At 36.7% G+C, this 72,089-nt stretch overlaps 1 protein-coding gene across 5 annotated transcripts; it reads left to right on the top strand.

Moving 5' to 3' along the window:
- The first annotated feature begins 8,138 nt into the window (after window positions 1–8,138).
- On the top strand, window positions 8,139–21,824 carry LOC104232027 (helicase-like transcription factor CHR28). 5 transcript variants are annotated; one of them, XM_070172044.1, is made up of 13 exons: window positions 8,139–8,372; window positions 8,917–8,954; window positions 9,116–9,254; window positions 9,334–9,462; window positions 9,543–9,916; window positions 10,637–10,708; window positions 10,812–10,889; window positions 10,986–11,889; window positions 12,369–12,499; window positions 13,831–14,052; window positions 16,237–16,776; window positions 20,838–21,047; window positions 21,446–21,824. In XM_070172044.1, exons 1-13 carry the CDS (start codon window positions 8,153–8,155, stop codon window positions 21,548–21,550), a joined length of 3,162 nt encoding a protein of 1,053 aa, XP_070028145.1. In that variant the 5' UTR covers window positions 8,139–8,152; the 3' UTR covers window positions 21,551–21,824. The 5 variants fall into 5 exon arrangements, with proteins under 5 accessions (XP_070028145.1, XP_009783421.2, XP_009783424.1 ...); XM_009785119.2 differs by having other exon boundaries at window positions 8,155–8,372; window positions 8,893–8,954; XM_009785120.2 differs by having other exon boundaries at window positions 8,234–8,372; window positions 8,917–9,018.
- Window positions 21,825–72,089: the final 50,265 nt, after the last annotated feature.

Consider the following 72,089-nt stretch of genomic DNA (forward strand, 5'->3'; position numbering starts at 1 on the left):
CACTGAGGTCATTTTTGCTGTTGAGTTATCTGCTTTCGTTGCTTTATATACTCAGTCATACGCATTCATATGCATATCATATCTCAATCTCTGTTACCATTTATTGGCATATCATATCATCATTTTGGGCTAGTTTTATGGCATTGTGAGTCCGAGAGACCGGAGAGATTGATGACTAAATGAGGCCGAGGGCCTGACTGTGAGTGATATTATGGGATCGGGCTTCACGCTGCAGCATGTTATATTGATTACATATATGAGATCGGGATGCACGTTGTAACAGTTATACTGATTTAAGATAGTATGGGCTGAAGGAGGCCCTCCAGAGTCTGTACACACCCCCAGTGAGTGCGGTTGATTATATTGAGGGATGGATCTTCCCTGGACATGGATCTTGTCCGAAATATTTATATACCTGGAGATGAATCTTCTCCATGGGGCCGGATTGCTCTTCCTCGGTACTGAGTGACTGATGGTCAGTGATGTATATATTCCGGGTTGGATCTTCCCTGGGTTGTATGGGCCATATACAGTACCGAGTGGTTGAGCATGATGAGTGAAAAGTGTGAGACAGTGAGATTGAGTACTCCGAGAGTGTGAGTACATGATTCATCTATGAGATACATGGCATTGGCATGCACACATGACATACAAGCATAAAGATGCATTTTTCTCATGTTATACGATATCACGTCATTCATGACTTTTTACACACATTGATACGTGGGCATAGAGAGGTATTTCACACTTGCTATCTGGAAAGAAATAAAACATCTTATTTATTGTGGAAAGAATTTTTGAAAAATTTTACAGTTTTTAAACTATCTCATATTTTTTGATTATTCGGTAAAAGGTTTAGGTTTTCACTGATATACTTGAGAAACGGAACTAACTTTGGGAATTATGAATAAGCTACGCATTTTGAATTCCAAGTATTTCTTTTATTACTGACTTTACGTTATTATGAAATATTGTTGGCTATTGGTGTTGGACCCGACCTTTGTTCCAGCTCATCACTACTTTCAACCTAAGGTTAGGTTTTTTACTTATTGAGTACATGAGGTCGGTTGTACTCATACTACACTTCTGCACATTGAGTGCAAATATTGGCTGTTGTTGTTGCTGTGTTCGATGGTAGCTGGATTTGAAGGTGTACCTGCGTCCCTGTTGTAGCTGCCTCTTATTCATGGTAGCTTTAGAATTATAAATCTCTGTTTGTGTACTTTCAAACAGAAGATGTATTTACTAAATACCAGCTTTGTACACTTTATTCTTAGAAACTCATGATTTGTACTACCAGTCCTTGGGAAATGTATAAGATTCTGGTAATTTCTTTGACTAATTGTCCTGCTAAATATTATTAAAATTGGATAGTTATTAGTTGGCTTACCTAGCGGGTTGGATTATGTGCCATCAAGACTAGTGGATTTTGGGTCGTGACATCTTCACATAGCTTAAATTGGTTCATCTCGTGAGGTTGAGACTTAATCGAGAGAGGAGTTTCTACTAAACGTTTGAACTAATAATTGAGTGAATTTGAGAGATTCACTTGAACATTAGAAGTGAATTATGTAGAGTTAAATCCCAGACAATTATCTTGCACCTATTCTATCAAACCCCTATCTTCTCCCATTAATATCTTTCTTTGCTTAGTCCTTGATTCGATTGTCATTAGTCAATAGCTCTAGATTATTAGTTAAATTTAGTATAAATCACATAAATCTCAACTGTTGATCATCTTCGATAGCAATCAAGCTAGAAACCACGATAATACTGTTTAACTCCAATCCCTATAGATACGATATTTTACTATATTATATTTAATTAGCAAGCACAATTTAAATGGTGTTTTGCAATCGTCAAATTTTGTGTCGTTTTATCATGCGGACATTTAATATGAACATATTTTACCTTATACAATTCCTCGTCCCCATCAACCCCTACCAACCCACCCGCACACCCCTACCCTCCACCAGACCACACCCTCTCCACCCCAACCCCCTACTCTAAATAGAATAGTATTATTAATAGTACTTTCTTTTCATGTTGTAGATAGAGTACTTTCTTTTTCATTTCAACAGATGAGTATTTTCTTTACATGATGTAAAAAAAGTATTTTCTTTCGTTTTAACAAAAATAATACTTTTTTTAAAGATGTAAAAAAATTATCTTCTTTCATTTCAACAAAATGATGTAATAAAAAGTATTTTCCTTCATTTTAACAAAAAGAATATTTTCATGATGTAGAAAAAGTTTTTTCTTTCATTTCAACAAAATGGGTACTTTCTTTTCATGTTATAGAAAAAGTACTTTCTTTTTCAACCAAAAAAAGTATTTTCTTTAGTTATGAATCACAAATTTTAACGTTATTTTTGTGTGAAAAAGTAAAGCAACACATTAGTTCCTTTAGGTTTGTGTGAATATTTTTAGAAGAATAATTAAATTTTGAAGAAATAGTGTCCTGAAAACATTGAGTAATTGGGGATTGGCTTGGGGGGGGGGGAGCACATAGCATAAAATATTATTTTTATAAAAAATATTTTCTACTTTCTAACCAAACACTAAAAAATATTTTCCGAATTGTTTTTCACTCGCCAATCAAATAAGGGATAATAAGTGATAAAACCACTCATTTTTCATGAAAATATTTTCCAGAAAAATATTTTCCTTCATGCCAAACACACCCTTAAAGTCAAACTAAATTTGGAGTAAATACTCTGAGCAATTAAGTAGCTCAAGAAAAGAATAAGAACATCAAATTATTATTAATAATGTCCCATTACTCATCAACAAATACAGTACATAAAACTAAAATAAAGGTAACGTAAAGTATACCTTAGAAAAAACAACGGAAGTACACTGCTGAAGGAGATGAACTTTGAGAATTCACACCATAAAACTATATCTTACAGAAAGCAAAGATGTAAACAATTTGTTTTCAATAAGAACTATATACAGTTGTCACTTTTGGAGAGGGATTCAAAAGTTCTAGTTACGTGTATGTTCGGTGAGAATAAAATATATGCTAATAAAACTCTATGTAAAGAGGTAATAGGGCGTCAAAAGTGTTTTGCTCCATGTGAAATTTTATTTAGAATTCTACACAATACTCCAAATAGCTTTAAAAAGTTTAAGTCGACACCTATTTGAATGAATGAAGGATTCACATTCCATTACAAATTATATGACTCGCGGTACTAAAAATTGTGTAAATATAATAAGGCTACTATCCTCTAAACAGTAATTCCTCTAAACCATGAATAGTAGGTGATCAGTAGCCGTCCGAAATGATTAAGTCCCAAAAAAAATTATATTCAATGTCAACTTTGTAAGGTCGGCAAATATGTAGGTTAAATTGAAAAAGAATTTCATCCTTGAGTTATTTATATTTATATCCTTAAATTATATAAATATTTGTAATGCACAAAAGCATATTAAAAATATATGATGAAGCATAAAGATGATATAATTATGCATTTTAACTAGAGAATATAGAAAGAGAATTGCAAGCAACGACACAGAAGCCAGTAAACCTAGAAAAGGTATTACTTCATTCAGTCATCTCTTCTTATGGCATTGTATACAACCTGAAATTAGAAAGAGCAATAAGTTACCATATATGATTGACATTATGGTTAAGCCAAGTGACAAGCTAATAAATGTCAATAGTATATGATAACTTTATTTTATATTTGACTATAATATATATATATATATAATGTAAATTTGAATTTTAGAACTTTATCTATAAATTCAAAATTATCTTTTAATTCAAATTCCGTATATATATACGGAATTTGAATTAAATATATATACGAAATTTCAATTAAAAGATAATTTTGAATTTATAGATAAAGTTCTAAAATTCGAACTTACATTAAAAATAAAATTTATCTTTCTTTTATCATGTTATCATATGCAATCATATTAAGAACTTTTGTTGTTTTTTCTAATTATTTAAATACTACTTCGCATCTAGCCAAAAAAAAAATACTCCATATAACTATAAAACTTTTTCATATTTAAAATCTTATAAGTATTGTTCTTTGAAACATTGCAGCTAGATTTGAATAGAACGAAATTCATTTAAAATAAATGTAATATATAGGGTACACGCCTATGTTTATCTAAATAACAAAAAAGAGTTTACAAAACCAAATAAAAGTCTACTTACATATATAATAAATTAAACATACATGCTGGAGAAAGAAACATCACAAAATCAGTCAATATTTATAAAAAAGTTTTTTTTTTCTTGAAGCATATTTGTTTGAAGAGTCAATTTGCATAAATGGACATCAAACAAATAACAAAACTTTGTCTATACAATTGCATCATTAATTTTAATTTAGCACATTCAAGGAATTGAAGGGTATAAGCTGAAACCCCTTCATTTAGCTGTAGTCAGACCAATATTGCAAGGGTATAATATTTTTTTCGTTGAAGAATATTAATTTTGAATCATTAGATTATGTGCAAGGTTTTTTTTTCAAACTCAACAAGAGAGAAATTATTTTCTAATTGATAGTTTCTATAGTGACTTTTAAGTGTAACAAAAAGTATATATAAAGAAAAAATTGGTATGACATGAAATATTTTTTTTTAAAATGTAAACAAATTATTTCGAAAAAACTCTTTACTTTTTTTAATTCAAAGATAATAAAAAAATAAGATATTTTTAAACATTAGTAGAGAGTTTAAAATTATTATAATAAAAGTTATATCATGGATAAGCTCAAAAAACCGAAATCTTATGGAATATTTACATAATAGCCGGCCATATTTATTGTTTACTTTTTATAGCTAATATAAATACATGATATGCCGATAACACACGATTATACACATATTATATATGGATTATATATAAACTACACATCATTCAATTTTTTAATTTAAGTGGTCAGGTGAGCACCTATTTAGGCTGATTAGATAAAGCCAAAAGAAAAATATGAAATAATTTCAACTAAAGACTAAAAATATAATTAAAGTTCACATGTAGATAATTTTTATTAAAATACATCCTTTTATAGTGAAATAAAATAATTTTTTTGTTACAAAAGAAATAATGACATAAAAAATAAGATAAAGAAAATAAATATTGAAACAAAATGTTAGAAAGATCTAAAAACGAGAAATAAAAGATGAACAACAAATGTCTTCTTATGCTTCATCTTTGTTGAGTATAAAAAATTTGAAAGTTAATCTCATCGATTTCAAATATTTTTTTTAACTCAAATACATAGATTATAAGATAAGGATATCTTAGAATATTTTTTTAAATTTACATTATGTGTCGTTTTTAAAAAATCACTATTTCTAACAAACTAATATGATGTTCGCATTTGAATTAGAATGCAATTTGAGTAGTTTTCATTGAGGTTAAGCCAAGTATGGTGTCAAAAAATAAACCATGTGACAATTTTAAGATAATATATGTAATGTTTTATAATAATAATCAACTAATTTAATATTTACTGATTCAAAGAACAAATTTTTTGTATATATAGGGTATTAAAAATTCAAATTTTGGGGCTAGAGATATCGATAAACTTAAAGTGGAGTCATACTCAAATAAATCGGGCCAAAGAATCATTTAAATATTTAGATAGCCGATTAAAGTGAATTTTAAATTAACGATAATATCTTCACTTGCATCATTATAAAGATAATTATTATTATTATAATACATATAAAGTTTTAGAAATTGAAATTTCAAAATAAAAATATTTTTTGAAAGATAAAATCATACCAAATAAGAGTTCAAATCGTAGTATAAGAGTCACGTCGTAATCAAAGAATCGTTTATATCATGTCAACCTTTGTGCTTTGCCATAAATATGAGTTATTGTTTCACTTTGTGGCTATTTTTTGGTTCCAATGATACCTATGAGAATAGTGCAAAAAATAAATTATCATTACGAGAATTGAGAAAGTGTTAGTCTTTTTTCATGTAGTATTCTTAATTAATATCTGACGATCATCTATAATTATTAGAAGGTTTAAATGGTAAGGTTATTTACATATAATTCAAATAACTCAGATATTTAACATGATTAAGGTCAAATATCAAAATGGAGTAAAAAAAAATCACTAACTAAAGAATTTTTTATATTTTTAGATAGCCAACTAAAATGAGTTTTGAATTAAGAATAATATTTTCAATTACATTATTATAAAAATAATTATTATTGAAAAATAATGTTTTAGAATCTGAAATTTTAAGAAAGAAATATTTTTAAGTGATATCAACACACCAAATAAGAGTTCAAGTAGTAGTAAAAGAGTTAAGTCTTATCCAAATAGTTATTCATTGTCTCAACATTTAATTATTTTGCCATAAATATGAGTTATTATTTTGCTTCCTCATTATTTTTAGGATCCAATGACACCGGCAACAATAGTATCAAAATAAAATAAAATAGAAGAAATGATTAATTTTTTCTATGTAGTTAATATCCAATTATTATTTATATTTACTGAGAAAGTGTAAATTTTAAGATTATTTACACACAATCTAAATAACTTAAATATTTGACATGATTAGTGTCCGCGCTTCTGCGCGGATACTAATACTAGTTAAACAAATAAAGAAGATAAGGCACGGAGAGAGGGGAAAGTTGGTGCTGAAATGTAACTCTTGAGATGGCATAAACATTAGGCATCTATGGCCGAATAGTCAAATAAATACACATACTTGATCATGTATATACATATATATAAAACAAACGGGAAGCATAAAAAATTCAAGACATTGATATAAGACATTGAGATAACAGATGTGAAGGGGTCATTAATTATTAATTTTTTTGAAAAAAAAAACTTGTAATACGCTCATAATTGAAGAAAAAAACTTGTAATACGCTTATAAAAAAGTATATTTTTAAAACATAAATATAAGAGCATCAAATTAGAAATACTAACGTTAATTTGGAATTTATGAACATGCAGGGGGAATTTATAAATCAACAACAGAAAAAATATTGATCCACCATCGTATCCACATATAATTTAAAATCCTTAAATTTTGACAAAAAAGAAGAAAAAAGAGGCAAAACATAATCACTTGGAGACCAAAGGAAAAGAAAAAAAAAAGATTAGAAAGAGGGTGATAATAATTTAAAATAGAATTAAAAACAGTAGTAGTAGCCATGGAGGTAAGAAAGAAGTGAAGGAAGGAAGAAGCAATGTTCATTGGCACTTGGTAGAAGAGGGCAACGGCAATAAAGGAAATAAAAGACGCAATTTTCAGGTTTTGATATAGATTATAGAGTACAGAAATTAAACAATTCCGGCTTCTAAAACTTGCCACGTCACTAAGATATGCCCCTCATTTATATTAATATAGATATAGATATAAATACATATATGGATAGACTCGATCTAAGTAGAATCTGGCAAATGCAATAAAATTTAGAAAGTAAACAAAGATTTGGTAGTACATAAATCTAAAATCTCCTAAAATCCTTTTTTTTGGAGGAGGAATTATATTATAGCTAAAAAGCAAGGGGTCGTTTGTAAGAATGCATTAGATAAAATAATGCATGCATTAGCTTTGTGTATTAATAATATCTTGTTTGGTAGATATTTTGAACCTATGCATTAGTTATGCATGCATTAGTTATACATCATATTTGATATTATCCTATGCATAACTAATGTATAGAAAACAATGATATTAGCAATTGAATGGGTTTTAATGCATGCATTAGCTTAGTTAAAGACAAAATTGACCTTCAAAATTTATGCTTGATTAAAATATGCTAGCTAATATATTAATGCAAGTATAAAATAATCCAAATAGTGAGAAATAAAATTATATCTCTAGTAAATAAATAAATTTACTCTTAGCATATTTCCTTTTTTATAAATAAATATTTGGTTATATATTACAATATAGGTAGACAAATCAAATAAGTTTTTTAACTTTTTCATATAAAAACATTTCTTAACATATGTTTTTTTTTAAAAAGTTAGAGTGATAGACTGCTTTTGAGGGCATTTTTGTAAACAAATAATTCTTTTAGAAATTATACAATTCTTGAATACATCAAATCAAACAATGGATAAGAAATATGTTAATATACCATATTCAAGTTATTATTATGCACCCTGCCAAACGACCCTAGGAGTGTCTGACCTGGGGGCGTACATGTTTATGAAGCAAATTCCCAAAGTACGAGGGGATGTACTCCCTTTAAGCCAAACAAAAGCTACTCCCACCTCCCCTCCCCACACACGCACTCTCTCTCTCCCCCCTTGGTCGGTTGTTCTCTCCGCTTCTGACCCAATTAGGGCTTCGAGTAGATACAAGACAAAAGAAGAGGAATTACTTGTGACGATCCTCAATTTGTGTCAGAGACAGACACTAGGTATTATATTGCACTCTACCTTTCTGTTTCCTGGGGGTTAGTTTGCTTTTGAGTGTGTGGGTTGGCTCAAAATTTGCTTCTTTGCCTAATGGGTATTTCAAAATGTAATCACCCGTTTAAGTTTTATGTATAATGACCAGTCTTGTTGAGTTTTCTTGGTTCGATTAGTACCAATTCGATTTCTCCAGTTTGAGTTGAATGTTTACTGTTGTTGCTCTGAATTTGAGGAGTTGTTTCCTTCTTCTTCGTTTTCTGCGACACCAACCTATTTTTCTCGATTTTGATTTTTTTGTTGAATGTGGAAGGTTAGCATTACTATCTTGAGTTATTTATCATAGTTTGTATACAAAAAAAGTTGTCTTTATGTCTATTTCCTCCATGCATGGCTCATGTCTACTGCATCATTGCATTTTCTAAAGTTGCACAATGGAACCCCTTATTACTCTTTTTTTCCCTTGTGTTTCAGTTTTTTGTGAAGTTTATGTTGTTCAATTTCCATGTTTACCTTTTTTGACAATAGGATTGTTTGATGCTATTCACTTAGATGCGTGCCCATGTGGATCCTGTTGGTGGTTTTCTAGAGTATGCTCGTACCTTCTTCTTTAATCTGGTTATTAACTTGCTTTTAAGACATCGCTCCCATCTGGTAAAGGAATAGTTTACCATTGAATCTAGTTATGAATTATTTGAGTGCCTGGTTTATGATCTTTTTTTGACGTTGCCATATTGTTGTTTGAGTACAGGTTGGTTCTATATTCTCTCCAATGGATGCAATTAGTATCTCTTCGGATGATTCGGATTTGCGTGAAATAGACAACTACAAAGATGATTCACCTCTCAGGGATTCTGCCAGTTCTCGAATCCTTCCACCATGGGGAACAGGTAAAGAATGACCTTTTTCTCTTCCCAGCACAAAGTTATGGTGAACTTGTTTATAACTTAGACCTTGGAACAATGTCAGATAGCTCGTCCAAAAGAACAATTTATCCTAATGGAAGCTCCTCCAACTATCATAATATTACTGATGACAGTGGACCATCAAGTTCACGAGCAAGTAGAGACGGGAATTCCAAGTATTCTTCTGGGAATGGTAATAATGGTCTGCCACGAGCATTCAGTAGTTTTCACAGGACTGTTTATTGAAAAAGAAAACATTTGTGTCTGATGCAGATAATGGAAAGCATTTTCCACAGCAAACTTTAAAGCGTACACTTCCAACATCTTTTTATCCTTCTGGCTCAGTAGAGGATATAGGTTTCAGTCAGGCTCGTCAATCTCATGAAAGATCATACCAATCTGCATGGGCAAGTTCGAGCAGTGCTGGTGATAACTACTGGAAAGACAGTTTCAACAGGGGCAACCATAGTGAGTTAGTTCTCTATGAAAATAAAGGAAACAGAGTGTTACCTCCGTCTTTGATGCACAGAAGGTCCACTTCAGGTGTTCAACATATCAGTGTAAATGATCCCTTACATTACCCTGCGAAAGGTGAAGACAGAGCTGCAGCAGCTGATGAGAGACTGATCTTTCAAGCTGCTCTGCAGGTACTTGTTTGTGCCCTTTCTTGTGATCTGTAAATGTTGTATTTTATTGCACAATTCAGGAACTTCATGCAGTGATCCTTCCTTTTATCTCCACCAAATCAGAATGTCTTCACTATTCCCTCCTCTGCATAATGGACCAATGGATATCCCTTTCATTTTATGAATTAATTATTCTGTATGCCTGGAACTATACAGTTGAACAGAACAAAGCTAGTCTAGAACACAGTGGTTGTTTCTTGCGAATGCCCTATTGTTTTATCTGTTGGACGAAACTGAAATGTTTATCTTTCTGGTGGGATTTGGTTTCCTTTCTTTAATTTCCTTCTTTTATTCAAAAACTTCATGACATTATTGACCTAACCAGGATTTTTTTAAATTTAATTTTGATGTCTATCATTAGATCTTTTCAGTTCTAGGGAAAAGGAGCAGGGATTTTCAAGTGCGGTGTAAAGATATCAATTTATCTGGGAAATTATGTGAATGAATTCTTAGAATATTTGTTCTATCCCACCTCTCAAAAGATGTATGTTTTATCCTCTAGGGAAGACATAACGTGTATCTGATTGCTGTACTTTATGGATATGCTGTAACGTGATTAGGTGTGAGGGGGAATTTTTTCCCCTCAAAATTGTTTCAAACACCCAATGAGCCTCCAGAGGTGGCATCTCTTGTATATTCACCCAGCTTATAATTGAACGTACTAATGTCCTTTTCTGGCAGGATTTAAACCAACCTAAGGTAGAGGCTCGTCTGCCAGATGGTCTTTTGTCAGTTTCTCTCCTAAGACACCAGGTCTACTTGTGCTACTTTAAATATCTTTTTATTTCTTGTTATTAATGCGTCTTCTTTTTATTTTGTATAGTATGCCTTCTAACTACCATTTTTCCTCCTCAAGAGAATTGCTTTGGCGTGGACACTTCAAAAAGAAACTGGTAGTGTTCATTGTTCGGGTGGTATTCTGGCTGATGATCAGGTCGAGTATAATGCCGTTTGCCTTATTCTGCTTAGCTTCTTCTTGCATCTCTGTTGGTATTCATCATGTTTTCTTTTTTATTCTGGTATGCTACAGGGTCTTGGTAAGACTATTTCAATGATTGCCCTCATACAGATGCAGAGGTCAGCTCAGGATAAGTCTAAAGAGAAAGATCTGGATGATATTAAAGCTGAAGCCTTGAATTTGGATGATGATGATGAAAATGTTGCTCCTGCTTCTCAGGAATTAAAACAGCGTAGAGAGACAGATGGTGTCGAGGTGATTCCAGATGCAAGAACTTCTATAAAGGGGTTTCGTCGTAGGAGGCCAGCAGCTGGTACTTTGGTAGTTTGCCCAGCAAGTGTTCTTCGACAATGGGCTCGGGAACTGGATGAGAAAGTTACGGATGAAGCAAGTCTATCTATTTTAATCTATCATGGAGGCAATAGGACTAAGGATCCGGTGGAATTGGCAAAATATGACGTGGTTCTAACTACATATGCCATTGTGACAAATGAAGTTCCTAAACAAGCTTTAGTTGAAGAGGATGACGATGACCAGAAAAATGGAGAACGATTCGGAATATCTTCTGACTTCAATTCAAGTAAGAAGCGGAAAAAGCCATCTCTTAATAAGAAGGGAAAAAAAGGCAGAAAAGGATTTGATGCAGATGACTTTGATCCTAATTGTGGTGGTCTTGCCAAAGTCAGTTGGTTTAGGGTGATTTTAGATGAAGCCCAGACAATAAAGAATCATAGAACACAAGTAGCTAGAGCATGCTGCAGCCTCAGAGCAAAACGAAGGTGGTGCTTATCTGGAACACCGATACAAAATGCCATTGATGAGTTATTCAGCTACTTCAGATTTCTGAGATATGACCCCTATGCTGAATATAAATCATTTTGCAGCCAAATTAAGTTTCCAATAGCTATAAACTCAATTAATGGGTATAAAAAGCTTCAAGCGATTTTGAGGGCCATAATGTTGCGACGAACAAAAGGTAACCTTTGTCTTCTCCTTATTGTTCTTTTAGTCGTAGTTTTGCAAATGAAACTGCAAAAATGAAAACATCATGGGGTTTAAGCCTTTTGATCGGGCTTCTGCCTTGGCTTTTTAAAGTAATTTACGTCTTTATGCCCTTGCCTTCTAACACTGGTTGCATCAGCAAATTTTTATTTACTAAATAGTCTCCCATCAAGTTTTCCTCTCTGGATCACTGAGTGATCTTGATGCTGTAGCAGCTTTTCAGTATTCATTTTTTCTCGATCACAGTTTTATTTTACCTTACCGTGCATCTATGTGGGGCCAGGCATGCATGTCTGAATGGGTTAATATTCCTTTGTTCGGTAAATGATCTTTTGTATATGTTAAAACCTCACTCACTCTCATGTGCTCATTTAGTCTGTTAATTCACTTTCTAGCTACATCTTCAACAGATACATTTATATCTATCTGATTATGTCAACATTACTGATTTAGGTACACTGATTGACGGTGAGCCAATTATAACCTTACCACCAAAAACTATACAGTTGAAGAAGGTGGCTTTCTCTGCCGAGGAACGCGCTTTCTATAACAAATTAGAAGCTGAATCGCGATCGCAGTTTAAGGTACTTCACTATCTGCCTCTTTTAGCCCGATATGTGTCATACCTGAGAATTATTGATGAAAAGAAATATTTACTGCATCACATCATCCTTTTTTGTGACCTTTCTCCAATAACTTAAGGGGAGTGCTTACATAACATAGACAACTTTCTTAAAATCAGTTTCTAGTCATAGTCTTTGAGTTTCTGCTCAACAGAAGTCTGAATAACTAAGGATATGTTTTGCAATACATGTTATGCTATGTGAACTGTGTTCTCAAGTTGTGGTTTTTGAATTGAGTTTTTGACTGATCTAAAGGCTCATGAAGCGCGCATACTTTTAAAAGGTCATTTTAACCGTCTAAAATCTATTTCATCTGTCTTTAGCATGTTCTACACCTCTAATGGTATCTTCTTTTCCTGAAGATGTAAAGAGTAACCATATATACAGACGTTCTACTTTGAGAATAAAAAACACGCTGAAATTTATTGAAGCTGCCCCCGGGGGGGGGGGGGGGGGCTAGAGAAGTGGTTGTGTACAAAGTGTAGTCTTATAACTTGAATATAGCTACATCTCATGACAGATTGATAATGTTATTTTTTGCTTGACCGTCACAAGTTTTTCAAGGAAGCTGCAACCTCCGATACTGTATGCACTGGGAATGACTGTAACATGATACACCTTTTAATTTGTTGACATCCGGGGACATGCAAGAGTGGGGCTTATTAAACTGCTGAATGTGTGCAATCCGTGTGAGATAATAGAGTACCATATTTTAATGCATTTGGATATTAGACATGTACAAAATTAATAGACTATCATATTTTAATGCATTTGGATTTGGCATGTAAATATGCTGTTTATCAAGTATTTAGTATATATGATGATTAACTGGCGAAAGATGTACATTAGCATAACTGTAATCTTCATTATGTTTATATCCTACTCATATTTGGGGAATTGAAGGTCCATTTATTTGGTTCAATATGGTCAAAATTTCTATGCTACATATCTGGGGGCTCAGAAAAAGGAAAAAGATGACTTCAAATTGAAGATGGGGGAATATGAAGTGATGTCATCTGGTTATGGAAATGTGAGAAGAAAGAAGCTTTTGTCTCATCCTCATGATAAATTTAACACACCTCCCTTGTTTTGGATTTCGGAATCCTATTACATAGAGGGCTTCATTTTCAAGATTAAGCTTTTGGTTCTTTTCCGAGTTGTGAAGCAATTGTTAAAATTTTGACCTCCAGAGCAGCTTGAGATTTCTAGTAGTCTTCTGATGTTTTGTTAATTGGCTGATTTCATTAGCTCTAGTGGTGTATCTTTAATAAAAGAGGTACTCTGTCTTGCAGGCATATGCTGCAGCTGGAACTGTGAAGCAAAACTATGCAAATATCTTATTGATGCTTCTACGACTTCGGCAGGCTTGTGACCACCCAAAACTTGTCAAAAGGGAGAGTTACAATTCTGTTGGAAGAGCTTCATCAGAGATGGCGAGGAAACTCCCAAAGAAAATGGTGGAGGATCTCTTGCAACAATTGGAAACTTCATTGGTAACATGTTCTGTATGCGATGTAAGTTTCCCTTGGTCATTATCCTTGTTTGCTTCTAATGAGTAGAGTTTGTGGTCTTCACATTTCTTGAATTATTTATCTATTTTGCAAGAGTACAACTGCAAGTTGAGGTAGAAGTCTTAGAAAGAAAATAGTCCTTATCTATGTTACATGCATTCCCCTCCAATCGAGTCTGTGTTGATATGAAATGACTGCAGTAGTGGAATGGGATTCAGATGTCTTCTTCTTTGAGTACAAACGGGTTATATGTTCGTGGATTTAGTAAGAAGCCCTAAAGAAATAAGTTTTGTCAGGGGAACTTTTTCCATTTTTTCCCTTATCTGGACAGCAAAATTGTTCACTTAATAGATTGAGAAAAGGAAAAAAAAGCTTGTTTAATACCATGCTATGATACTTTGCAATATTATCCGAGTAGACTTACTACTAAGAAATAGGAGAGCTCTGGAGAGGATAGAGAATGACTATTTTACATTTGAGGAGTAGCCTCTCGTTCCTAGTTTCTTTTGGTGCACCCATGTGGTTTCATTTTGTATACAAGATCGGGTGTCGTTTGAGAGAATCACATTTTGATGTAGGGTCTCTATTTTTAGTATACAGCTTGTATATGGAGATCTTTCCATTATTAATAAAATTATTCACCTTATAATAAAAGATATACTACATGAAATAAAAACCTTACAATCCACTTTCTATAACTGTAAACTGAGAAGCTATTGGGATACCCTGAGTAGCTAATTTCATGTGTAAAACTTCCATGTTTGATCTATTTGATCTATCAAGAGTTCATGTAATATTTAGGTTCTTATAAGCCTCATTGTGTTTGAGACATGTCTCAAACACGTTCAGCCTCTCGAACTCTCTTTTATTGCTGAAGAAGGTACTGTTACATCTTTTCCCCCCTTCTTCAGTGGTATGTTGGCTTGAGATATCATGCTTAGCTGGTCATTTTCCTCTTGCCTTTTCTGCATCTCTCTTCCTCCTCTTCCACCCCATTTGTACGTGAAAACAGTATATCTGAAGTGCAAGCTGACCATCCAAGCTCTCAAACAACTCCATCTTCTTTCCAAAGGTTGAAAGTTGTTGCTTGAGCTTTGTGCCTGCTTTTTGTAGAACACAGGCTGCATAGTTCTCTATTATTTTGATTGGTTTGTAAATGTTAAATTTGACAACAAATAAAACAAGTAGGAGAAGATAATAATTGGGCGATGGGACAAAGAGTAGGATTAAGGGAGTTTGGGTGCTGAATGCCCCCTAGGCTTTAGTCTAGTGGTAAGAGCACAGTACGTGATGTGTAGGTTAGGCATATGTCACAGGCTCTAACCCTGCCACAGACAAAAGCTGCCTGGTAACTGGAGAAGGGTAGGGGCGGACCATTATTCACCGAGTTTCAAACTGTCCGCCACTAGCCCTCGGGGATTTCTCGGTTAGATAAAAAGGGATTTTGGGTGCTGAAGAGAGGAGAAAGGAGAGAGCTAGGCAGCTGGTGTGTATTTCTGTCACTCTTAAGCTGAATTCCGCTACTCCAAGGCAAATGTTAAGATTCTATGGGCTTTGAGGAATTCAAAGAGAATAGGAATAAAATGAAAGAAAACATTGATTGATCTGGTCTGAAAACAAAATGCTTCAGATTACACTCCCATCAATCATGATTACCTTATCGACAAGCTGAACTCAACTGTCTATACTGCCCTTGAAACATGTTGTGAGCTAAAACCTATCATTACCTCCTCCATATCTCCCTGACTAACTGGAGCCTCCCAAACCAAATAGCTTAAAACTTCAAAGGTACAAGTACAACTAATGAGTGCAAAGCAATGGTGTAACTATAAGTCCACAGACAAAATAAATTCAGTGAGCTGTCATATCTGATATGTACTAGCTTCAAATTGCTATCCATCAAAGCATTTGAAGTCAAAAGTGCTTTTGCCCCCCTTGTAAAAGGAAAATGTGAATAAATCTGAAGATTAAGTGGAATACCTTATGTGCATCTAGATTGATTTGAGCTCTTTTAGCTATGAATGTATAGCTACAGTTGAAGATAACTATTGCATTGCACTCTCTAGTAGCACATTTCTCGTCTTTCGATTTATTTTATTAGTTTGTTTTATAGTTATGGTCTTTGTCATGGTACAACTATCAATAGTTGTACATACTAGTCTGATATCTACTTTGTTATTTCCCCAGGATGTGCCCGAAGATGCAGTTGTCTCCATGTGTGAACATGTGTTCTGCTATCAATGTGTATCAGATTATTTAACTGGGGAAGATAATACATGTCCGGCACTTGGATGCAAAGAGCAACTTGGTCCTGAGGCTGTATATTCTAAAGCTACCCTAAAAACTTGTGTATCAGATGGTGTAAATGGTGATCCTTCCAGCTTGTCTGAATTTGATGAGAAATCCATCATGGAAAATGAGTACATTTCTTCTAAAATAAAAGCTGCTCTTGAAATTCTTCACTCATGTTCTAAGTCAAAGGGTCCTTATTTAGAATCAGATATCTTGGTTCAATGCAATGGCGATTCGTCAAATTTGGGAAAAGCAGATTCAGAATCGCAAGACAAGGGGCCAATAAAGGCCATTATCTTCTCTCAGTGGACAGGCATGTTAAACTTGGTTGAGCGTGCTTTGAACCAGTCTTGTTTTCGGTATGAGAGGCTTGATGGTACAATGTCTCTTGCTGCTAGAGACAGGGCTGTCAAAGAGTTCAACACAAATCCTGAGGTTGGTCTTTTCCTTGTATGTTTACTTGTAGCTACAATCTCTTAGATATCAAAATGGCCAATATTTTCCCCTTTAGTAAGTTTCATTAATATCACACCAAGACGGTGTATGGAAAACAGAACAGTATGGATTTATATTTCAACCACAATCTCCTATTAAGTTATCCCAGCTCTCTATTCAAACGGGAGTCCGGACCATAAAACATTAGATGAAATAAGAATGTTTCTAATAGTCCTAATGTCGTCTAGCTATTATGGAAAGAATATGCTATTTGTTTCCATCCATATAAACCAAAAGACATGGTGGTCTGATCCTCCAAGTTGGCTTCTTTTACTTGCCAATCGTTTAAACCTTCATCTCGACAGACTTTATTCACTATTCATGGTCCATAGATATGGAGCTGCAATGCAATTGGAGGTGATCTGTATTTTCTTCAAACTCCTTGCACAAGCAGCCAACTCTCTAATTTTTCTCCTTCTGAAATCACATGCCTATAAGATTTCGCACTGCTTAGGTTCTTTTTTTGTTTTAAGCTACTTTCTTTGATGCCTTTGTATTCCACATATGCTTCCCTCTACTCCCCTGCTAGTAACTCCATTGAAAACAAGTTCACCTTGAAAGATTTCCCCTTTGATTCCTCCATATCATCTTGTCTGCTTCATCTATCCCTACTACACGTCGATATATTCTTCTATAAGAAATCTCAACTTATTTATCCAAAAAGTAAATCCCCAACCTCTTCCCTTTATATTGATGTATGGCTCTCCAGAAATTGATATCCCATATGTTCCCTAGCCTTCCTACACCCAAGGCTGTAGCCTAGTAGCCACTAAAGTGGGTGCAAACCTTGGAGACGAGAGTTCAAATTCAACCGGAGACAAAAAACACTTGGTGATTTTTCCCATCTCCTAAGTCTTGGTCGGCATGGTCGGCAGAGTTATCTAACACCTTAATAGTGGGAGATGTAGGTACTAAGTAGAATAGTCGAGGTGCGCACAAGTTCTCTTGGACCCCACCTTTATCTAACTACAAAAAGAAAAAGAAAAAAGAAGTGGAAGTACAGGAGGTGGCATTTTCAAATATGGATACGACAAGAAATCATGTTATGCCTCTTGCGCGATATTGCTCGATAGTTGTAGGCCCATATACCTCTTAGATAGATCAGTACCTTCTATTTTTTCTAAAATAGTTTGTAGCTATGCCATTGTTATGCTTGCATATCACGTAAGAATTTAAATTTAGTTGGCTCATAACTTCTCTTTATACTCACAAGGAGTACTGATACAAGATCAAGAAGGCCAAGAAACCAAGAAATTCTAGAAATCCAAGAATCCACTCAAGATTAGGAGTTCTGTTTTTTTGAACAAGGTAACAGGTTAAAGATTAGGAGTTCTTATTTCCTCTTTCCTAGTAATTTGATTTTTGTTTAATAGGATTATACTTATAGTTCTAGTCAACTAGGATTGTTAGTTGGTATTCCTTTCCTACAAAAATTCTTTTTCCTATTTTAGTTAGGATAAGTTTTTTAACCTTATTCTTATTCTAGTTTAATTAGGATTGTAATCCTTAACCTCATCAATTTTACTCATTGTAAGGCCTATTTAAATGGCTCAATATGCTGTGAAAATAAACATTGGTTATTCTCTTGCTTCAAAAACATGATTTATTTTTTATTTCGTTCTTCTTCCTTTATTCAACACTTTGTGCAATCTTGCAGGATTGAGGAACAAGTGAGTAAGATTCTTTTCATCTTACATTCTTCTCATGTGAGTTTGAAGAACGCTTTCGTTAGTTTTGTGAAAAGCTTTAGCGGGTTTATTTGTTTTGTTTTTCTCTCTTCTTTTTTCTTGAGAGAGGGGCAAAACCTTGAAAGTACATCAATTTAGTATCAGAGCACAGGTTCCAGATTTCGAGTTTTGATTTGCTATTTTCCATCATGTCGCTAGAGAAACAAGTGGGATCCTCTCAATCGAGCTAAAATTTGTAATTCAGAAATTAAGAACTATAGTCCTTGAACGGGATAATGAAGAAATTAAAGTGCAACTAGATGGCTTTGAATGCAGCTAGATGGCTTGAAGGAATCAATGGCGAATCTGACTGAATTAGTTGGACTCTTGGTGCTTCAAATTAGTCACCATATCCATCACAACGCCTACAACCTCCACCACCACCTCTTCCACCATATAACATACCAGTAATACGACCACGTCTACCACTTCGATATCCACCAATTCAATCGCATAGAGCAAGATATATTGAGCAAGTTGAAGAGGTTGAGGCTAACCAAGGCATAAGAGTACCGAGGCACCATTCTCAATATGATAAACATTCAAATTTTCAAGGAACGAAGAGGATGGAACCGATGAAGACCAATATCAAAGAAACAAAGACCATGCATTGGATCCACAAGTTGAGGCTTTACCACCAAAGTTTTATGATGATCTATTAGAGTATCCAACCATGTTTGTCATCGACTTTCCGCTTTACAGAGATGCTCAAACACAATATTGACATAATTGTTGACTCCATCATTCCAAATAAAGTAGCATATTGCGTTAATTTTAAAGTCCATAAAAATATGCATGAGCAAGAACAAGGATTACCTTAAAAAAGTGGATAATAGAGAGTTTGAGGTATATTGGAGAAACAATATATCTTCATACTTCATCAAAAAGAAAAGAAGATATCTTCATGTCATAACTATATCCAGCTATCCCCAAAGCGACGCTTGGTGTACAAGCGTTGCAATTGATGCATTCCCAAGAAGAGTGTTGTTCTCCATGCTTAATTCCCAAGAAGAGCGTTAAGTTCCCTGAAGTTTTAACACCAATAACGTTATATCGTAAGTTGATGTTTGAGAGTCAACATAGAAAGAGATTACATGGAGAAGGCTTGGTAGAAATTTGAAACTTAGAAAGAGGGATGTAGTTCGACCAAATGCAAATCTTGCACTATTTACGGAAGCTGTTAGACTCGAGGACGAGTCTTTGTCAACCAGGGGAGAATGATGCAAGAGAAATTCAAGAAGTCTTAGAATCCATTGAATATTAGGCTTTCTTATCCATAAAGATTAGGAGTTTTTATTTCTTGTTTCCTAGTAATTTGGTTCTTGTGTTAGTAGGATTATATTTGTAGTTCTAGTCAACTAAGATTGTTAATTAGTATTTCATTCCTACTAGAATTCTTTTTCCTATTTTAGTTAGTTATGTTTTTCGTAACCTTGTTTTTATTCTGGTTTAATTAGGATTTTGCCTTATCCTCATCAATTTTGCTCATTATAATAATGCCTATTTAAAGGGCTCAGTATGCTGGAAATAAACATTGGTGATTAGTTTTTCTGAGCTCTTGCTTCAAAGTCGTGGTTTGTCTTTTATTTCGTTTTTCTTCCTTTATTTAACTCTTCGTGTAATCTTGTGGGATTGAGGAACGAGTGGGTAAGGTTCTTTTCATCTTATATTTTTCTCACGTAAGTGTGAAGAACGTTCGCTAGTTTTGTGAAAAACTTTAGCGGGGTGCTTTTGTTTCTCTTCTTTGTGCTTGAGTGGTGCCAAACCTTGAATACCCTCTTCCTAGTACACTGCTCAGAAATGATAATTTAGCAATACTGTCATAGGACTTCAGGATTATTATTTGATGGTAAGATATAGGTCTAACCTTGAATATGTTCATTACTAGATAATTTTACGTTCATATACCATTCAGGAGATGTCTGTGCATATGTTTTTTCTTCAGGAAATTTTTTTCCTGCTATACCCTTATCATACATGCAATTCATTCAAAGAGTTTGAATGTCCTTTTCCTTCTACTGGTCTTTATATTGACAAGGAGTACCTTCTCTAGCACCATGTTCGCAGTTAGTATAAAAACTTAAATAGAGTGGTGTGGACTAATAGCTATGCTTTATTTAGTCATTTCTTTAGCACATTGGAGCACCAGTACAGCAAGGTAGTGCTTCTTTGTTTTGAAGTTTTTAATTGCATACTTTGGATTTCCCAATCTAGCCATTTCTTTCTCCTTGAACCCTATTGTATTTTCAAATTCAAGCGTAAGTTCTTTTGCAGGTGACTGTCATGTTGATGTCACTAAAGGCTGGAAATCTTGGCCTAAATATGGTGGCAGCTTGTCACGTAATTCTTCTTGACCTTTGGTGGAATCCAACTACTGAAGATCAGGCTATTGATCGAGCTCACAGAATAGGACAAACTCGTGCGGTCACTGTGTCTCGATTAACAATTGAAGGCACAGTTGAAGATCGAATTCTAGCTCTCCAGGTTAACCTCTCACTGTATCTGGATTAACAATGAAGGATCAGCCCCACATTTTTTCTATATGTTCTTTAGTTGAACCGCATAGTTTTTTGGCATGATGTTTGGCAAGTCGTTATATCTCACTTTCTCCTTCTCCCCTCCATCCCCCCCTTAAGTTTGTTCTGATTCTGTTCCCTGGCCTTCTAAAATCCTGTTCTTATTTTTTTACTGTGTTATTCTTGTGATTATTGTCCTTGTATCTATTCAGCAACCATCTTCTCTCCTTTTTCTTCTGTAATTTGCTTTCTGTTTTATATTGGTTAAAACGCAGAATGGTGATTAGCTTTGGCTCTTATGCGCACCTTGTGTAGTGTTCATCGATGCCTAATCTTTTAGATTTCAATATCATCTTATAATTTCAGGAGGACAAAAGAAATATGGTTGCATCCGCTTTTGGTGAAGATCAAAGTGGAGGCACAGCTAGTCGACTAACTGTAGAAGATCTTAGATATCTCTTTAATCTCTAAGAAAGGGCTTTTTTTATCTGCATTTGGTCCATTTAGCCAGTTAGCAGAATGTTCATATGTAGGGGAGTAGTAGATCACCACCTGGGAGATATTTTAGATGCAACTGAAGTCATTAGAATTGCTAGGCTCATCATAGTGAGACCGATATGTATTTGTACTGGTAATTCTTCCAATTTTGTTGCCTCATAAAGGCATTTTCCTATTTCCCTGCTAATTTTGTCTCTGTATATACTCGCTTATCATGTATATGAATCATCTTATTGTTCATTGCGTATCATGTATGTGAATCATCTTATTGTTCATCATGAGACGCTCAGTATAAAAAAAGCTTCTTATGATCACACGGGGTGCTGCTCGAGTTTTGATTTTCTGCTAAGGTAGGTTGTGCCTGGCCTTTGATTGTCAGGTTGTGAAGATATTTGGTTAACCATTAATAGGTTGGCGATCATGAGGGTTCTCAATATTGATTCTTCTCCTTTTAAAAAAAAAAGAAAACTCAAACAAACAGTTTTATTAAAACTGAATTATCTACCAACAAATTTACAATAAAATTAGGAGCTTGCTCCTAATAGAAAGGGGAAAAATTAGTAAAATTTTAGATTCTCTTGTCAAGCATTGAGCAATCAAAATTTGTTTGCCTTTAATCCAAACTAGAAAAACATTGGTATTTTTCTTTAACAAGAAACATCAATTATCCAACAACGCTTGTAGGCAAGTACAATTTTCTGAGCATCACATTCGATAATACATGGGCAACCAAAAATATAGGAACAATTAGCCGAGAGCAATGCAAACCCATAATTTCGACCTTGAAAAATCGAAGAAGTTGCAGCAATAAATTGACTTGCATAATCATGTACAACAAACCCTACTCTCCCTTGTGACCTGAAGCAAGGAAATAGCTGCATCAATATTGCATTTTCAGATTTCATGTGGAGGCTTAGACCAAGAAGTGGCCATAACCCAAGAGAAAACATCCATAAGATCTACCAACCACTTTTCAGCCATGGAACACATGTTTACTATCTTTCTCCGATCCTCAAAAATAACACCCCACTTGAAGATTAACGCTTTTAGCTAGTAAATTTGACTTAAATAGGCATGCCATTTCGAGCTAATCTCTAAATAAAAATCTTTAATTTTTAGAGATAACTCCAAGTGCCAAAGCTTTTTCTAGTTAACAAAATCCCCGTGCACATCTGAAGCCAGAGAGAGTTAGTAGCAAAGATAATAACTTGATTTAACCATGCCAAATTAAGCGATCAACCTCTACTCTTACATTAACTGAAATACATATCATTTTTGCTTTTCTCTTTCTTCATTAAAAATAGAGAAAACGTTTTCTTCATCCCACCTTCTACCATCTTCACAAAGCAGTAACCCACATACCTTGAGCTTAAATAGATAAATGACTTTCGAGAAAAAAAATTATATCCAAAGGCAGCTAAGGGTCATTACCAATAGTTCTAATTTTTGTTACCATTATCCACTCCCCACTTGACACCATTTTACAATAGCTCCTTACAAAGCAAAATGTTCTTCCAAACGTATCTAGGATTTTGGCCTAATTACGTCGATAAGAAAGTCCATGAACAAAAATATTTAGCTTTGAAGACTCGACAGAGAAGAACATTTTGTCAGAAAGAAATCTCCACCCATGCTAACAAGAAACACTCCTTTCGGTTACGCAACTAGTCATAATAATATAATGCATTAAGCACTTAATATTGATTCATTCTACTAAAATTCCTTATTTCAATTATCTTGACTGTTTACTTCGAAAAATGGAGGTAACAATTAAATGTAATTTGTGGTTTTAAAAATATGTAATTTATTCTAATACTAATGAATATACAAGTAATATTAAGTTTAAGTAAGAAGAATTGATGAACCAAACCAACATTGCTATAACAATGAGGACCTCGAGCTTGACTTTTTTGGGGACCTCGAGGTCAACTAAGAACAATGAAGTATGAATAATAAAGTAAAAGCAATAAAGCTGAAGAACACTTGTTGAGCACATTAAACAAGAAAAGCAGAGTAGAATATTCTATTGCAGTGAATAGTGTGAGATGATGCTTACAAAATGATTGGGGTCCCCTTTATATAAGAGGAGAAAACCCCAATATAGTACATTCCTAATTGAAGTAAGAATTATATTGGTACAGGTGTATAACAACCTAGTACGAATCTGTACCATTTCGTACAAATCTTATCCTTTAATTTATGCCTTGATCCACGTGTCCCTGAGTAATTCCCGCTCTTTCTTGAGTACCCTCGAGAATGTACTGCTCTCGATGTAGGTCGTGCCAGACCTTTGATCTACTTTCTCGGTGTGTGTATTCTTCAGCCAGGTCCGACCCCCACTTCGAGTCGCCCGGACTCGAACTCATAGCCCAATTTAAGACTTCAAAATCAAGCTCCTTGGTTTTGACCGTACACAGATAGTCCCCGCGTTTCTTAGAATAAGATGATAAAAAATAATTTGAACCTCGATTTTCCCGAGCCTCTCGCGATGACGTCATGCTTGTGACGTAGGTGCTTGAAGTGATCGAAACGTCCCGCCGGTTCATATCCCCAAAAGCATTGAACGTCTCGCCGATCCATTTCCCCAAAAGCATTGAATGTATGCCAGCATTAATCGGCCACTTGTGCCGCTGAACCGTCACTCGCTTTCTATAAATAGGGGGCCACTTGGCTGAACAAAAACTACACTCATTCCTTCTTCATCAACTTTTAGCCCTTTTCCTTCTCTATCTCTTCCTCTAACCACCGATTTTTATGGTTCAAATCTGTGACCACAAGGTCAAATGACAGCAACTTTATCAGTTATGTCAAGGCTCCCTTTTTTAAAGCTTTACCCCACTAAGTGGGATTATACTAAGTTGTTGTTGTTGGCTCGAAACAACGAGAGAAGGGCGTCGAATTCTTCCCGTATAAGAAGATATGCAAACTTTACACTGCTGCTCATCTCTCTTAACTACAACCTGGTGTGGTGCTTCATTCCTTTTCCTTTCCATGGAGTGAGGTGGCACTATCATCTACTAACATTTGCATTCTACACCGGTACAACATCTCAAGAAATGATTTTAAAATAGTTGTGCTGATAAGACCCACACTCACCAAGTTTTTCACCAGGCTATAATTTTCTCTAAAGATCAAGATGGAGTCCCCGAGGAGGAGGTTCTCGAAGATGCCGCTCTCGAGGATATGCCCCCAAAAGTATATTAGGTTCTTGGATTTTTGTTTTTGCTTCTTTGTTTCTATGTAAGGTCCCCTCATGGGCTTAGTAAATATCTTTTGTCAATATAAAGAATTTTTCTATTTCATCTTCGATTCGTGTTGAATTCCATTCTGCCTTCATTTGTGAAAAATCCGAGTGTATAACTCTAATGATTAGTCCGAATACTGGATCGGAACATAATAAACCCTTAGGTTTTTAATCGACCAATATAATACTCCCTCCGTTCCAATTTATGTGAACCTATTTGACTGGGCACGGAGTTTAAGAATAAAATGAAGACTTTTGGAATTTGTGGTCCTAAACAAGTCCAAATGGGGCCCAGAGTATTTGTGTGGTTATAAAAGCTTCTCATTAAGGGTAGAGTTGTAACTTTAAGCTAAATTGTTACCAAATTTAGAAAGGGTTCATTCTTTTTGGAACGAACTAAAAAGGAAATAGGTTCACATAAACTGGAACAGAGGGAGTACCTCTTAAGGTTATTTATTAATCCTTGAGCTAAGCTTAAATTGATTTGATGCGAGCTCGGGACACCAGGACTCCTGAGTTCGAGTTGAGTGAGAGTAAGGTCTTGGATTTGAAAAAAAGTTAGCTCTTTAGGCTTCGTAGATAGTCCCCGAGTGAGAATTTTTTCGAACTCGGGTAGCCCTTGGGCTTAGTAGTCGAGTGAGTACTTGCTCGAACTCGAAATAAAGTTAGCTCTTAAGCTTCATAGATAGTCCCCGAGTGAGAATCTTCATAGATAGCCCCCGAGTGAGAATCTTCTCGAACTCGAGCGGCCCTTATGATTTTTGACGGATTAATCCTTGATGCCTTGGTCCTGACACAAATATTGCAACGTCAGCGATTGAAGCGACTGAAAAGTTACTTTTTGTGCGATTCCTAAAGTCATTAATTGGAGGCGGCTGACGGTCAGCCTTTTGGCTTCCTCCGCACTCTTAAGTGACCTTTATAAATAGACAGATTCCACAACCTTACAAACTTTATTCCCATATTGTTTTTGAAGTTTCAATACCCTTTTTTCAATCTCCTTGAGCTCTCCCTTATCTTCACTATCAACACTCTTCACTTTCTTGGATCTTTCGTATTGCGATGGCTAAAACCTCCAAATTGGTTTCCCAAAAGGAAAAAAGCTTCATCATCTTCTCAACCGACCAAGGGTAAACTAGTAGTGCCCCCTCGTATCGAGGAGTGTATTCCCCCCATGTGAAATAACATTCGATTTTAAAATCGAGAAACCTATTTTGACACCAGGACGATGCGAGCCCATGTCTCGATATGTTTGTCTGGTGACCAAGGCCGAGCTCAAGCAAGTAAAGGAAGATTGTAAATGGGACAATAAAGAAATAATGATTCCTTCCTCCGAGGAGGACATCACCATGTATAAAGCGGGGTACCCGAGCGTATACACCTACCCATTTACGTTGGGTCCTGCAATTCCGGCTCAGGGTCCCAAAGATCCAGTTATTCTTGACTTTTGCCAATGATACCGAGTGACGCTCGACCATATCTACCCCTCCTTCTGGCGAATCATTTACTTAATCAGGTTCTTTTTGAGCCAAATCGAGGGGATGTCTTTTACCCTCGATCATCTGATCAGACTGTACAATCCCCGACTTTATGATGGAGGCTTGATAAAATTGCAACGCCAATCCTTAAAATCTCTGTTTGCTAGTATTGATGAGGACAAAGACCATGGGTATATGAGCCGGTTTGTCTGAGTCAGGACTTCCGATCTGATTCTTGCCGATTGGATGCCGTTCCCCAAGGAGTGGAATATGAAACATGAGTACGCAACAGGTTTATACCTGTTTTTTTTCTTTTCCCAGGATTTATATTTTTCATCAGTCTAACCCATTTAAAATGGTGCAGCTGCTGCTTAGTTTCCTGGTGGGGTCCCAGACCTCGAGGGCTGGGTCTGAAAGCTAGCCTCGCCTTTCTTACTCAGAGCGTTGCTGGCGAGATCTGTCCAAAGGTCGATGGGAGGCCAAAAACCATGGTGAGCTCTTTAGTTTGTTTTCTTGTGCTTCTGCTATGGGATACTGACCTCAGTTTTATGTAGGTCTTGGAGACGCTATTGATTTACGGCCAGCCCTGGCTGATGAAGTGGAGGTTCCGAAGCCTTCAAAAGAAAGGAAAAGAAGAAGAGAGACATTTGAATTTCCCCGAAGCCAAAGAAAAGTGTGGCTCGAAGGCCTAAGGCCAATACAACGGCCTTATCTCCGAAAATGGCCCAACGCCTTCGGGAGTAGGAGGAAGAAGAAGATGACTGCCTGCTGGTAACCCGCGAAAAAATAAAAAATGTCGATACTCCGAAGCCCATCGAGCCGATGGAGATTGACGTGGTTCAATATAGAGCCGAAAAAATTTCCGAGGGGAGTTCAAACAAAGTCCTTGAACCATCATCCAGAAAGAAAACGCCTCGCCTAGGAGATCATTTGGAGGGTGAGGCCGAACAACTGGACCCCAAAGTAGTTTTAGGTCACTTTATTTTGTTTTCTTATAAACCTCCCTTGTGTAAATATTTCCTGTAATCATATTTTGGAAATACGAGGGGAACTTTTATCTTGTCTTTGGTTTATGCTGGATTTAGCATTGCCTTTATTTATAGAAGACTTCGTTCGAATGATCGATCCGAGGATGGTTTAGGGCTCGAGGCATTATAAATCCTTAGATCTTTATCAATACTGTCGTACTTTATTACTGCGAAGCGTAACATCTCCATAATGTAATACTGCTGGGTAGAACACTGTCGTAACTTAATACTACAGGACGTAATATTGACGTAATATTGCAGGGTGTAACATCATTCCCCCCTTTGGAATATTCGTCCTCGAATGTTGACTGATGCTCTTATCATTTTCGTAACTTATAGCTCTTGTGAATACATTAATACTCTACTTGCCATTCAAGCAGTTGCTCTGTGAATAAATCCAAAGTCTAGGGTATTCCCCGCTTTAGTCTTTTTGCTCATATCATGACCTGTGGTCGAAATCTTCCTAATCATGCAACTTCTGTTACCTCTTGTCATGCGGCCTGTATGACCCTGGCTTTGTAGGTGCACTTATGCGATTCATCTTTCTTTTTTCTTCTTACCTTTTAGTCGATCTGTAGGCCTTACTTTGTATATACAAGGCTTAATAGGATGCCTTTCTGGGCCTCTATAGGTATATTGAATTCCTTTGCTTGATACTTTGTTGGATTTACAAATATTACTATATCTCATTGCTTAGGTTCGTCTAACCATTCGTATGAATTTACTGCCATAACTCTTACTTTAATTTATCGCTGTTGAGGTCTGCTACCAAGTCCCAGCTCACTCTCATTGCTCATTCCATATGTATAAATTTAAGTCCTTTAATGCTTCCTCATTACTGTTCATCTTCAGAATGGCGGTTTAATCTCTTCTCATACTTTATAACTTTTGTCCATCTATTGTTGATTCACCTCAATATTGATCTACAATGTACTGTTGATAACTTGAAACCTCTTATGTAATCACTAAGGCTTGCGTTGATCGTGGAACATTTGAAGTGATTTTTCTGATCCACCTAGGGCGATACTATACTCCCATAACCGTATTTCATAGCATTCTGATGTGACTTACCTTACGTGGGTATTTTAATTTTAATCTCGTACAATTCGTGAAATCCTCTTCAAATTATTACTCAATTGAAGGTCCAAACATCATTCCTTATCCATCACAATTACACCCTCATTCTACTACCATGGCAGTATTCCATTTCTTCTAAATGTCATTAGTCTTAGACCCCTTTGAGTTCATTCAGTCTATACTGAGCTTTGTATACCTTAGAGAAACCATAAGCTCTTCTTGTTTTCATAGGCTTAATCATGAGGACTTATCCATTCTCGGTGCCTTCTTACTCGCCCTTTCTTATCCGTATTCCTGACTTCCTAAAACCTTGTCGCTTTACCATACTTTAGTTTGCCACTTACACGTATCCATTTATACTATTCGCATCCTCCTTTCAACGTGCTTGTATCATAGATTTCCTTGTGTTATTCTAGAACATCAAGCGAGACATCATATTGTCTCCAACTTTTCTTTACTCTCTTAGTCAAGCTTTTCGATACCTAGACCATAGGCTGGAAGGTATGCTACTGACGATGCTGCTATTATTCCTAAATACTGAATCCCAATACTTCTAGCCTTCTATTCGAAGCATGGACTATTCACATATTCTGCCTTGAGTATCTCGTACGCTGTTCACTTTTACCTTTCTTACCTTAAAATATCACATCGTATCTTCTATCTCTTTCATGACCTTCCTTCCACATAGGTATAATTTACGTCTACAACTTGAAGCTCTATTATAATTCTTACACCTCTGGTGCATACACAATCCGGTGGGAGCTTCGTACTGACTTCTTATGAGGCTAATACTCTTCATAGAGCTATTATAAAATATGGCTACTATATATGGCTACTGCACTATCTTTCTTATACCTCTACTACTTAAGAGTGATCCTGAGGTCTATAATTCTCTTGGTCCATCCTGTTTTGCTTAGTCGATGTAACTTTTTAGTCTCCTCTTCTTTCTAATCAGCCTTTATATAGGCTTAAGATACCTTCCGACCTGCGGCTCCTGGTATTAGTTATTACTTTAGCCTTTCATAGGCGTTGAGGTATATTCATGATAAAATCCTTTAACAATTCAACCCTTCATCTATGGCCTGGGCTCAATTCCTTTTTTTTAACGTATACCAGAATCTTCTACGGCTGTATAAGATGCAGGTATAAAACTCCAAACCCTTAAGTGAGTTCTTAATGCAACCGATTCTGGACCATTGATCAAATAATTTTTTTGTTCCATCTTAGATTCCTTTCAACGTAAGCTATTACTTTTCCTGGTCTTTCTACCCCCTCGTTGCGTCCATACTTATCTTATCTTAGTGCCCATATACATAGAAATTCCATACAACTCATATGATTCTTGAATATTACTTTTAATTCTTACTTCCCGTTCATTAACCACAGTAGGTGCCACTTTCCTTTGGAATGCTTACAATGTTGTTGCGAGATTGTTGTTACACGACCATTTCCTCTTTAGGTCGTTGTGTTTATGTTGAAGCCTTCTTTCTTATCTCTTCATCTAGTCTTTCGTTGTAGTACTTAGGGAGAACCTTTGGCTCTCGTAAAGCTGTGAGCTTATTACGGACTTTTCTGATGTCCTTACTTGCCTATAATCATCTGTAGTTGCTTACTTCCATGCCCTTCTACTTATATGGTTGCTTCTGAACTGATGTTTTGACTGCCTTTCCAGTGGGACTATCTTTTATTTCTGTAACACTCATACGGTACCTTTAACTACTCCAACTCCTATTTGAATATTTCTCAAGTATTACAATGTCATAACTGTGGGGCTAAATTCACTATATTGGGTTTTACTATCTTTATCTTGCACGACCTGCTGTCTTGTATTGTATTCTCTTGACTAGCCATGGCTAGGCTCTTTCTGAATCAACTACTAACTACTCATTGGCCCATCCTCATGTCAATATTCCGCAAAATCTTTCTTAGGTTATTTCCTTGGTCTTAACTTATGTCTCGCATTGGCTCCTTAATTATCAATAACATCTCGGGCAGGAACCCTTACTTCTTCTCCTTGACGTTGCGTTTGCATAATGTTTTGGAATCATAGCATATTTGTAGCATTTGGATAAGTGCAATATCACCCCTTTCTTATTTTTATCGCATTCTTCATTTTATCATTCCATATTCCCCCCTTTAGGGGAGTACTAAGAGTTGGATCTACGATGACCTGCCTATAGATGATTCACCTTTTCATTTTTGCCGTTCTTTTACATCATCGATGGCCCTTACTCGCCTTGCGGTAATCCTTATGTACCAATGATACAAATTTCCTTACTCACAATGGTGACATTTAGTGTAACTGACACATACATTCCCTTAAGCTTAACTTTGTTCCCCTTGCTTGCTAGTGAAACGTCTTCCTAAATGACCATTCTCTGAATTTCCCATGAATCTTCTTTTATTATCCATTCTATTATCGTCGGAACGCGATATGAAATTCTCATGACGCCGACCGTTATAGAATCACTCAGTCCCTAATTCATGTTTAGTTTATCTTGTTTACTAGTCCATACTGATTTCTGTTACTCTAAGGATTAACTCTCCCCTCTGGTAGTCGCGTTGTAGTCACGAACTTATTTCTCGAAATAAGGATATAACCTTATGGCCTATACTCTTTTGTTGTCTTAAGGACCATTACCTTTTGTCTCTTCCTTCATTTGACTATAGGTTCTGTAACATTCTACCGTTTTCATCCATGTATCACACCTTATTCATAATGCTTCCTTATCTCTCTTCTCATTACTCTCCTAATATTTCTGCATATCCCTTTTCTTGTAAAAACTTCAATACAACATTCTTTCGCTTTTAGCTTTCCTTTGCTCCATCCAGTGGCTCTTCAAATTGCTTAACGTTCTCACTTTACTAGAGAGCACTTTTGTCATGACCCAAACCGATGGGCCGCGAGCCACACTAAGGTAATATTTATCCCTTCAAGGCTTATAGTGCATGTCTTTGTAGTACTCATATCTAGCTGTACTATTTTAGGGTGCACCATCGAGGTGTCTCACAGGGTGATCCATTACAACGTTTGCACTATCCTTCAGAAACGTCAACTAACTCTACCAATCCATCCACTATTTTAGGTTACTATATCCCTAGCCGGATCCTGATAACTCATCCTTTTCTTAAACTATGTCTGTTAGCCCTCATAGAGCATAACTGAGATGGGTACGACCAATTATACATACCTCTTTTACCATTGAATATAACTCAAAAAGCTTACATTCCTCTGCTTGAATTATAAACACCGTTAACCTTCATTAACTGGGCGCCTCGTACTTTTCTTCATCTTACTTCTTTTACTTATTGACACTTGTATTTACCTTCTAAATCTCTCATTGTCTTTCACCATTAAGGTGGATATGTAGTCAAGATCCTTACTAAGAGGCTTACACCTTTTAGTACGCACATGATCTGCTGGAGACCTCATATTTATTTATCATAGGCATCATACAAAAATCCAATTCCTCTGACTCAACTCTTCCACAACTATCTCTTATCGATCATCTTTCTAAATGTAGGCATCGTCTTATTATGAATAAAAATAGAAGCTCGGGACTTGAATTCTAATAAGTGAGCTCTACCACACGATCTAGAGTAAGAAGAAAAAGTAACAATCTTAAATGCCATGTAGCCTCCTACTTATAAGTGTGGTGCACGACACACCCATAAACAAGACTCTACTAGACACGGCTTGTAGACATCCCTAGGAAAGAACTGCTCTGATACCAATTTTGTCACGACCCAAACCGATGGGCCGGGACGGACACCCGATATCTTACTCAACCGAGTACCAATGTAACGTATCTTTCTTATTACATCATTATATACACGTGACATACAGGCCTAGTAGGCCAACATAATCATTTATAAACTCAAACATACGCCGACAAGGCCGTAAAATCTTTCACGTATATGACATATGTCTACAAGCCTCTAAGAATACATAAATATCATAAGGGTCGGGACAGAGTCCCGCCATACCAAACAATACATGTCTAAATCATACTAACCAAACGAGCAACTCCGAAGCAAATGGAGCGCACCAACATTTTCCGCTGAGCTGATAGCCTACTTGGAGGGCTCTCAACCTGTCTATCGGGACCTGCGGGCATGAAACGCAGCATCCCTAGGCAAAAGGGACGTCAGTACGAATAATGTACTGAGTATGTAAGGCACATAAATAAATACATGAGAGATATGGAAGACATATAGAGTACATGACTTAACCTGTAAGTCTGAATAACTTTGTAAATCATAAATTACTTTTAACGTCATGCATATGCGTATGAATGTCATGTCGTGCATAGGTACATGTTTCATAATATCATCAGCCTCTGAGGGCATCCCATCATATCATATCGGCCACTGTGGGCAAAATCATCATCGTATACCAGCTGATCAGGTGGTGGTGCGTATATAACGCCATAACCTTTCCCATATCCCATATACATATATATATATATATATATATATATATATATATATATATACATATATACGCGTGTATAACGCCATTTGAGTGCATACATATATATGCGTATATATCGCCGTTTGTATCATATTTCAGCCACTGTGGGCAACATCATCATCATATACCAGCTGATCAGGTGGTGCTGCGTATATAACGCCGTAACCTTTTCCCATTCCATATACATATATTTACATATATACGCGTATATAACGCCATCTGGTCATGGGTCAATGCACATGAATGCAATGCATGAAAAATACGTCAATAAAATCATTCGGAAGGTCATAAAACCACTTTGCCTCTTGAGCAATATCATAAAATAACATCTTTTCAACTTTCGTATTTTTCTGAGACCCATGAACAAATGATAATATATTATGACATATGGGAATTAAAGAACATATATATTTCTATTACTTCTATGAGTAGAGTCACTTGTGGAATTTGTGCATTTGCACGTTTCGTTCATATCGTATGGATCGTGCCAAAAGAAAGAAGGGATAGCCTTAACATACCTGTTTCTTGAATTATTTGATCGAAGTGAAGCTTTTACTTCCGAATTTGAAGGAAACTTTGAATATTTGGACGAAATGATTCTATGTCTAACGTCCTTGGTTTGAAATTTTATGAGAAAAAATGTTTCTAGTTCTTGTTAAGTCTTGAAAGAAATGGTTTTGAATTCCTTAAGAATTTGAGAAGAGTAATGTCCTTGTTTTCTTGAAATTTTGGAAGAATACATTTCAAATTAAGAAATGAGCCTTTCTTGTTTTGCTTTTTGAAGTGGGTAACGTCCTTTTTAGTCCATGGAATTCTTAGACATTATACAAGTATTTTACTTTGGGATAAGTATTATCTCCTAGGTTTCCACATAGCTTATTTTAGTTGCTTAGTCACTTTATGTGTTGACACATGTCTTTGGAGTATAATTAATTAAGTTTTATCCACTTATTAGTTAACTGGGTAATGTCCTGTTACCCGGTAATTAATCAATTACCCGCAAAATTAAGAATTATTCCCACTTACTTGAAATATTACTTACTTTTTACATACCTTATACCCCTTACTATTATGGTCATGTGGTACCTTGTATAGTACTAGTCCAAAAATACCGGGGTATTTTAGCTCGGGCCGTATTTTACCCCAAAGTGTCAAACTTGGACAAAATTCACTTTCTTTGACTTGCTCCCCTTTTCACCTTCATGAATTTACTAATCACTTATGAAATTGCAAAATCCTTATAATCCCCAAATAATCTTTTCCTTGGACTGATGTCAATTACCTTATGACAAACTCAACGTAAAATACTGCAGGTGCAACACTGTCGTAACTTATTACTTCAAAGCGCAACATCATCGTAAAGTAATACGGGTTCAATACTATCGTACTTTATTATTGCGAAGCGTAACATCTCCATAATGTAATACTGCTGGGTAGAACACTGTCGTAACTTAATACTGCAGGACGTAATATTGACGTAATATTGCGGGGTGTAACAATCGAAGCCCTTTATATTCTAATTTTGTTGAGGGTAGCCTGATTTAATCAGTTTTTTAATAGTTGAAGGCCGTTAATTTATAGCGGAAGTCGGACGTCACCGAGCTGCATTATTTCGGCCGTAGCCTTTTTATATGACCGTATTCTTTTATATGGCCGTAGCCTTTAGTCCCTGAGTGTGATGGACTTGGCCTTAGTATCAAGGGGATGCCTCTTCGAGGTCTTGTGAGCTCGAATGTGCCTCTTTGAGGTCTTATAAGTTTGAGTGTTTGACAATTCGGTATGTTGATAGTTGATAACAGTCCCCGAGTGTTTTGGTGCATTCGGGGTTTTGCCCCTTGAGCCGTTAAATGTGAAAATAGTGGAATTCTTTGAGTCACAAAGTGTTTTGATATAATAAAAATGCTTCTTCAAATAATTGATACATGCGTACATATTTTGCCGCTGGGGGCTCGACTATTCTATTTGGACACGGTTCTTTTGACCGTTTAGCCCATCATACCGCTAGGGGCTTGACTATTCTATGTGGACACAGTTATTTAGACCGTTTGGCCCATCACAACATTCCCTATCGAGGCCCTCCTTGGCATGAATTACTTTCTTCGAGGACATAACCTCCAAGGGTGATGCCCCCCAGTATTCGAGGTTGATCGAAAAAAAAACCTTGAATACTTTGTTGAATATTCCTTAGGTAGCATATAGGAGTTGCCTCGTTAAAAACCTTGTTGGTAAAACCCATTTGGAATAAAATTCGAGCCAAGGAAAAAAGAGTGCAACACATGCTTTAAAGCCTACGTCTTTCGTGTAAGAAGGGGTGTCTTCGAGTCCTCTGCTTCCTCGTCACAGAATGATAGAGCGTCCTTGGGCACATAGTTCCGAGTCCGTTTCTCTTTCGTGATGGATACTTTGGTGCGTTTAGGTTCCTGTGGGACGTCGACTTCCCCGATGATCATGTGAATGACCTGTTGAGGTTCTTCAGGTTCATTCTTCCTGCTTTCATCTCTTTCTCAGAAATGGTTCTTAGCCTGGCCACTGAGAAATTCACGAAGATGCCCTTCGTTGAACAATCTGGCTACATCCTCCCTAAGCTACCTGCAATCCTCGATCTTATGCCCGTGAGTCCCATGATTCCTCTGAGAAGGGTCGGTCTGTATGGGCTTGGGCCATTTAGTATCTCTAACTTTGCCAATGGCTGAGACGATACCTGAGGCATTGACGTTGAAGTTGTATTCTGACAATTTGGGTGCCTCCATCGGTCCCGAGCGCCTGTCGAACCTGGTTTTGCTCATGAGCCCCCGGGTATTTTGGAATCGATGTACTTTTCGATCATTCCGATGTGTATTATGCCTTGAAATGTTCCTTCTATCTTTGATGTATGGTTGGTATCTTTCCTTGTTTAATCTTGATCCCCGGTCTATGTCCCTCGGGGGCTTGGCTGCAAATCTGTTAGGATGAACTGAGCCCGAGGGGGCTCCCAATTGGTCGTCCTCGACCCTAATTTTTGACTGATAATGATTGTGCACATCCGACCATGTCGCAGCAGGATATTCAACAAGTTCTGCTACAGGTGTCGAGATGCAAACGAGCTTCTTTCATTCAAAACTTGCATAAAAGCTTGAACTACCCAGTCATCAAAGATCGGTGGTAATTCCATCCTTTCCATATGAAACCGGGACATGAAATCCCATAGCATCTCATCATCCCTTTGTTTTATTTTGAAAACGTCTGATTTTTTTGTGGCCACCTTTATAGCCTCGGCATGTGCTTTCACAAAGGCGTCCTCCAACATAGCAAATGAATCTATAAAGTTAGGAGCTAAGTTGTGATACCATATCATAGCTCCTTTTGATAGTGTTTCCCCAAACGTTTTCAATAATACTAACTCGATTTCATCGTCATTCAAGTCATTTCCTTTGATTCCACAAGTGTACGAAGTAATATGTTAGTTAGAGTCAGCTGTTCCATTGTATTTTGGTATATCGGGCATGCAAAATTTCTTGGGAATGGGCATCGGAGCCGCACTTGTGTTACATCCCATGTTTTCGTACATGAGAGTAAGTCGTAAGACAATTGATGTAAGCTCGGAAATGAGATAGTTTTTAAAGTACATAACATAAGTTCATCATGTCATCTTGGAGGTTACAAATCTTTAAGATCATGAATAACAAGTACCAAATGGGTTGGAAAGCTTAGACGCTAAACAAATTGAAGAAAATAAGTTTCGTCGAAAGTCGACAAGTTTGGAATATTATAACATATACTTTTGGGGTGAGACTAGGGTGATTAACATGATGAGGAGGTTAAGTTATGTGTTATTTTATTCGTATGATAGTCGTGTGTTATTGTTTTAAGTCAAGCGAGTTGTGGAACAAAAGTTGGCAAAGGTCATCACAAGTTGCATTCATAATGTGCTGAAATTTAGGTCAAATGTAGATGAACTTTTCTCCCAATATACTTGGAATAAAGGGATGATCTACATATCAAATTTAAGATCTACAAATCTAGTTTCTAACTCATTAAACCTTTTTTCAATATGACATTGGAATAGAGAGATATTCGCTTTTTTGCAAGATTGCGCAAGCAGCTCCCATGGGACCCACAAAGTCGGTTTAAACTTCAGCTTGTATCTAAGTCATTTATATGTCGTTTTATCTCATTTTTTCTCATCCAAAACAGTTCCTAAACCCTCCTAAATGCTCTCCAAGGGTTACTCCATGATTCTAGGGTGAAAACCTAAAATAAAAACATGAATCCAACGCTAGAAATCCCGTGGTGCTTGCTAGATCGTAGTTCTTTATCTTGTGGCTGTTTTGGAGGGTTCTTCAAAGGTAAGTAATCTCAAATTTTGTGTTATTCTTTATGATTAATCTAAGAATCAGTACCTCCTTCAGGTATATTAGAGTTTCAAGGTGAAATACAAGTGTTTACACACCAACATGAACACAAAAGTTGATTCAAGAAGAGAGTACAACTGCTATAGTGTTGTGGTGTGATTGAGAGATGTTGTGAGCTACACCAGCTGGGGATTTCAAGTTGTATCTACTGCCTAAGGTTAAGTAAATTATGTTCTTGGTAGTGATTAAGATCAATCATTTGTTGGTTGAGTTGTTTGAGTGAAAATCTACAAGAGAGTAATCGACATGGCATAGGGAATCGTTATAGTTTTTGTGGACTATATTGAGGCTATATATATATGGTTTGTTGTGTCTGAAAATTATTATAAATACTTTTATTATGTTGTGGATGCTGTTGTTAAGCTTATCTATGTGCTAATTCAGTGGATTGAAGAAGATATCATGAAAAATAAGATGTTGACGATAAATGTTAAGGTGCTAGATGTGTGGACTATATTTGAAGATTATGCTTATGATGTTTTTGGGTTGAAAATAATATGGTAAGCATAAGTATGATGTTATATATGTTGTAGGCAGATTCATGGAAAAGTAATTGGATTCAAACCATATTTTGTTAATCGTAAATCGAGCTTGCCACTCAAATTGGTTGTTGAACAAACCAAAGAGCTTATTGTGAATTATATTGTTGTTGTTTGGGCTGTTTGGTGACTTTTGGTAATATATGGGATGTAGTACAAATAGGGGAGGTGTTGTCCGTTTTCTTGTAGAATATTGGTTTCCAAATAGAGAGTTACAATGCTTATATGATGACGACGAAGTCGGTTTACTCATTGTACACGTAAGAAGATCATATTGAGCTTGCTTGAAGATTGGATATAAGATTTCAAAGGTAAGTTAAGGCACTTCCTTCTTTCTTTTGGCATGATCTAAAATGAAATGCACATAAATGATACGCTATTTCATAACGGATCTACTCCTAGCAACTAAGGCTGCCTATGTTGTTCTTTCCTTATAAAGTTATTCTTAGCAAGTATGTATGATCCTTAAATCCTACTGAGGTTCATATTGATGGTATGGATGTACATAGTATTAATCGAAGGTATAATGACCTTACGTCACTCCGAAAGGTTTAGAACGTGATTCCATGAGTCCAGCATGCATTATATATAGTATCTATTTTACTCTATCGAGCCGCGCTATAGTCGGCCGGGTACGTCACCTATTGTGCAACCACTGATTAGTTGGGTTTACCGAGCTCCACGTGGTCGGGTACGATTCTATCGACCTTTATAATTTTATGTGCTCTTAGAGGCTTGTAGATAAATGTCAGGTGTATGGATATTTGTATGGCCTTGTCGGCCTATGTTTTGAGTTTACAAATGGTCATATCGGCCTTATAGGCCCGTATGTCACATGTATAAGTTTGTATATCATGTTGGGTCGTCATATGTTGAGTATTCCCTTATGTTTTATTCTTGTTATCTCATGACGGGTTTTATAGCTCATTTACCTTGATAGTATGATAAGAAAGATATGTTACGTCGGTACTCGGTTGAGTAAGGCACTGGGTGCCCATCGCGGCCCTTCAATTTGGGTCGTGACAAAAGTGGTATCAAAGCAGTTCCGTCCTATGGAGTCTACAAGCCGTGTCTCGTAGAGTCTTATTTATGGGTGTGTTGTGCACCACACTTATAAGAAGAAGGCTACAGGGCATTTAGGACTGTCACTCTTTTTTCTTATTCTAGATCATGTGGTAGAGCTCAGTTGTAAAAATTCAAGCTCCTAAATTCGACTTTAGTCGTAATACAATGATACCTACATCCACAAAGACAGTTGGTAAGAGATTGAATGTGGCTCTGGAAGAGCTGAGTTAGAGGAACTCGATTTCGCATCACGTTTATGATGAGTAAATGTAAGGTCTTCAGTAGATTATGTCTATACTAAGACGTGTAAGCTTCTTGATAAGGAGCCCTAAAGCATGAATATATATCCACCCTTATGGTAAAAAGCAATAAGAGAATTAAAAGGTAGATACAAGTTTCAACAAGCAAAAGAAACAAGGTGAAGAAGGGTACGAGGTATCCAGTTAGTGAAGATTATCAGTTTTTACAATTCAAGCAGAGAAATATAAGTATTATGAGTTACTTTAAACAATAACAGAGATTTATACAATTGGCCACACCCATCTCAGTTATGTCCTATGAGAGCTAACAAATATTATTTAAGAGAAATATGGGATATCAGGATCCAGTTGGAGTTATAATAACCCAAAATAGTGGATGGATTTTTAGCATTAGCTGACATTTCCGAAGGATATTGCAGATGTGGTAATAGTTATCCTTGTAAGACAGCTCGATGGTGCACTCTAGAATAGTACATTCAGATATGAAATACTAGAATGTCCAGAAAATTTAGATGATCGGCACAATCCTAGAAGAGATAAATATTTACCTTTGTATGGCTCCCTCCCTAGTAAAGAGATAATGTTAGGCAACCCGAAGAGCCAGTGGATGGAGCAAGGGGAGCTAAAAGAGAAAGAATATTTTGTGAATTTTTCAGAATAAGGTGATAAACAGAAATATTAGCAGGAGAATAAGAAGAGAGTAAATAAAGTATTATGAGTAAGATGTGATAAGTGGGTGATAACGGTAAATCAAAAGATGACACGATGATAGAGTTTATAGTTAAGTAAAGGAAAAGACAAGAGGTGACAGGCCTTGAGACAATAATAGAGTATAGGCCAAAGCTCATATCCTTATTTTGAGAAATGAGTTGGTGAGTCCAACGCGATTACCAAAAGGCTAAGTTAGACCCCCTGTAGTAACAAAAATTAGTATGGTCTAGTAAACAAGATCAAAAAGAACATGAATTAGGGTCCAGAGGATTTGATAATCGTCGACATGGTGAGAATTTCAGAGATCGTGTTCCAATAATAATAGAATAGACAATAGACAAATAACCTTTAAAATTCATTTAGGAAGTCTCTTACCTAAAGCAAGCACTCTGAGCAGAGTTAATCTTAAGGGACTAAGTGTGCCAGTTACACTAGGTGTCACCTTCGTATGTAAGAAATTCAGTTATCCCTAGTACAGAAGAGTTACCATAAAGCGAGTAAGGGTCATTGATGATGTGAAAAGACGCCAAAGATGAAGAGGTAAAACACCTATAGGTAGATCTTCGTAGTACTAAATTTTAGTACTCTCCTAAAGAGGGGAAGATGGTGTGATATGGTATTAAGTCGGAGTTATTGGTTCAGGTAACTATGGAATAATAAAGGAAGAATGTGGTAGAAATGCGAAAGGAATGAGATTGCATTTATTCAGATCCTACAGATATGTTACGACTCCGGAACATTACGCAAGCACGACGCCGGGAGAGGCAGTAAGAGTTCTCAGCCAGGATATTGTTGATAAATAAATGTGAATGGACACTTGATACATTAAGAGCTGGTGGCAAGAGGTAAGTTAAGACAAAGGATATATCCCAAGAGAGATTATGCAGAATATATATATATATGAGAATGGACCAATGAGTAATTAGTAGCTGATTTAGGAAGAGCTCGGTTATGGCTAGACAAAAGGTCACAGATAAATCAATAGATCATGCAAGATAAATGTAGTGAACCACAACATAGGGAATTCAGTCTCACAGATACAAGATCGCAATCATCTAAAAACTTTTGGATAGGAGTTGAGGCAGTTAAAGGTATCATTTAAGTTTTATGAAAATAAGAGAGAGTGTCACTAAGGAGACAATCAAAATTTAAGCTTAGAAGTAACCCTACGAGCACAAAGACACAAAGTTATGTAACTAAGGATTATTATAGGTGAGTAACAACAACGAAAATTTCCTTCGGGTGTACAATATAACTAGCTTACAGCTTTACAAGAGCCAGAAGGTCTCCCTAAGTATTACAATGATAGACTATATGAGGAAATAAGGAAGAAGGTTTCCACCTAAGCATAGTGAGCTAAAGAGTAAATGATCTTATAACAACAGTCTTACTACAATATTGCATACACTCCATAAGAAAGTGGAACCTATCGTGGCTAATAAATGGAAAAAAAATCAAAGGTGATGTTTGAGATCATATGAGGTACATGAAATTACATTATTCGTGGTCAATAAGACAAGCCAATTATTCATGCAACAAGTGATAGAATGACCAGGAAAAGTTATTGCTTACATTTAAGGACAACTGAGAAGGAACGAAAGGAAATTTAGGTGTAGGTCGTAAGGTAAAGTATCATAGAGCAACAAGGTTTTAGGTATATAGGAGTAAGGATATGAAAAGGTGAGTGAGAAGGTGACGAGAATATGTAAGTCCTCGAGATTAAACCCATCAAAACAAGGGAGCTGATGATTTCCATATGTAGTAAAAAGCTCGGTACAACCTGAATGAACACAGAGGAGTCTAAGACTAGGAGCAATTAGAAGAGATGAAATGCTGCCCCGTTAGTAGAATAAGGGTGTAATTGTGATAGATAAGAGGATGACATTTAGGCCTTTGATTGAGGAATAATTAAAAAAAAAGGATTTTATGAATTGCATGGGATTGGAATACCCCCATAAGATGAATCATGTTAGGATGCTATTAAATACGGTCATTGAGGTATAGTATCGTCCCTAGATAGATCGGGAAAATTACTTCAGATGCTCCCCGATGAGACGTGAGCCCTAGTGACAATGTATTACGTAAGAGGTTTCAAGTTTTTAGTGGTAGATTATGGATCAACATTAAGGTGAATCACCAGTGGACGGATTAAAGTTGAAAAGTATGAGATGAGATTAAACCGTCATTATTAAGATGAACAACAATGAGGAAGCATTAAAGGACTTAGATTTATACATATAGGACAAACATCAAAAGAGTAACTCGGAGCTGGGTGGTAGACCTCGGTAATAATAAACCGAAGTAAGAGTTATGGTATAGTATGACCTACCTAGCTGTATTAAATCCATAAGCATAGATAACTGAGACTATGAAACAAGATATAGCAAAAGTCGTAAGTTCGACAAAGTACCGAGCGAAGAACTTTAGTACACATATAGATGCCTATAGGGACATCTTGTCATAGTTTTGTATATGTTCAAAAAGTAAGGCCTAAAGATTGGCTAAAATCTGGAGAAAAAATGAGATAAGAATCGCATAGGCACAAATACAAGTATATGGTTGTACATGATGCATGACACAAGGTAACAACAGTTATGAGATTGGAAGAAATTCGACCACAGGTCGTGGTATGAGAAAGAGGCCTAAAGGGGGGAATACCCTGGCCTTTGGATTTATATACAGAACAGTTTCCTAGATGTCAAGAACAATATTAAAGTATTCATAAGAGCTATAGGTTATGAGACTGATAAATGCATCAGTCAATATTCGAGGACGAATGTTCCAAAGGGGGGAATGATGTTACATCCCATGTTTTTGTACGTGAGAATAAGTCGTAAGTCAATTGATGTAAGCTCAAAAATGAGATCGTTTTTGAAAGTACATAATGTAAGTTAATCATGTTATCTTGGAGGTTACAAATCTTTAAGATCATGAATAACAAGTGCCAAAAGGGTTGGAAAGCTTAGACGCTAAACGAATTGAAGAAAATAAGTTTCATCGAAAGTTGACAAGTTTGGAATGTTATAGCATATACTTTTGGGGTGAGACTAGGGTGATTAACATGATGAGGAGATTAATTTATGATTTATTTTAGTCATATGATAGTCGTGTGTTATATTTTTAAGTCAAGCGAGTTGTGGAACAAAAGTTGGCAAAGGTCATCACAAGTTGCATTCATAATGTGCGGAAATTTAGGTCAAATGTAGATGCACTTTTCTCCCAATATACTTGGAATCAAGGGATAATATACATATAAAATTGAATATCTACAAATCTAGTTTCTAACGCATTAAACCATTCATCAATACGACATCGGACTAGAGAGATATTCACATTTTCACGAGACTGTGCAAGCAGCTCCCATGGGACCCACAAAGTCAGTTTAAACTTCAGCTTGTATTTAAGTCATTTATATATCATTTTATCTCATTTTTTCTCATCCAAAACAGTTCCTAAACCCTCCTAAATGCTCTCCAAGGGTTCCTTCATGATTCTAGGGTGAAAACCTAAGATGAAAACATGAATCCAACGCTAGAAATCCCGTGGTACTTGCTAGATCGTAGTTCTTCATCTTGTGGCTGTTTTGGAGGGTTCTTCAAAGGTAAGTAACCTCATATTTCATGTTGTTCTTTATGATTAATCTAATAATCAGTACCTCCTTCATGTATATTATAGTTTCAAGGCGAAATACAAGTGTTTACATACCAACATGAACACAAAAGTTGATTCAAGAAGAGAATACAACTCCTATAGTGTTGTGGTGTGATTGAGGGTTGTTGTGAGCTACACCAGCTGGGGATTTCAAGTTGTATATACTGCCTAAGGTAAGAAAATCATGTTCTTGATTGTGGTTAAGGTCAATCATGTGTTGGTTGAGTTGTTTGAGTGAAAATTTACAAGATAGTAATCGACATGGCATAAGGAATAGTTATATTTTTTGTGGACTATATTGAGGCTATATATATATATATATATATATATATATATATATATATATATATGGTTTGTTGTGGCTGGAAATTGTTTTAAATAGTTTTATTATGTTGTGGCTGCTGTTTTAAGCTTATCTATGTGCTAATTCAGTGAATTAAAGAAGATAACATGAAAAATAAGATGTTGACGATAAAAGTTAATGTGCTAGGTGTGTAGACTATATTTGAAAATTATGCTTATGATGTTTTTGGGTTGAAAATAATATGGTAAGAATAAGTATGATGTTATATATGTTGTAGGTAGATTCATGGAAAATGAATTGGATTCAAACCATCGTAAATCGAGCTTGCCGCGCAAAATGGTTGTTGAACAAATCGGAGAGCTTATTGTGAATTATATTGTTGTTGTTTGGGATGTTTGGTGACTTTTGGTAACATATGGTATGTAGTACAAATAGGGGAGGTGTTGTCTGTTTTCTTGTAGAATATTGGTTTCCAAATAGAGAGTTACAATGCTTATATGATGACGACGAAGTCGGTTTACTCATTGTAGACGTAAGAAGATCATATTGAGCTTGCTTGAAGATTGGATAGAAGATTTCAAAGGTATGTTAAGGCACTTCCTTCTTTCTTTTGGCATGATCTAAAATGAAATGCACATAAACGATACGCTATTTCATAACGAATCTACTCCTAGCAACTAAGGCTGCCCATGTTTTTCTTTCCTTATAAAGTTATTCTAAGCAAGTATATATGACCCTTAAATCCTAATGAGGTTAATATTGATGGTATGGATGTACATAATATTAATCGAAGGTGCAATGACCTTACGTCACTCCGAAAGGTTTAGAACGTGATTCCATGAGTCCAACATGCATTATATATAGTTTCTATTACTCTACCGAGCCGCGCTATAGTTGGCCGGGTATGACACCTATTGTGAAATCACTGATTAATTGGGTTTACTGAGCTCCACGTGGCCGGGTACGATTCTACCGAGCCTTATGATGACCAAGTACGTTTTTACCGAGTCCTTTTTGAGGTCGGGTATGATATGATGATGATGATGCCCACAAAGGCGTATGTTTTTAAAAGTTTATGTATATATATGTATTATGCATTTCATGTCAGTAGCCCTCAGAGGCACTCAGATGTTACATGTTGTATCTCCTCTATCTCTCTTTACATTACTATTCTTGTTTATGTTTTTTCTGCCTTACATACTCGATACGTTATTCATACTGATGTCCCTTTTGCTTGGGGATGCTGCATTTCATGCCCGCATGTCCCGATAGACAGGTTGACATTCCTCCAAGTAGGCTATCAGCTCAGCAGAAGGCGTTGGTGCACTCCACTTGCTCCGGAGTTGCCTATTTGGTCAGTATGCTTTTGATATGTATTGATTAGTATGGCGGGGCCCTATCCTAACCTTCATAATTTTATGTACTCTTAGAGTTTTGTAGATAGATGTCGGGTGTATGGATACTTGTATGGCCTTGTCGGCCTATGTTTTGAGTTTACAAATGGCCATGTCGGCTTTATAAGTCCGTATGTCACATGTATAAGTTTGTATATCATGTTGGGTCGTCATATGTTGAGTTTTTCCTTATGTTTTATTCTTGTTATCTCATTACGGGTTTTCTAGCTCATTTACCCCTGATAGTATGATAAGAAATATATGTTACATCGGTACTCGATTGAGTAAGGCACCGGGTGCCCATCGTGGCCCTTCGGTTTGGGTGGTGACAACTTGGGGGAAAAGGTTTTTGTATGAATATTTTGGCACCTATATCTTTCAAAACCCGAGGTGCTCCCGGTATTTGGTCTACCCGGTAGTTATGAGTTTCCACCTTCTTATCATTGTCTTCTATCTTCTTTTCTCGTGACTCGATTCTTTTAGTCAGTTCCTCGAGCATTTTCATGATTGTGAGGTCAGTCCCCGAGCTGCTTTTGTCGGGCCTTTCTAGCGCTGGATCGTACAAGGCGTTTACTGGTTCGACGGTGTCGGGGGTTCTATTCTGACTCTGAAGTTGAGTGATGGTGGCTTGCTGGGCTTGCAGCATTTCAAATATCACTTGGAGGCTGACTCCTCCTTCTTCCATCCTTCGTGTTTCCTGGCCTCCGGCTCGGGCTTCCCTGTGTGCATTCCTTGCGGGGTCTGTGCCTGAATCCGTATTTAGAGCGTTGTGCGAGCTGCTATCAACTGGCTCCACGTTTGTCACTCCCTCATGGTTTATGGGTGGTACACCAACCCCTATACCACTATTTTCTCCAAGACCTTCGTCCTTGTGAATAGGTGCATTCTGTGTGCTAGACATGATTAAGCCTGAAATCAAAGAATCCTTGACAAGAAAAAGTGTGAAGAATAATGTGTGTTATCAGAAAACTAGCACTAAAACAATCACTATTATCTTTAGCCCCACGGTGGGCGCCAAACTGTTTACCTTGAAAAATGGGGGTAATAATTAAATGTAATTTGTGGTTTTACAGATATATGATTTATTCTAATACTAGTGAATATACAAGTAATATTAAGTTTAAGTAAGAAGAATTGATGAACCAAACCAGCATTGCTATAACAATGAGGACCTCGAGCTTGACTTTCTTGGGTACCTCGAGGTCAGATAAGAACAATGAAGTATGAATAATAAAGTAAAAGCAATAAAGCTGAAGAACACTTGTTGAGCACGTTAAACAAGAAAAGTAGGGTAGAATATTCTATTGTAGTGAATAGTGTGAGATGATGCTTACAAAATGATTGGGGTACCCTTTATATAGGAGGAGAAAAACCCAATATAGTACATTCCTAATTGAAGTAATAATTATATTGGTACAAGTGTATAACAACCTAGTATAGATCTGGACCATTTTGTACAAATCTTATCCTTTAATTTATATCCGGATCCACGTGTCCCTGAGAAATTCTCGCTCTTTAATGAGTACCCTCGAGAATGTACTGCCCTCGATGTAGGTTGTGCCAGGCCTTCGATCTGCTTCCTTGAGGTGTGTATCCTTCAGCCGGGTCCGACCCCTACTTCGAGTCACCCAGACTCGGACTCATAGCCCAATTTAAAACTTTAAAATCGAGATCCTTGGTTTTGACCGTACTCATTGACTAATCCAATTAACATATCTCCTAAATCTCCCCTCTCGATTAAAGTCAAGACTAGAATTAAAAGTGATACGAAGAACTAAGCAGATTCGAATGACCAATCCTTCTTTTTCGATTAAGAACTAGCATAAATTCATCAATAATAACTCATAAATGCAAACACCCATTAAAAAAAAGCTAGAAGTCATTCTACCTACTTCAGTAAATGCCAAAAGCAATAAATGAGAGTATTAATGGTGGAATCACAAATGAGGAAGTAAAAAAAAGATTGGCTTAAATTAGTACACCATTCATCAATATCTCAACAAGAAACTATACCCTATAGTATAGTTCAAACTACTAAAGATGCAAGCAAGCTTTACATATACCATTGACAAAATAAAGAGAGAGAACGTTAAGAGTAAACTTTAAAAGTTAGGTCTTTCTTCCTCTTGTAGCTTGAACATGGGAAGAAATGGTGAAATTCTCTCTACATTGATTCTTGTTTCTTAGGGCAAGAAAGAGGTAAAAGTCTCTCGAAAAAAGTCAAAAGTCTTATATTTATATCCCTTGTAGTTACCCCTAAAATATAATAAACATAGCAAAAATTCGTTTCAATTGTGGCTCCAGCAGTGACACTAATTGCTCCATAGAGAAGGCTAAAAACTAACACTTCAGAATTTTTACTCATGATTGGAGCAGCAAAGCTTAAGGTTCCAATAGTGACCCTGAGTATAGTAGTCTGCCCAAAAACTCATCTTCACAAATTTTTTCTTTCATCAACTTCTTCTAATTTTCATTCTTTGATTCTCCAATTCATTGTTTGATACTATTTTCTTCAAAATTATCAATCTTCTTCCTAGCACCAATGAACAATAAAATTATAAGAAATCACTCTAAATTCAACCACCAAAGTATACAATTTATGCCTACAAATGCATTAGGGATAACTATTGATTAGAACCAAAAAAACTCCGGACTAATGAAAATTCATTGCGTAACCCGAATCTCTCTCACAAATAAAAAAATTATTTTTGGCCTATTCGTAGCTTGGAAGAAGAAAAATGAGTCATTAGCAAAAAGAAGAGAAAAATACTAGGAGCTCTCCTGCAGATATAACTACCATGGATATTACCTAAACGTTTTTCATAATGAAATAAAGAAGACAAACCTTTCACATACAGAATGAATAGGCAAGGAGATTGTAACGTCCTCGCCGGTCGTTTTGTATATTAGAGCCTTGTTTTCCTATTTGATACTTCTTGTATGGTTGCTTGATGTTTTTGTGACTTGCGGATGGTTGGTTTGGTTTCAGGAAGGTTGAGGAGTGAATTGGAACACTTAGTTCCATTTTTGAAAACTGAAGTTGTAAGAGTTGAGCAAGATTTTACTTTTGAGTAAGCAACATTGGAATCAGAATTTGATGGTTCAATAAGTTCATCTAATGATTTTGGAACTTGAGCGTATGTTCGTATTTGGTTTTGGAGGTTCCTAGAAGATTTTGACTCTAATTGTCAAAAGTTTCCAATTTGAGAATTGAGGAGTTTATAGGTTTGACCGATAGTTGACTTTGGATCCGATTGGTGTTCTGGAACTTTAGATAGGTTCATTTGGTTGAATGAACTTGTATGTTGAGATCCAAGGAATTTAGGCATGAATCGAACACCTGGTTGGAAGTTTAGAAATTCTTGAACCTAATAGAGTTCAACGTGTTAACCTTTGATTCTTAGATGTGATGTTTTTGTATGTGTTTGGAGGCCTTGGATTGGTCCGGGTAATATTTATGGATTTATAGATATTATAGGACGGGGTCTTAGGAGTCTCGGGTGAGTTATCCCGGAGCATGTTTAGATATTGCTGATTTTCTGGTATCTGGTGTTCATTGCATTTGCGAGGGGAGTATCGCATTCGTGATGAAGGATTTTGGGCTGGGGGATGTTGTTCTTTGCATTCTCGAAAGGGTCGCATTCGTGAAGAATGATATTGGTCTGGAGGTTTTGGCCTTCGTGTTCACGAAGGTATGGATCGTGTTCCCGAAGGAGAGACATATGGTCTTCGTGTTCGCGAGACTCCTGCCGTGTTACTGAAGGAGGTTTTCTGGGCAGTGTCATCTTTTGCTTCACCAACGCGGAGCTGAGGTTGCGTTCATGAAGGGTAGTGCTGGGCACACTTTTAAGTTGTGATTTTCGGGATTTTTGCCTATTTTCTCATATTTTGAACCCTAGACTTGGAGAAGAGCGATTTTTCAAGGAGATTTTTGTACAAGCCAAAATGGTAAGTGATTTTTACTCATTTGTGATTATATTTTAAAAATCTACATGGATTTTTAACCCCTAAAAATTTAAAGTGTAAAATTTGAGGTTTTTGTATGAACTTAAGAGAGTAATTTTGGGGTTTTGATTATGGAATTTTAACCCAATTTGGAATCTAGTCATATATTTGGAGTCATGGGGTTATGTGTGAGCTATATCTATGATCAATTTCCCGAGGCCTGAGGTTGACTTTTTAATCTGAGTTAAAGATTAAATCTTTTTGTTATGTAACCAATTCCTAAGGCTTGTATTGACTCATTACAAGTAATATTTGACTAGTTTCGAGTCGTTTGAGTGTGTTGAGAGAAAAACAATTTTTGAAGGTTGAAGGTGCTACTAGGTAAAGATAAGTCTCTTGTCTATCTTTGTAAGACATAATTCTTCCCATATGTGATCTTTTTGCTACTTGTTACTTAATTTAGGAGCCATGTATGTGCTTGGTGACGAGCGTATATGTGTAGCAAGGTTATGATCATATCCAATAAAGTTTATATTATTATACCTCATTTGGACTATGTAAATTTATTATATATGTTTCATTGGTTTTATGACTAATGTGATGACTCATAATTACGATTTAGAAGCATACTTAAGGTAATGACATGTTAAATGGGGCATAAAAGATTATCTTTCCATGTTAAGCTTTCTTATTAAGCTGCAGTCATACACTTGTCTTATTTGATTCATGATTTGGTGGTAATATGGCTTAATTTACTCATGTTAAATATTATGATTAGACTTGAATGTTGAAATAGCTTATTACACTATTGTCATAAATTGAATTACATGAATAGCCATAGTCATCTTTTAGCCATGTGAGATTTTATATGCATTTCTATTGTTATGTTCTGGTGCCTCTTAATTATATTATTTTATATACATATGCATGATTTGGAGAGCTGAATATTGTGAAAAGTTGAGGAATTGATGCTAAGGAAAGTATGAGCAGATATTAATTATTGGTTATTGATTATTAATTGTAAAATGATCAACACTTGAATATGGATTCGTATATCCAGAATCAGGTGATTACCCATGTTACTTTGGGCCCTGTGAGTGTAGGCACTCAGACTTATTGCTTGATTTGGACACGTGGCCTGTGTCAGGCACATGAATTTGTGTTGTGAGATAGTGTGAAGAGATATTGAACATGCATATTTATACATATTAGACTTGTGTCATGGCTTTTATATAGCTATTAGTATATACATAACATGGTGTTATACGAGGATTGAGGTATTTGATATATGAGTTGACCTCTCTTTATCTATAAAGCATGCCTAAATCCCATATGTAGCATGTCTCTATTCTTTGTATCACTTTGATGATACCATGCTTTGCTTTGTATCTTATTTATGCTTTTACCTGATTATTGGATTGTTAGCAAGTGGAGACGTCAACTTGTCGCCACTACTTCTTCGAGGCTAGACTTGATACTTACTAAGTATCGTGGTTTATACTCATATTATACTTCTGCATATTTTTTTGCATGTTCTGAGGCAGATATCAGTGGTACTCATCCTGCTGAGTAGGAGTGTCACGCCGCGAACCTGGGCCTGGACGTAACACAACACTCGATGACTGGCTACATGTGACCGAACGAACCAACTGGCTGGCTGAATTAACATGTGATATCATAACATACTAAATGCGGAAGATAAACTAACACATATTGATATACTGAAAGTCTGAATGATAAAATCAAAGTGTGGAAACACTAATACAAGTCTGAAACATGTCTGTAGCCAACATTGCTTAATACAAAAAGCTTGTGACTCTTCTAACTATTACTCTAGTCTATAAAGTCTCTATTAGAGTACTGAAAACACCGACTATTTGTAAATACTGAAAGACTGTAAAGTAATGATAATGCCTCGAAAGAACTGGGGATCACCACATAGCTGGGTACGAGAATCCTAACACTCTGAATCGTCAACCTGTAAATTAGTACCTGCATCGTGAGATGCAGGCCCGGGCAAAAAGGGACATCAGTACATTTGAATTGCACTGGTATGTAAAGCAACTGAAAGAATGAATTATAAATGCTGAAATTAATACTGAGCTAATAACTGATAATTGATAATTGATAACTAAAATTATAACTCTTGAAACTGAAATGATAACTGATAACTGGTAACTGAAATTATAGCTGATAACTGAACTGAACAAAGGAAGTAAGGATATGAATACTCCTTTTTCTAAATGATGAACAACCTAATTATCTGAATTTTAAACTGCGGCCTCATGCCTAATATATATTGCACAAACTGTGGCCTTGAGCCCAAGTATACGTATACATAACTGTGGCCTTAGGCCCAAAGATGCATAAAGCATAAATTGTGGCCTCAGGCCCAAAGATGCATAAAGCATTAACTGCGGCCTGAGGCCCAAATATAGGGGTTCAACATTCAGGAATTTAAAATCAGGAACTGAGAATCATACTACAATACATGATACTAAAATATTAAATCATAATGAGTTACACGATACTCGAATGCTAAATAGAACTAGACTTAGACATGTATTCATGAATCAAAGATTCTGTTAACATTGCAGATGACACTTTCTTACCTCTTTCACACTGTGGGTCTATGTCTTCATCCCGGATCCTTCATGATAGATTCCATTTTCCTCCTAAAAACAACTTGTTTTCTTATGAAAACTGAAACTTCAACTGTTTATGACATGTTGAGTAATCTAGACTGAGACTCATGGGCATCAAACCCAAGTCTATATTGATTATGCACTGATTTCATAATGTTTAGAATGAAAGTCATGAATGAGTTACGAAGCTAAAGAATAGAAGCTCTACGACTATTCATTGAACTAAGGCATAATTACTTTATGAGGAAACTAGTAATAGTCATAATGAATGGGACTAGGGAGAATCATAGACATTCCCAAACGTAAAGAGAATTATCCACACATACCTCAATTTCTCCCCTTACTGCTACTACAATAATCCACAATACTAAGAACCTTCAATCTACAATAGGAACATCCAATGGAACCAATATTAGTAACAAATTCCATAACTTAAGTCATTTAGGCATATTATCAAATATACCTTGTAGGCATAAATCTTTACATCTCATCACCATATAATTAGTTCATCCAACTACCACCATTCATCAACAATTTATCCCACCATTATGATTAACCAATTTATAACTTCCAACATCACATATATGATCATCCATCCACACCTAACCAACAAAATTCCATCAAATAATCATCTTTCAATCTCTACAATAGTTATGTAATTAAATTGGGAACTTATGGCTTCCAATCACCATACCAAGAGTTACAATACTTATTCATACTCATATTCTCTTAATAAATTCATACATGTAAGTCCAAGGGTGTAGGATTACCTTTTTGAAAGAAATCTTGCAAAACCCTCATTTGAGTTCTTGAAGAAATCTCTTGAAGATCTAAGTATTTTATGTCTAGATTTTATCAATACTAGTGTAAAAATGATGGAATTCACACCAAGATAATAGGGATTGCTTACATTGAATATGGGAGGGGTTGGAGGTCTTGACAGAGTGGAGGAAAACCCTAAATTTCGTCCAAAAAATGGGGGAAGATGGACCCCGAAATCGTGTTTATAGGCCCAAATTTCGGATGTGACCTTGGATGCTTCGCATCCCCAGTTCACTCTTCTCAGGAGCTCGAATGTTGACCTGGATGCTATGGCAGCACTTCACTGCCAGCCCCTCTTTTCGGACGCAGCCTCGGATGCTTCGCATCCGCACACTCCTTTGCTAGCCTTTGGTAATTTGGTCAAAACTTCTTGTAGAAATGTCCAAATGACGAATGGTTTGAAGTGTTAGAAACTAGACTCAAAGAAATTTCATTTGATAGGTTGTTCATAACATAAAACCTTATATATATATATATATATGTATGTGTGTGGATATGCTCGTCCAAAGTGTGGTCTTGTGCTTACCCATTTGGAATTTCAGTCTTTCATGTACTTTTCCAACTTGGCTTAGGCCTAGGTATCTCCTTAGACCCCAAATTATGATATGCCTTGTACACTTATTATCATATTCAATTTATAACCATCATATTAATAGTCCTCGTCCGCACATGACTAATTCAGATTTACGGAGTGTTACATTACCCATACTCATCCCGATAGGGATTCACATTTCTAAAAGATCATATTAATACTCATTTAACACATCCACAACTAATTCATATTTACGGGGTGTTGCAAGGAGTATTTGCTGAAGACTTCGTGGTGAGATGCCTTACTTGATTCGACCCGAAACATATGGAGTCCCCCTTCCCTACTTATGTTTCTCTGTTTATTTATATTCTTTCCAGAAGGATTTTATTGTTCAGTTGTGACTATTACTCTTGTTATTGCTTGTGACATCATGATACCAAGTTTTGGGATACTGGGGAGACAGTTGGGGTCGCATTTAGACCATATCTGAGACTTATTCATATCATGATACTATTTTGAGACTTGTTCCGCTTTTATATTCTATATCATATCTCAAATAATGACTTACTAATTAAAATTGATTATTGTTGTTGATAGTTGGCTTTCCTAGTAAGTGAGTTAGGCGCCATCATGCTATTTGGTAGGATTTTGGGTTGTGACAAGTTAGTATCAGAGCTCTAAGTTTTATGGGTCTCACAAGTCACGAGCATGCCTAGTAGAGTCTTGTGGATCAGTATAGAGGCATCAATATCAATATGTGGGAAGTTATATGACTTTAGGAACTTTTCCTTTCTTGATTCTTTATCATGTGTTGATTATTGTCTAAGTCTAAATCTTTCTATTCTGCTCTCACACGAATGATTAGAATGCATGCTTCAGCAGTAACAACAAATGAGGGAGAGGTAGTACCACCAGTGGTAGCAGAGATATTCAAGGCCCAGGGGAGGGCCAAGGAGTCGCAGCTAGGGGTAAATCACCTATCGAAACCTTTGGCCATACCAGGTAGTACCAATGGACCTACTTGCAGATCAGGTGAAGGATTAAGTTATAGATGATCAGGTTGAGGCTCTGGCACCCGCTCAGTATCTAGAGGGCTTTGTTCTTGCACCAGTATTCCAAGAGGATATGACTAAGATGTTAGTTTGATGCCTTGGCTTAGATTGGAGTGGTTCCAGTGGCCCCAGCCACATCTCAGGATGGAGGGGGAGCTCATACCCATGCCATTCATACTTCAAAACAAGTACCTACGATGTTTTAGTTGCTGATAGTATTGCTAGTTATAAGTGGATAACACATTATAGCAGCTAGGCTCGAGGTTATGCCTGTCATGTTTTGCTGAGGAGCAAAAGAGGATGGATTAGTTTTAGAGTCTACATCCTCCTTACTTCAAGGGTGGTTCTTCATAGGATGCACATGATTTTCTATACATATATCATCTGATGCTTCACAATTTGGATTTGGTAGAGTCCAATGGGGTGGATTTCACTATATTTCAGCTGAGAGGGGCTGCCAGCAGGTGGTGGTAGACTTATGTGCTGGGAAGGCCAGAAAGTTCATCTCCTCTTACTTGGACTCAACTTTTGCACTTGTTTCTTAAGAGGTACATCCCACTGACCAGGAGGGATGAGTTGAGAGGTCAGTTTGAGCATCTTCAGCATGATCGTATGTCAGTGACCGAGTTTGTGGCGAGGTTCACATAGTTGTCTTGTCATGCAACATTCTTGATCCCCACTGGGGCAGAGAAGGTGAGGCAGTTTGTTGAGAATTTGACTTATGGAATCAGGTTGCTATGGCCTGAGAGTCAGGGATAAGGACCACTTTCCATTAGGCCATGGAGATAGCTTAGAGGATTGAGCATATTCGTAGTCAGGGGATAAATTCCATGATGAGGGATAAGAGGCCTCGCCATTTTAGTATTTTTAGTGGTACCTCATATGGATGTAGGGCTTAGTTTGGTAGAGGAAATCATGGTAGGCCAGCTTATTTTGCTCAACATGTAGCTTGTGGTGTAGTAGCTCGACCAACTTTCGGCACTCCAGTTCCATTATCTTTTATTGCTCTTCCAGTGAGTTCATACCGGGATCCGTCTATTCCAGGTTCTTTTGGTGTGTATTTGGGTCATCAAGAATAGATTCAAGTTCAACACCTCAATCAGTCACGATTTTTTGTGAGTGTGGAGAGTTCGTCCATGTGAGGAAGTATTGCCCAAGCATGGTAGAGGCACATCCGTAGATTTCTAAGTCAATAGTTCTTGCATAACTTATAACACCCCCTGCCTAGTCAGCTAGAGGGGGAGGACATGCAGCGAGAGGTTGCCCTAGAAGGGTGGGTCAGGTTGGTAGAGGTCCTGCTAGTGGAGGTTAGGCCAGTTTCTATGCTTTTCCTGGTAGACTTGAGGCAGTGGCCTCAGATACTATGATCACATTTATGGTTTCAATCTGTCACAGAGATGCTTCTGTGTTATTTTATCCGGGATCTACTTATTTATATGTGTCATTGTATTTTGCTTCTTATTTGAATAAGCCTTGTGGTTCTCTGATATTCCAATTCATGTATCTACACCTTTTGGTGATTCTATTATGGTGGATCGTGTACATAGGTCTTGTGTGGGTACTAAATGGGGGTTATAAGACTAAGATTGATCTTCTATTATTGAATATGGTAGATTTTGATGTAATTTTGTGTATGGATTGATATCTTTGTATCATACTATTCTTGATTATCACGCTAAGACTACGATGTTAGATATGCCGGGATTACCATTGTTTAAATGGAGAGATTTTATTATTTACCCCTAGTAGGGTGATTTCATTTCTAAAGGTTCAGCGGATGGTTGAGAAGGAGTGTTTGGCATATCTTGCTTTTATTAGAGATATTAGAGCTAAGACTCTTACTGTTGAGTTAGTTCTAATAATGAGGGAGTTTCCAGACATGTTTCATGCAGACGTACTATGCATGATACCTGACATACATATTGATTTTTGTATTGATTTGGTATCAGACACGCAATCCATATCTATTCCACCATATCACATAGATCTGGCTAAGTTAAAGGAATTGAAGGAGTAGTTGTAGGAGTTGTTGGATAAGAGATTCATTAGGCTGAATATTTCTCCTTGGGGTGCACTAGTGTTGTTTGTGAAGAAGAAGGGTGGTTCCATGAAGATGTGCATTGATTATAGACTGTTGAGTAAGGTCACTATCAAGAATAAGTATCTATTGCCTCGTATTGTTAATTTATAAGTGTAATACCTCACATAAATTAAGGGCATATATATAATTAAGCTAATAAATAAATAAAGATAGAAATAAAAGAAAATACAAGAAAGATATGGGCTTAATCCAACCGTACCTAATAGAGTAAGAAGCAAAAAGGGGTTCAAGGAAGGGGTTATGCAAATCTAAAGCTTTTGCTGAAAGAGAAGCCACCAACAATAGCTATACGAATAAAAAAACATCAAAAACATTTCAAAATTCCAGAAGCTGCAGATTTGGAGTAAACCAACAGAAAAAGAATTTCTTTTCTTTCTAACAGAGAAGGAAACATAGAAATGCCACACAAATAATTTTGAAAGTCATATTCACCTGTTGCTAAGAATGGTCTTCCTAAGATAAGGGGGACCTCCTTGTTTTCCTCCATATTCATCACTATGAAATCTACTGGAAATACAAACTTATCTACCCGAGCCAAAACATCTTCCACTATACCCTCGGATATCAAAGTCATTTGGTTGGCCAACTGCAAAGATATTGGTGCTGACCTTATCTCTCCAATCTCATTCTTCAGTTTTTTGTAAATAGACAGAGGTATTAAGTTAATTGAGGCACCGAATCATATAAAGACTTATCAAAACTAATAGTGCCTAAAGAGTAAGGTATAGTAAAACTCCCAGGATCTCCACACTTTTATGGGAGTTTGTTTTGCAAGATTGCATTGCAATGCTCTGTGAACTTGACCACTGAGGTCTCTTCTATCTTCCTCTTCTTTGTTAGGATTTCCTTCAAGAACTTGGCATAAGCTGGAATTTGTGAGAAAACCTCTGTGAATGGTAAATTTACATTAACCTGTTTCAGTATATCCAGAAATCTCTCAAACTGCTTGTCCAACTTTTCTCTATATAGCTTTTGGGAAAAGGTAGAGCATGCATATGCTTGCTCTCTTCTAGTTCCTCTCTTCTTGAATTCTCTTCCTTCTTCTTTTTCTCATCTCCCTTCTTGCCTTTCTTCTTCTTATTAGCTTCAACTTTTAGCTGCTCCCCACTTTCGTTTTCAAGTATCACCTCTTTTTGGATTGGAGTGAGATCATTCAACACTTGCCCATTTCTCAAGGTCACAATATTCACTGTTTTTTTGGGATTTCTCTCAGTATTAGCCAGGAGAGTGCCTGGAACTCTCTCAGATAATATTGTTGCTAACTGCCCAACTTGTCTTTCCAAGTTTCGAAAACCAGTGCCTAGTTCTTCGATAGCTGAGCTATGAACTTCAAGTCTCTCATCAGTTTTGATAATGTGGCCTTCTGGAGATCTTCCATGCCAGACCGAGTGGGTTGTTGAGGCTGAAATTGCTGCCTCTACTGATTCATAAAACCATGAGCTCCTTGTCCTCGGTGTTTGGGTTTATTCTTTTGCCATGCATTCGCAGTACCCCCAGGTGAAATCCATGAAAAATCGGGGTGTCTCTGACCAATTGCATTAAAGTTATAATTTCCAACAACATTCACTTCCTTAGTTGAGGCTTGACATTCATGAGTAGGGTGTCCTCTTCCACATATATCAAAAGTTGCATGAGTCTCATTATGTATTGAGGCTAAGGTCAGCTTTCATATTTCTTGGCCATGACATCAAGCTGTACCTGTACAGATATGTTAGCATCAACTTGGTGAACACCTGTCAATATTCTTCATTTAGCACTCTCAAAGGGCCACTGATTTGCATCTTTAGACGACTTATCAAGAATTGTAACTATCTCCTCTGGAGTCTACTTCATCAACTATCACGACCCAAACCGATGGGCTGCGACGGACACTCGGTACCTTACTCAACCGAGTACCAACATAACGTATCTTTTCATGTCATACTGTCATAGATAACTGAGCCGGAGAGGCTGCTGTGAAATGGGTAGAATACAATAAGAAATGCTGACTTATACATAAAACATATAGACCTCTAAGACCAATATAACCAATTGAACACTGAATATAGGCCGACAAGGCCATAAAATCTTTTACGTATATGACATCTATCTACAAGCCCCTAAGAATACATAGTTTTCATAAAGGTCGGGATAAAGTCCCACCATACCAAACAATACACATCTAACTCATACTAACCAAACAAGCAACTCCGAAGCAAATGAAGCATACCAACATCTTCCGCTGAGCTGATAGCCTACTTGAAGGGCTCTCGACCTATCTATCGGGACCTGCGGATATGAAACGCAACGTCCCCAGGCAAAAGAGACGTTAGTACGAATAATGTACTGAGCATATAAGGTACATAAATAAGTACATAACAGATATGGAGGGAAATATAGAGTGAATGACTCCACCTGTAAGTCTGAATAACTTTGTAAATCATGAAATAATTATAGTATCATGCATATGCGTATGTATGTCATGTCGTGCATAGGTACATGTCTCATATCATCATCAGCCTCTGAGGGCATCCCATCATATCATCTTGTCCACTGTGGGCAAAATCATCAACGTATACCAGCTGATCAGGTGGTGGTGCGTATATAACTCCATAACCTTTCCCATATCCCATATACATATAGATATACATACATATATAACGCCATCTGGTCACAGGTCAATGTACATGAATGCAATGCATGAAAAGTACATTAATAAAATCTTTCGGGATGTCATAAGCCATTTTGCCTTTGAGTAATATCATAAAGTAAACTCTTTTCAACTTTCGTATTTTTCTGAGACCCATAAACAGATGATAAAATATTATGACACATGGAAATTCAAGAACGTAGATATCTCTAACACTTCTATGAATAGAGTCATTTATGGAATTTGTGCACTTGCACATTTCGTTCGTATTGTATGAATCATGCCAAAAGAAAGAAGGGATAACCTTAACATACCTGAACCAATTCTCTTGACAACCCCTTTAATATACGCCAATTGCAATAAATACGTAACAGCGAGATCCGAGTAGGAAAAATTTGCATGATATTCTTGAGAAAGATTGTACCGTGCTTTCTTAGAATTGCTTCTCACGCATAATCGGATCTTGTACGAAGTTTGCTGAAGCTCACCCGTCATTTTATGAATATGACCATCTTCAATCTTGAGATTTTAAAGAAGTATTTTCTTGTGCTAATCACCCAATATTGCTGGTCAATAATTAGATTGGCAAGAATGCCATAACTTCCTTCATTTTTCTCCAAGTTATATTATAATCTAAGAGACCAAGCAATGGAAACAACCAAGAATCACGTTGCAACTTTTTTAAAAAGCTCACATCTGATGGTATTGAAACTATAAGAAGGAAAATGTCTTGTAATTAATAATGTTAGATTGCCACCTATCTAAAATGACTAAGAGTCATTGTCTAAGAAGTGGCTTGCTGCCACATTTTACTTTGATACTTATCCCAAGTTTTTGATTAATTTAATTAGGTAATATCTCGCTACCCTGTAATTAACCAATTACCCGCATAATTAAAAATCGTCTCAACTTACTTAAAATACTACTTACTTTTAACACACCTTATACACCTTATACATCATACTATCATGGCTATATGGTATCTTATATGGTACTAGTCCATAAATATCGAGTATATTAGCTTGGACCGTATTTAATCCAAAAATACCTAATTTCAATGAAATTCATTTTCTTCGACTTGCTTCCCCTCTCACCTTCACAAATTTATTCATCATTTACAATCCTTATAATCTCAAAATAATCTTTTCCTTGGACTGATGTCAATTACCTTATGACAAATTCAACATACAATACTACAGGGTGCAACATCGTCGTAACTTAATATTGCGAAGCGTGATATCACTGTAATGTAATACTGTTGTCATGACCCAAACCGATGGGCCGTGACTGGCACCTGGTACCTTACTCAACCGAGTACCAACGTAACGTATCTTTCTTATTACATCATCATATACATGTGACATACAGGCCTAATAGGCCAACATAATCATTTATAAACTCAAAACATAGGCCGACAAGTCTGGACAATCTTTTACGTACACAACATATATTTACAAGCCTCTAAGAGTACATAAATGTCATAAAGGTCGGGACAGAGTCCCGCCATACCAAAAATACACGTCTAAATCATACTAACCAACAAGCAACTACGAAGCAAATGGAGCGCACCAACATCTTCTACTGAGCTGATAGCCTACTTGGAGGGCTCTCGACCTGTCTATCAGAACCTGCGGGCATGAAACACAGCGTCCCTAGGAAAAAGGGACGTCAGTACAAAATAATGTACCGAGTATGTAAGGCAATATACTGAAGCTAAAACTGAAAGGGTAATATAATAACTGAAAATAATTGGGAGTCAAAGAAAATCTGAAGATATGCTCATCTGCTGATACTGACTCAACTCTCTCAATATAGTGAATAAAATAGCAGTCCGACCCTATAAGGCTCGATATATATATAACTGCTCTTCCATAGCAGACTCGCTCATAGGCGCTCGACCATACAAGGCTCTGTATCTCGACAAACTATGCTCGCTTATAGGTGCTCGACCACAGTAGGCTTGGTGTATATCTTACCATCTGATCAGAGGTTGCCCAATGGGGGCCTGCCCATCGATTATAGCTTGATGGTAATGAAAATACTTTTAATATTGTATATATGTAAACTCTCTATTCTCTTGACTGGATAAGGAAATACTAAACTGAATATGAATTCCCTATAAGGAGAATATTATAACTTACAAAACTAGGAAAATATACCCAATTTGCGAGACTAGCAAAATATACATAAATTCCGGGATATGAATTTTTCTTTATGCCTCGTTATCAAACTTGTATAATGACGAGATCATGCCAAAATAAAGGAAGAGCTTAACTTTAACATACCTGTTCCTGGAATTATTTGAACGAATCTGCTTCTGCAAAATTTACACTGGATTTCCTTGAAATTGGAATGAACTTGGCTTGGACGTTTGGATGAAGCCTGGAACGAATTTGCTTGGAACCAAACACTCTGCTTCATTTAGAAAGAATTCCTTGTTGCCCCTTTCTGAAAGTGACTAACGTCACCCTTTTGTATCCCTTTGTTCTAAGACTTGGACAAGTATCATTCTTGTGGATAATAATCATTTCCTAGGTTGCCACATAGGTCAATTAGTTGCTTAGTCATTTCATATGTTGCCACATGTCTTTTGGAGTATAATTAATTAAGTTTTATCCACTTATTAGTTAACCAGGTAATGTCCTGTTACCCGGTAATTAATTAATTACCTGCATAATTTAAAAATTACCACAAATTGCTTAAAATTCTATTTATTTTTAAAATACTTCGTATATACTTTATATATTATACTACCATGGTCATATTGTAGCTTGCATGGTACTAGTTCATAATTATCGGGTATTGTCACACCTCCTTTTTCCGACCCTGCGAAGGGCGTAGGGAGTTTTTTCCAATTAAAGGACAGTCGAAACGGGATTTATTTCTTTATTTCAGAGTCGCCACTTGGGAGATTTAGGGTGTCCCAAGTCACCTATTTTAATCCCGAACCGAGGAAAAATGACTCTGTATTACAGTCCGCGAACCAGAAATCCGGATAAGGAATTCTGTTAACCCGGGAGAAGGTGTTAGGCATTCCCGAGTTCCGTGGTTCTAGCACGGTCGCTCAACTGTTATATTTGGCTTGATTATCTGATTTTATACAAATATGGACTCATGTGCAAGTTTTATCTTTTTACCGCTTTCATTATTATATTTTTTAAAGAATGTGAACATCGTTAAAAAAACATGTCTTTGGATTGGGTCACATAAAATGCATCCACGATCCGGAACGTATTTTTATTCAATGTTTTGGGATTTGGATTTGGGTCGCATAAATACATACCCGTGTTTAAGAATGTATTATTATTATATCGCGCCTAAAGCAATTAGCGATTTATTACTTTGGGGTAGGGCCGTGAAATTTGCTAAAACGACTCCTCCTTAATTCTAAGCAATTAAATGTACATTTATTGAGGGCCCCGCAATCTATACATTTTATTAAGCGAGGCTCATCTCATTTATTTTCCTAAATGGATAAATCTTAAAGCGACTACATTTTGCTATTTAAAATTAGTCTCTAAAATGAATAAAGAAAATCCTAATTAATTACGTTTTTTTATTATTATTATTTAAGAAAACATGACACGCTAATTGCTTGATTCATACAAATATTGATGAAAAAGGGATTTTATTCTTAATTTCGAAAATTATAAATTAAATAAAAATTCAACAACTAATATTCAAAATAAACAAATATAGCTAGATTAAAACTTAGCATTGTTATTTTTTTTAAAAAAATATTATTGAGATTAATTATTCACAATCATTTGAAACTAAATTTAACCATAATTACTAAAGCTTATTAGAAAGTTTATTAGACTTAAACGTTCTTCTAATCTTGCTTAAGCTCAAGTCATGCCTTAATGCCTAATTTACGATGTTTAATTTAAATTCGTGTCTTAGCTAAATTTAGCTACTTGTTCATGATCAACCTATAATCTTGAAGCCTTCATAACTAGTGAATTAACCTATTTTGCCGAACTGATTTATTACAGACTAACTTATGATATTATTTTCTTATTCCAGTTATTATTTAGTAATTCATGAAATAGCTTAAATACAATCAACAAAAGGAACAAAGAAAAAAAAACGAAATTAAAACTTCAAATTTTCATTCTTCATATGTATTCACGCTTCATATTTCGGATTACAATAACCAGCTTTTCAGTTGTGTACCTGATATTGGAAGCAAAAGAAAATGAATATGAGAATCAGCAGCAGCAGTAAAATCAGTACAACACAGCAACAATAGCCCAGCAACAGTAACAACCCAGTAACGGACCGGTGGAGTAGTAATCCAAAAAAACAAAAGCTTCCAGCTTTGATGAAACAACAATTAATTCTGATTTCAAACAACAAAAGAAAGCAGAATATTTTTTTAGTTTTTTTTTATTTGAAAGCTTAAATATTTTTCGAAATTTTCTATCTCTTAAATGTTCAGCCCTTTTCTCTCTCTTATTTTCAGATTTGTTTCTTTCTCTCGTATCTTTCCTGTCTGTGTATTTCTCTTCTCCTCTCTTTTTATTCTGATTTCAAGACTTCTTATAACCCCTCTCATAAAATCTTTCCATTAATTAAAATCAACCCATTTTCTCTACCAAACCCATTATCTTCCCACTCATTCCCATTACATTAAATAACATATCACACCACCCCATTTCATTTTGTCCCCCATGCTTTATTTAAAATAATGCAAGATTCCCCTTTAAATTAAATCTTGTCCCCCCTTTATATTAAATAATCATATCACAACCCACCCCATTTCATTTTGTCCCCCATGCTTCAAATAAACAATTACAAAATGTACAATTCCTAAACTACCCCTTCCGACCTTACTGAAATTACCAAACTACCCCTGAACGTATTACAAATTTACCAAACTACCCATCAGCTATAACACATCAATTAATCAAACTTAACCAAAATATAGACAATATGATCAATTTCTAACAATGTTCAAACAACAATATGAACACGGATGAACATCATAACAACAATATCACATGAACATGATTTTAACAACATTTCAACAACAAATCACATGAACACAAATTGAACAACCAAGAACAACTAAAATTTGATTGAACAATATTTTAGCAACAAACAATCCTATTTTCGGATTCAACAACAACAACAAACAAAGTATGAAGATTTCTAAATTCAATCATATTGAACTTAAAATCAACTCTAACAACATTACAACAAACAATTCTTATATTAAACTTTAAACAAGATTATGATAACAATTCAAGCAATAATCATAAATGGTAAACAAGAAATCAAACTATACAAAATTCGGATTCAAGATCATCCAAACAAAGTATGAACATGAATGAATCTATTTTAAGACAACAAACATGACGGATTAAACGATTAAAACAATATATTCCTTTAATACAACTAAATTCTTTAAACAAATAACAAGATCGACGAAGAAACAATTATGAACTTAAACTTGAACTTAACAATATTAACAATTTCTAACAATACATAAACACATGAAACAAATTGAAGAAATAGTTGATTAAATTTCAATTTGAATCTAACAAACATCAAACTAACAAATACTTACTTAAACAATAATACAAACATGAAATAAACATGAAAACAACTAATTAAACTTCTATTTTGAAATCTGAAAATTAATTTTAACAAAGCACATGAACATGAACAAACTAGAAAAATAATTTCAACGATGAACAACGAACAAAACAAGAATTGAATTCTTTAACGATTTTGGATCCGGAAAATATCAAACAAAAATATGGACAAAAATAAAACTCAAAAACAACTAACCGGAGATGAATCAACGACGAACTTTGATTGTAAACAAATCTGTCCGAGAACGAATCTCGCACCAAGATAACTTGACGTCGAAGACGACTACGAACGGACGACCAAAGAAGGTGGTCGTTTGGCATCGTTTAGGACGACACAGCAGCAACATGAAGGATGAAAAACGCAGCAGCAGCAGTGTTGGAGAAGAAGAAAACGCAACAGCAGGAGGAGAAGCAACTACGGGCAACAATGGTGGCGTAGAAGTTGCTCGACGAACTTGAAAAACGCAGCCATGGCAGCGAGGGGATGTCGTGGGGGTGAGAGTGGTTGTGTTGTGTGTGTGTTGACGTGAGGGGGGCAGGGGTGTGAGGGGGGAAGGTCTGCCATGGGAGGAAGGGATGTGAGCTTGAGGAAGAAGAAGAAGATAGGAGAGAGGGGGGGGGCGGATGGTTTAGATTTTTAGGGTTTTCTTCTCCTATTTTTTTTTTGTTTTGTTTTTGTTTTGTAAAAATGAAAGACAAATGGGGTTTGAGTCTTTTGGGTTATGGACTGGGTCGACCCAGTTCGAAATGGACTGGGTCGTAGGGAAGATTGGGCCAATTTTTGGGCCTGTGGCTTGAAATTGAAGAAGAGGCCTAATTCCGACTTTCTTTATATTTTTGCTTTCTTTTCTTCTTTTATTTCTCTAAAACTAAATTATAAAAATACTTAAACTATTATTAAGAATTAAATTAAGTTATAAAAGCGCAAATTAACTCCCAATAACAATTAACGCACAATTAAGTATTAATTAAGCATAAAATTGTATATTTGGACATTAAATGCTAAAAATGCAAACGATGCTTATTTTTGTAATTTTTTAATTTTTGTAAAACAAATTTAATTACTAACAACTATAGAATTAAATCCTACATGCAAAATGCGACATATTTTTGTATTTTTTATTAATTTATCAAATAAACACGCACAAACAAATACAAATAATTATTCAAAATATCACAAAATATCACAAAATTGCACACCAAAGAAAAATCATTTTATTTTTGGATTTTTTGGGAGTAATTCTCATATAGGGCAAAAATCACGTGCTTACAGCTGCCCCTCTTTGCCCGGATACACGAAGGGTTTTCGTGCAAAGATAAAGCGAGCGATTTTTGCCCATCCGAGTACTCCGTGTGAAGCATTTTTTGAAAAAGATTTGACCGAACCTTTGCTTCAAAGGTTTCCTACATATCCTGGGCTAAACAGGAATCAGGTCAATGTAGTTCGGGAAGTTTTTGGTAGCTGGGACTACCGTGGGACTGCGATGTTACTGCTGTTGCATGCTGTTATCACTGCTTACCGATCTCCTTGTTACACCGTGCTTAAAAGAAAACAAGAAGCTAGGCTAGACTAAAATTTGTTCTTGTTGTCTTGCTTTCTTGTCGGCTTGTGTTTCCTCCGGTGCTTTTCTTCCGATGTTTTTCTTCCTTTTGACACATGGACTTGAGTTTATGCTGGGACCTCTTGTTGCAACCTTCTGCTTCCCGGTGCTGGGGATTTTATTGTTTACTGCTGGGGATTCCTGTTGTAACCTTCCGCCTTCTGGTGGGGTTACTGATTCCAAGCTCTGTAATACAAGACTAAAAAGTTGCTTCAATGCAAAATTATGAAATGTATGCCCGCATTATACTGGTGGGCGACCTAGAGCTGAAAGTATTCCCGCATTTTACTGGTGGGCGACCTAGAACATGAATGTATTCCCGCATTTTACTGGTGGACGACCTAGAACTGAAATGTATTCCCGCATTTTACTGGTGGGCGACCTAGAACAGAAAGTATTCCCGCATTTTACTGGTGGGCGACCTAGAACAGAAAGTATTCCCGCATTTTACTGGTGGGCGACCTAGAACTGAAATGTATTCCCGCATTTTACTGGTGGGCGACCTAGAACAGAAAGTATTCCCGCATTTTACTGGTGGGCGACCTAGAACTGAAATGTATTCCCGCATTTTACTGGTGGGCGACCTAGAACAGAAAGTATTCCCGCATTATACTGGTGGGCGACCTAGAACTTAAAAGTATTCCCGCATTCTACTGGTGGGCGACCTAGAACTGAAATGTATTCCCGCATTCTACTGGTGGGCGACCTAGAACTGAAATGTATTCCCGCATTTTACTGGTGGGCGACCTAGAACTGAAATGTATTCCCGCATTCTACTGGTGGGCGACCTAGAACTGAAAGTAAAAGGACAGAAATGTATGCCTCTATTATATGGGCGGGCTCCCAACTTCAATGCTAACTTAGGAGGAAATGCGTCTCCTATGGGTAAACTAAACTTAGGAGGAAATGCGTCTCCTATGGGTAAAAGTAAATTTAGGAGGAAATACGTCTCCTATGGGTAAACTAAACTTAGGAGGAAATGCGTCTCCTATGGGTAAACTAAACTTAGGAGGAAATGCGTCTCCTATGAGTAAAACTAAACTTAGGAGGAAATGCGTCTCCTATGGGTAAACTAAACTTAGGAGGAAATGCGTCTCCTGTGGGTAAAACTAAACTTAGGAGGAAATGCGTCTCCTATGGGTAAACTAAACTTAGGAGGAAATGTGTCTCCTATGGGTAAAACTAAACTTAGGAGGAAATGCGTCTCCTATGGGTGAAACTAACTTAGGAAGAAATGCGTCTCCTGTGGGTAAACTAAACTTAGGAGGAAATGCGTCTCCTATGGGTGAAACTAACTTAGGAAGTGCGTCTCCTATTGGCGGAACTAGACTTAGGAAGTGCGTCTCCTATTGGCAAAGGCGTGGAATGTATTCCCTTGTTATACAGGTGGGCGCCTAAAATATGCAATGGACAGACAAGAAAAGTATTCCTCTCGTTATTCAGGTGGGCGCCTGGCTTCAACAACAACTTTGAAAATAAAATCCTATTCGAGGGCGGATGAACCCAAAATATCCTATTCGAGGGCGGATGAACCCAAAATATCCTATTCGAGGGCGGATGAACCCAAAATATCCTATTCGAGGGCGGATGAACCCAAAATATCCTATTCGAGGGCGGATGAACCCAAAATATCCTATTCGAGGGCAGATGAACCCACAATATCCTATTCGAGGGCGGATGAACCCACAATATCCTATTCGAGGGCGGATGAACCCAAAATATCCTATTCGAGGGCGGATGAACCCAAAATATCCTATTCGAGGGCGGATGAACCCAAAATATCCTTAAGACTTGAAAATGTCTTACCTCGAATACTTGCTGGGGATAACACTGTTGGGGAATTATTTACTTACCTGTTGGGGGGTAAAATGTTATCAGCTGGGGATAACGCTGTCGAGGCTAACACTGTTGGGGGATTCTGATTCTTTCAGAACTAGTGCTTCACTGAGCTCAAGTTTCATCCCTTTGCTGGGGAACAACTTCCTCCATAGAACTTATTATGTTGGGGGCAACACTGGTTCTAAGACCACTTCCCTTGAGACTGGCGTTATCTTTATTCTTTCCCGCATGGGTACCTGACTTCCAGAAAATTTTCTAAGCGGAAGGAAAATTTTCTGCCCCAGTTTGATAATATCCCTTGCGGCATGCATTTCTGGCATCAATGCCATTTCCTTTACCTGTTTCAAATCAAACAAAATTTGTTAGTTTAAAACATGGTGGTTGGTTGTGATACCCCTACTGGGATGGCTTTTCCCTTTCTCCTTCCTTGCTCTGCGTTCCACAGCTTGTTGGGGATGATATTATGTGCTGGGGATAATCCCTTCCTGCTGGGGATATCCGTCTTCTTTTGTGACATAACTCGGAAGCTGGCATTTCCCCGACCTTTTAGTCCTAGTATGAATTTCCCAAATCATGCTCATTGCTCTCCTTGATTTGCCCACTGGCTTTGGCCTTGAGGTTTATAACTTTGGTTTTGGCAAGGATATCCCTTTTGACACTCGTCAATCCTTTTGTCAATTCCCTTTTGCTGGGGATATTTTCTTGACACTGGCCTCGCGCTTGTTCCTCGCTGACTACACCATTTGGATGCACTAGTCAGATCTCATTTTGTATAATTGGGAAGCTGATGACATATTTTGAAGTCATTTCATACTTGTTCTGACCGGACAGACTCTATTGGGGAAAATTTTTTATGAAAGGAGAAAGATAAAAGATACAAAACAAAAGACAAAGGAAATGATGACTCTTTTACAAAAGAAACTATAAATAAAAACCTATCAAACGCAGATACCGACTCTAATGGCCATGACATGCGTATGTGGCCTATCCTCTACCGTCAATCATCTTTCAAGATCTTCAATTGGCGATTCCCCATTGGATTCTTAATCTTATTCGACTTGTAGTGCCCAAAGGGTTTTCACTATCAAGTCTCTCTCATTTTTTGTTCTTCTCTCAGCTTTCATCGCCTTATGGTGCCTGTGAAGGTTTTCACCGATATGACTCTCTCATTTGTATCACTTTCCAGCTGGGGATTTGGAGTGTTGCCGGTATGACTCTCTCTGCTGGAGATTAGAGTCCTTTCTGCTGTGGAACAGAATGTTATGTTCGCCGGTAAGACTCTCATTTGTCTGACTTGGCATCTTTTGAAGACTGGTCAGAAGGTCTTTCTTTGGACCGTAATGTGGGTTTTGGATAGGGCTAGAAAAAAAAGGGTATTAAAGGCTCAAAAATGCATTAATTCTGGGTTATTAGTTACAACTTTCGGAACTAGATTTATTTACCACAAACGCAACTTTTGCCCCAGTTTCTTGCTTGGGGATATTTTACTTGATTGATTTATATTTTTTCAAAACTATGACCGAGCCGTGAAGCGCCTACGTATCCTCTTTGAGGAATCAGGTCAAACGTAGTTCCCAATTCCTCTTTTTTCATTTGACATTTTTTTTTGTTACCATTTTTCTTTTCTTTTCTTTTTCGTTTTGTTGTTTTTTTTTTCATGTTTTCATGCCATGCTCGCGTTTTCTAGTCGTTTTTACTGATTCCGAACGAGGGGTATGAAAGAAAAATAAGTAAGGCTCAAAAAGGGGTAACGAAGGATAAAGTGTTTAGGTAGCAGAACAAAATGCCTTCGTCATTCCAGTCTTCAAAACATGCCAAATGCAAACAACACAACAAACAATAGATTTATAGTCTCTTCCGACGGTGCTGGGCTTGACAATTATGTTAAACATATGTTTGTTCATTTGTCACTTCTAAAGCACCGTTGGGCGACACTCTCATTCTCTTTTATTATGAACGACCCTCATGCCAATTTAGGCGAATCTTTATTTAACGGTTTTCTTTGTGTTTGCCCCAGTTCCACATGACTCGGGCTCCAAATAATCTCAAACCGTTCTTATTTCCTTTAAATGCTTTGATCACCTTCTCAGGGTTTTATGATTAACTTTTAAGACTAGGCCCAAACTGGGTGCGCATGTCATGTCCCTAGAATCGGCATTGAACAAAAATGATAAAAGGACTAAACAAAAAGATGACTGGAAATAATAAAAGACCGGATTTTGTATTAGACTACCGGTGAAATGGTTTAAATAACAAAACAAACAAAACAATCCAGAACAAAATCCTAAAACAAACTGGACAAGACAACATCCGACTTATAACCCTAATAATCCGAACAACAGAAATGACAACAAAATGAGCCACCACAAGCTTCTCTCTTGCTGACCAAGGAACAAAACGTCCTCCCACTTTATCAAAATTGGCATTTTAGCCACTGAGCTTTGCATCAATACTGCCGAGACCATTACCAGCTTCAATCTCATCAACCTCCGTCGGCAAGTTCTCGAGGGGGTTCGAGTGCTCCATGTCACTGTTATTAATCACAACCCGCCCTTCTCGGATCATTTTCTCTACTTCCCTTCTCCAACTATGACAAGCTCTCAATGTTGTGCCCTATGACATTGGAGTGGTAGGCGCATCGCGCTGCCGGATCAAAGCTCCTTGCAAGTGGATTTGGAGTACATGCGGGGAGTGGTTCAATCGAGCCAGCATGCCTTAGCCTTTCAAACAGACTGGCATAAGATACCCCGATAGGGGTGAGAGCCTTTTCTCGTTTCAGCAACCTCTTCATTCTTGCATGTTGACAGGGCCGGAAACCTGATCCAGATGGCTTTTGGTAGGCTTGTATGGGTGGGTAAGCATTTCGTGGAGTCGGGTACCTGGGAAGTGAGGTATGGCTTTTGAGGTCACGGGGAAAGAAGTGGTGTTGGGGAGCGGAGAAACATTGAAGAGTGATGGAGCTACTCGGATAGCTGGGAAAGCTGCCATAAATGGGTTGGGATGGAGAGTATGGAGAATCTTCCATTATGGTGTTGGGTGCTTGGGAAATGACCGAGTTCAAGAGGCTTGGCGGTGGAGGGGGTGGTGCTTTTCCCGTTATCCATGCCTGATACATGTCTGCCACATGCTGTCTCAGCATTTTCACTTCTTCTACCAACCTGTTGTTCTGTTCGACCAATTGTTGTTGGTCATCAGTACCGATCCACTCGGTTCTGCGGTTCTGAGCCATTGTCCTTTGATTTTGCTTTGCAGGGAGGAGTTACCACAACCAACCACTTTCTATATATGGACACATCAAAGGGAAGCCATCACGTTAGTGTTAGGGCATTGGACAGACAATCATGTATCAGAGATACAATGTACCTAAGCAGTTAGACAATTGTGCCCCCTGAAAATCTTCCACACTCTCTTTTATTTATTTATTATTATATTTTTTTATATTTTTTTTTATTTTGGTGGTGGTCGAATCTTATGGAGATTGCCTACGTATCATGACCCCGCATGAATCAGACCGAGCGTAGTTCGGACCCAATAAAAGATAAACAATGCTAAATATTTTTTTTTCAATTTTCATGTTAAAACAAACTGAGTTTCAAAGGTTTGAAGATGACCTACAAGCTGGAAAATCAAACAACCCACATATTCTAATTAAAAGATTTACAAATGGCCAATTTCTTTCCCCGTTTGACAAATGCAACCAAACGGTTATTTTTGCAAATGTGGCCCCTTCCAACTTTCACATGAATTTGAGGCCGGGGAGGATTATTTTATGACACTTTACACACTTGTCCATTCTTTTACGAAAATAACCTTTCGACAACTGACAGATACTCTAAGGTTATTTCGGCAAGAACGGTTCAAGACGCGGCCGAAGTTGGCTCGGGTTATTTTGACTAAAAAAAATCCAAACGGTATTCACCTGACCGCTGACTCTTTTTTTTTTCTTTTCAAATTATACTAAAAACCTGATGTTGCAAACACGGCCCTTCAGCGCCTCGGGGACGAAGATTTATAGGGCTGTGTGGGTCAACTAGACCAAAATCCTAAACAGGACCCAAAAAAAGTGGCTATTTATGCAAAGTCAGCCTTCCGGCGTCCCTCTCGGGAACATTCGGCTATTTTTGACAAAA

This window comes from Nicotiana sylvestris, chromosome 4 (genome assembly GCF_000393655.2).
Source record: "Nicotiana sylvestris chromosome 4, ASM39365v2, whole genome shotgun sequence".
In the NCBI taxonomy this organism is placed as follows: Eukaryota; Viridiplantae; Streptophyta; class Magnoliopsida; order Solanales; family Solanaceae; genus Nicotiana; species Nicotiana sylvestris.

What these genes read in the sequence shown, in the direction of transcription:
- LOC104232027 (XM_009785119.2), top strand. Translation starts at nt 8,159, where the DNA reads ATGAAGCAAATTCCCAAAGTACGAGGGGATGTACTCCCTTTAAGCCAA. An exon ending in CAAGTATTCTTCTGGGAATG is followed by an intron (nt 9,463 to 9,542) that starts GTAATAATGGTC and finishes TGTCTGATGCAG; the next exon opens with ATAATGGAAAGCATTTTCCA. An exon ending in AGTTCAACACAAATCCTGAG is followed by an intron (nt 16,777 to 20,837) that starts GTTGGTCTTTTC and finishes GTTCTTTTGCAG; the next exon opens with GTGACTGTCATGTTGATGTC.